The sequence below is a fragment of the Myotis yumanensis genome, unplaced genomic scaffold (genome assembly GCF_028538775.1).
Source record: "Myotis yumanensis isolate MYYU_CA2020_CCGP unplaced genomic scaffold, mMyoYum1.0.hap1 SCAF_10, whole genome shotgun sequence".
Lineage (NCBI taxonomy): Eukaryota > Metazoa > Chordata > Mammalia > Chiroptera > Vespertilionidae > Myotis > Myotis yumanensis.
Window position 1 is genome coordinate 65,767,248 of NW_027223761.1, and position 72,089 is coordinate 65,839,336.

General features: G+C 38.3%; 1 pseudogene; it reads right to left on the reverse strand.

Annotated features, from left to right (window-relative positions):
- Window positions 1–13,849: 13,849 nt before the first annotated feature.
- Window positions 13,850–55,810, reverse strand: LOC139018490 (small ribosomal subunit protein uS2-like; annotated as a pseudogene).
- Between the last annotated feature and the right edge of the window lie 16,279 nt (window positions 55,811–72,089).

The following is a 72,089-nucleotide window of genomic DNA, read 5'->3' on the forward strand; positions in this document are numbered from 1 at the left end:
TATAGTGATACTAATTATGGATATATTAAATTACATTCATATATTTGGGCCAGCTCAGTTACCTCAGTCAATTATTCATAGATCCATTTCGGTGATCATGCTTTAAGAAGTTAAATACCAACATGTCACCACAGATTTATGCCCCAGGAAAATGTGCAAATATGATTTTGAAAAATGCAAATGAGGTTTCACAATCCATGCCTACTCATAAAGGGAAGCTTGATTGTATCTCTTTTATGCAACACTTTAAAAATATTTTTAGATACATTTTTATAATTTAAAGAGGAAAGGAGAGGGGGAGAGATAAATGGAAACATTAGTGATGAGAGAGGATCATTGATTGGCTGCCTCCTGCATGCCCCCTGCTTGGGATCGAACCCACAACCCAGACATGTGCCCTGACTAGGAAATAAACCTTGACTTCCTGGTTCATAGGTCAAGGCTCAACCACTGAGCCACACCGGCTGGGCTATGCAACATTTTTGCTTGTTCCCTCTGTGACATTAGATGATATGTAAGTCACTGAGAATTGGTACTTGTGCTTCTGAGGAAGTGAACATGTTAAAGAGCAAAAGGTGACATAAAAATAAGGCTCATAAATTTGCCTCTAAAATAAATATATGGCTGAGTATGTCTGCATATATAGAGAGATGTATCATATATATATATATATATATATATATATATATATAATATGCACATATATGAACCTTTATAATGGATTAGAAATAATTTTTTGCTTTCCTCTTACTTTTAAAGACATTGATACATTGAACATATACTTATTCAATATATAGTAACATGTGTGCCAATATTCATATATAAACACATATAAATGTATAAAAATATAAATTGGGCAGTGATATATTGAGGATTCTTGAAAATGGAATGTTGATCTTTCATTATCTGAGATCACTGTGCTCTCAGCATGAAACATCCATTTGCAGGAACATGGCAGGAAAATACCAAGAAACTTTAAAACTTAAAATGGTAACATTGAGTTCTGTGATTCCCCCTATGCATTTTGCTATCTTTTAACATTTTCACACAGCAAATTTAAAAATTTACATTTACTATGAAGAATGAAAACTAAAAACACCACAAAGTGGGGATTTATGGATGTGAATATTCTTGGCAAGTTTCTCACAGCAGTGTGTTGTTCAACAGTGAATATAAGCATTTAGGTCAAACAACTATGGCATAATTAGTAACAACCATTTGTTGAAAACAAGGCTTTGATGAGCCTTCTACATTGCTTATTTATAATTCGTTTTCACAGGAAATTACATGTATTTCTGCAACTTATGTTTTTGCGAACTCAAACTTGATTCCTAACTTCTGCACAAAACCAAAGGAACTACTCATAGCGTCACAGGGATTGTTGACTGTTTTGCTCAGTAACCTGACTTAACCACAAGGAAACGAGGCTGAGATATGATTCTGTTCTGGTATTGGGTGGCTATGAAATTATGATAACTAAATTCATAGAGGCCTTTATTTTAATTATGCTCGTCTATTAATTATTTAGTCTCTAATTTTAGACAGCTTTTGCAATTACCTAATAATTTACCCCTATGACTATGTAGACAGCTGAGAATCTCATGCATATTTTACACATTTTTAGTCTGCTATAATTTCAATATAAAAATGTTACAAGATGAGAACTGAAGCCAACATAATTCCCTGTCCCAGTGTTAATACTGAGATCAAGCTCAAAGGTCTTAGCTCCTTCCCTAAGAAATATCCACTCCAGAGAGATAAGACTGAACCAGTGGAACAGACTACTTGTCAAGACTGATAGCTTGCCCATCAAGAAGTCCTTTCTGCTGTGCTCACCAATCCTAAGGCATTTCATTATCAGTTGTTCCGAATCCTAATCAGTTCCCATCTTGCAGAGCATGTCTTTTTATCCTCCTTATTCACCCATGGTGAGGCCTTACTGAGACTTGGTCACAGTGAGAGTCTCCCTTACGGTAGAAAGTCTAATATATCTAGCTATACCCAACCGCTAGGCTTCTCTGGTGGTCTTTTGTGGCGCTCCCTGTACCCTTGACCCAGTTTGAGCAATGTGAACATTTCTTACATTTACTTTGTAAATGTTTTTGACATGATTTTATTTGTACAACTTGAGGTAAATTCCAGACGTCATGCCACTTGACTCCTTAATGCTTCCGTGTGTAATTTCTAAGAACCAGGACAGTCTCTGATATAACCAGGAAACATTTTTCAAAATCAGGAAGCTCCACATTATAAAACAGCATGATTGAATGTACACTCCCTATTATATATCTGCCGAAAGCAAATTTAAACCCTTATCGGTATTATAGACATGTATCAGACCTGTTCAAATCGAAGGATCTGAGTTTTTATCTTAGTCATGAGCTAACAAGTGAGCCTGCTGTTGTGTGTGTATATACCTTTATCCTGCATATATAAACATATACTATATGTTTATGTGATACACACACACACACACACACACACACACGTGTGCCTCTGTGTGTAAAGTCCCTGCCTCTGAGTCAGACAAAAACATTTCATTACTCATTGCCAAATCAGCTGCTAGTGCAGCAGCTTACTTCATTTCCTCTAACCCCAATCTGGGAAGTGTAACATGGAACGGGACAGATTGTACCTGCACATGCAATGAGATTCATTACTGCAGAGTGGCCCTGAAATTAGGAAAACTTTAGCTGCATTCCCCTTCAAAGAGAGAGAAGCTTTATCATGTGGAATCTTTTGGAAGAAGAGAGGCCTGTATCTTCTCTTCCAAAGTTAGTGAAAGCCTAAATTAGTTGAGTTGTTTGCTGGGAAATTAGTTGAGTTGTTTGCTGGGGTGGGGGGTAGGGTGGGGTAGGGGAGTGGGGCTTTTAAAAGTGAATATATTACATCTCTTTCTAGATGTTCCCAAATGAATGCCTTACCTTTGAGGAAACTATGAATAAAAATAGTGGGGACTTCAGAGTTTTTAATATTCAAGGAATGCAGAAATGAAAATATTGGGAAAGAGTCTTGGAGGCTTGTTTTGATAAGGCATTTTCCTAAAACGGTGCTGTTTTTACTTAGATTGTGAAGCCTTGCAGTTTGATAAAATTTATGAAGGGATGCCTTCTCCCTCTACCTTGTACCAACCAGCCTTGAATAAGAGAAAACTGAAGGCTTATTTTAACTTTGAGTGAGAGGAATTATTAAACAACTTCAAAATTTATAGGCCTGGATAACAAATACAGCAGCAAATTATTTTAATCAACTTTCTCAGTTTTCTAAACATTACTATAAATCAGCTAAACTAAATAATGTGGCAGTTTGTTATTATTGAATTTAATTTTTAAACATCTCAGTTGAAAAAAATGGTCTCAAATATAAATAACAAGTTGATCTACACCATAACTCATTGAATAAACTCAGTATTGATTCCTCATAGTTGTAAAATATTTTTAGTTAATATATAAAAAATAGTTCTATAACTAAAATACTATCACTTCTCCTATTTTTTCTATCTTTATGTAAATTATTTTTGTTAGAAGGAGGCCAAAATAATCAAAATTTAATTGGGATGTATTTTTAGAATGTTGATTCAAAGAATGTTTCAATAAAGTTAGAATAGACTTTTGGGAAATGAGCGAAGATCCAGAGGTGAGAGGTTATCAAGTATAAAGAGTTTAAATGAAGAAACCAATAAAAGAAAGATATTGAAATCTTTTATAGAGGATCAGAAAATATAGAGACTTGATACCTTTGAAATAAACAAACCAGGAAAAAAAACAACTGGAGGTTTAGAAGCAAGTTGAATTTCTGCCTGAGCAGTGCCTTTGGAGGCCAGAGGCAGTTGAGCTCAATGAATAGGAAGGATTTACCTGCCTTAGTCATCTAGACAGAAAAAGTATCTACGGGAAGAAAAATGCATAGGGAGTACTAATAATACATTAGAAGGTCAGGTAGGGACTGTGTGTGTGTAGTGTGGTGGGTAGATATGTGTGTGAGTATGACGGTGCAAGTGTGTGGCTTGCATTGCATAGTTTCCTAGAGTTATCATAACAAATTACCATAAATTGTGTCTTAAAACAGAAAAAATGTATTGTCTTGCAGTTTCTAAGTGTATAAGTATAAAATTAAGATGTTAACAGGGCTACACTCTCTCTGAAACCGGTATGGGAGAATCTTCCTGGCCTCCTTATAGGTCCTGGGACTTTGCCTGCAGTTCTCAGCGGTCCTTGGCTCCTGTGTTTAGAATTTTGATCTATGCCCTTTTGGTTACAAGGCATTCTCCCCTCATCTGTCCTTGTCTCTTCCTCTCTGCTTATAAGGACATCAGTTGGATTGGTTTAAGCAGCCACCCTATCCAGTATGACCTTATCTTAGTTATTTATATATTCAACAACCCTATTTCTTTTTTTTTCCTTTTAATAGACTTTTATTGATTTCCAAGAGGAAGGGAGAGGGAGAGAGAGATAGAAACATCAATGATGAGAGAGAATCATTGATCCGCTGCTTCCTGCATGCCCCCCACTGGGGATCTAGCCAACACCCCACAACCCAGGCATGTGCTCTGACTGGTAATCGAACCACGGCCTCCTGGTTCATGGGTTGGCACTTAACCACTGAACCACACCTGCTGAGCAACAACTCTATTTCTAAATAACATCACAATCTGAGGTTCTAGGGTTTAGGGATTTAACATATCTGTTTTGGCGACAAAACTGAACCCATAATATATGGGAAAGTAATATCCATTGATGAGAGGTTCCATCTTCAGTTGCCACTGTCAAAGTAAGCTCAGGAGAATGTTTTTATATTTGTAATAAGATATATGGATTTGGTAAGTATATAGCAATTATTATTTTGAAAATGAGCTAATACTTTCTGATATTTTTGTCCTATGAAATACCTCAAAAATATTGATATATAAAAATATTCAATGCTGTATTGTATGTGGTAACAAAAAATAAATATACAACATTAAGTAAAATTATAAAATACATTATAGTATCGCAAAAATTTTTCGTAAAGACAATTTTTATAGTTTAATGTGAAGGGAAAAGAAAGAAGTTATATATACAACACAATCCTAGAGTTAAAGCTTAAACAATGAGTGGAAGGATACTTTTTCATACTTTCTTTATTTCATTAATTTTCATTAAAAAGTATAAAGTGTTAATAAAAGGAAATATAAAATAAACCTTTGTTGTTTAATATAGTTTATTTATTTTGGTTTAGTCAGTAAATTCATTGACTAAACCTTACCCATGTTGGGTTCTAAAACTTTAGGTTAAATCTGGATATTGCAGGTAATTTTTTCTTAACCTCTGATGAAGACTTGTCACTTAACCACAGAACAAAGAGCCAAACTGTAATCAATTATGCTTGAATTGGGTGGAGGGATTTGTTTAATGACTAATCACCTGGAACATACATGACTTCCAAATTATGGCTAAATGTGTCTGGGTATAATCTTCACCAAATGAAGGAGAAAAACAAGGAATTGAACTTCCTTTACAAAATATTTATGCCCACCCTGGCTAGTGCCATTCAGTGGTTAGAGCATCAGCTGTGTGTAGAAGGGTTGTGGTTTCATTTCCTGATCAAGAGCATGCACTTGAGTTGAAGGTGTGATGTGTCTCTCTCACATTCTCTCTCTCCCTTCGTTCCTTCCTTCTTTCCTTCCTTCCCTCCTTCCTTCCTTCCTTCCTTCCTTCCTTCCTTCCTTCCTTCCACTCTCTCTAAAAATCAATGGAAAAAATATCCTTGGGTGAGGATTAACAAAATATACTAATATACATATGATCTATGGTTCTATCATTCAAACTACCATGTGGCATGTAATGTATGATATTGGCAGGACTGGATGTTTCCTACATATTTCCACCCTTAATCAGAACATAGGCACATGTTTCTAGCTTGATGCAAGAGGATTTTGTGAAATTCAGTTTAGTGGAATGCCTAAAAGGGTGAGAGCTGGATGTTGATAAGCATTCTTTACATCACAGCAATTGCTGTCTATGTTGTTATATGTTTCTTAGCCAAACTCACCTAAAAGTCAAACTACTTTCTCACAAGCGTGGTCTCCTCAGCCCCCACACTGTAGCTACTATAGTCTTCTATTCCCAGTCACCATTCAGTGATGTCTAATTTCTGAAGCATCCTGCAACCACATGTGCCAATACTGATCTATAAAACTGCTAAGGGAACTATTAGATTACTTCATGAGGTGACACAAGAAAGCCACTTCACTGGAAAAGTCTTTGTACAAGTAAATTTCAACCACTAGCCAGGCTCTGTACCGAGTATTTTCAATTCTCACATTAACTCCATTACTATAATGAACAACTATTTAAAAGTCAAGCATACTTTGACACTTAAATATCTCTTCTCACCCATTTCCATTCTGTTTAATTGATTACAGTAAAAGCCAACACTGTTTGTACAATTTGATGCTGACACTCTGGCCCCAGCAGATGGGTCCAAGTTTGATCACTTGAACAAAAATGGGTTAACTATTGTCTGTCCACTGGGAATTTGAAATTGAAATAAGGGAAGTTTAGCCTAAGTTCAAATATATTTGTGAATTGAGAAAATTTGCAATGACTTCTTTAAGTGACATTTTTATGCCCACATGAGCTTATAAATCAACAACGGGTTCTTGAAGAAAGACATAATAACCCATAAACATATAACATTGAAGTGAGCCCAGCCAGTGTGGTTAAGTGGATTGTGCATTGATCCATGCACCAAGAGGTCACCAGTTTGATTCCAGGTCAAGGTACATGCCCAAGTTGAGGTTCTACCCCCAGTAGGGGGAGTACAGGAGGGAGCCAATCAGTGATTCTCTCTCATCATTGACGTTTCAATCTCTCCCTCTCCCTTCCTCTCTCTCTCAAAAGTCAATGAAAACATTTTTTTTTTTAAATTAAGTGACATTCTGTCCAATTCCCAATACTGTAGGACCTGATTCCAGTCTATTTGGAATTTCAACCACACTCCCATTGTTGAGATTTATGAGATATCTAAAAAACATTTATCCTAGTAACAAAGTCTCCCCTTTTCTTACACAACTTTCAATGGGTTCAAATGTTTACAATTAAAAGCATAATTTTCATTTCCAGAAGTCTAAACTAAGGCATAGGGAGATAAATTTAATTTTCAAAGAAAACAGAAGTTGAGAGACAATAATAACAGCTCAGTCATTTTGAATCCAAAGTTCTTGCACCTTTTGTCAGAAAATACTGCATTGAAAATATTTGATGTTCACAAAATTCTTAGAACGTCTGAGATGAAGTAGCTACAGACAACATATTATAAATAAACATAAGAATATGTATGAGAATTTAGGCAAAATTTGAAAATCAGAATATTAATGTATACTTTTTTGATTAAATCAGACAATGCAGAATAGCAATGCCTTTGGAGAATGTCTTTAACTGCATATTACATTAGAAACTAAAAAATTATACTCCTGACAGTTAAGTATTTTAGAAGTTTGCCAAGAATATTTGTCATCTCTTTTAAACTTTGAGACTAGAGACAGATGATTTTTAAAGAATTTAACACATTAACACTGGAATGTCTTAACACATCTTTTTAAAATATGTCATAGATGAGCACAATTGTTCTTTCTGTATGGGCTAATCCATTGTAAAGTGAATATCATTTTAAGAAAATATGTAGATGGGGAAGCAAAATCAAAATTAATTAGAATATATAGAAAGATGTTTTGTTCATGACACAGTAATTCTTTCTCTAAATATCTTCTGAAAGATAAGAAATAATGAGGGAAATTTAACATTACTGTCATAGAGTGTCTTTAGCCAAAGTCAAAATTTGATAACCAAATTTGGTGACAGCTACATTTATGATTTCTCCCCCTTCCCCAAGTTTATATGCAAGGGACTTTTTTAATCTAAAAAAAATGGGTAGATGGAAATATTAAATAATGACATGACTTCTCTTTGTTTGTTTAATCTGGAAAAAGTGTTATTGAAATTTTTTATGGGGAGACAAAAATATATAGATTGTAACAGAAGGAACCTTTTTTAAAAAATATATTTTATTGATTTTTTACAGAGAGGAAGGGAGAGAGATAGAGAGTTAGAAACATTGATGAGAGAGAAACATCGATCAGCTGCCTCCTGCACATCTCCTACTGGGGATATGCCCGCAACCCAGGTACATGCCCTTAACCGGAATCGAACCTGGGACCTTTCAGTCTGCAGGCCGACGCTCTATCCACTGAGCCAAACCAGTTTCGGCAGAAGGAACCTTTTTGAAATGACTTTGGACAGTGCTATCAACTAAAGTGAAAAATTATGACATAGTTCTGTTATAAAAATCTTTTTTTTTAACTGATGTAAGTCTGACTTTTTAGCTTTAGGAGCCCATTGGAAAAAAGTACGGTTTTCTTAGAAGGCACCAGCAACCATTGATGTTATTCTCTTATGTGGTTTTTAAAATAGACAGCCTGAAAAAATGTGAGACATAATGAAAGTTTCTAATAAATAATAAAAAAGAATTTTAGGAAACCATCTGGTATCTTAGTTCACTCAGTTATGTGTGAAGAGATAACATGCATACGGCTATTATTTTTAATAAATCCTCAACCTTTGTATATCTGGAGGCATTTGGGATATAAGATCAAACTGAAGCACAAAGCAACAATTTTAAATTTAGTCACTTTTAAAATCCTATCTAGGAATCTTTGCTTCCTGGCAGCATATTGGACTAAGTACCTTCATTGACATTTTCCCCTCCATCAATCTTCCCATTTAAAACAATGAAATATGCTGACAAAAATATTTTTAATGTAACATCTTAAATATATTCATGAGTAGTAGTAAAGTAAGTCATACTCAATTAAGTAGGCATTGAGGGCATTTGTCTAACCTCATGAATTTGAGCATGAGAGTTTTCAGACATGTGTGGTTTGGGAGAGATAAAATAAAACCCAGACAAGCTTATACAAGGTTTAAAATTCAATAAATAACTTCTTCTAAAACTAAATCTCAAATGTATTAGAATAAAAGTTTCAACACCAAAATACCTCTCCTATTGAGCTTATATTTTAATGGGGGAGCACATACAATAAATAAAATGCTATACAGTTTATCTGATGGTGATAAGTGCTATGGAGAAAACAACGCAGCAAGAGGGATAAGAATTATGAAACTGGCATTCTAAACAGCTTGGTCAGAGAGAGCTGGCATAAAATATGTTTTTAAAAAGCATCTGAAGTAAAGGAGTGACTCGTGGATATCCTGGAGACATGCATTTCAGGCAAAGAGAACAGCCTGTGAAAATGGGCAAGTTCCCTTTGCATTTTGGAGAAAGAACAAGGTGTCCAGTATGGCTATAGCAGAGATCAATAGGATTAGTAGGAGTTGAGAATAAAGGGGTAACAGGAGACGAGATTGTATAAGCCCCTTAAAGTAAGTTGACCATATTTCCAGATTTGTAAGCCAATCTTTGTTCACATCTGTTGGCCAGGGTCATTATGACTGGAGCTCCTTTTCATTTTTAAACTCGCCCCATTTGAAAGTTAAGGTCACCTTATTTGTAAGGCATTATCAGAAATGTGGTTTTCCGTCTGAATAATATGTAAAGGCTCTGTGAGATTTTAGCTGGTAAATCTCTTGAGTTGTCATATATTTTAATAAGGCAACTCTCAGTTTTTAAAAAGAAATAGAGTGATGTGAGGCATGGCTGGACTTCATTAACCACTAAAGGCTATGATGGTTAACTGAACTAACACCAATGGAAACTCTGATGAGGTTGATTTGGGCCTGGATGAAAAATTGTCTGGATCCCAGATGTATTTTCCAGATGAAAACAATAATGTTGTGACACATTAAATGTATAATTTGAAAGAATGCATGAGATCAAGATGACTCTAAGATTTTGCCTGATAAAGAGAACAAGTGGTGTTGCCATTAGCTGAGATTGGGAAGAAAGCAAAATTTGGAAGGAGCAAAATTTGAAAGAATAGATAACTTCAATTTTAGACAAGATAAGTTTGTAATGACTATAAATAGACTATTGTATATGGAGTTTAGGGGAAAATACCTGGTATTAGATATAAATTGTGAGATATGTTGCTCCAGTTGGTATTTGAAACCATGGGATTGGATGCAATTTCCAAACAAGTGAGATAGATAGAGAATATAAGTACACTAAAGATTAAAATTTAGCTGAATCCGGTTTGGCTCAGTGGATAGAGCGTCGGCCTGCAGACTGAAAGTTCCCAGGTTTGATTCCGGTCAAGGGCGTGTACCTGGGTTGCGGGCACATCCCCAGTGGGAGATGTGCAGGAGGCAGCTGATAGATGTTTCTCTCCCATCCATGTTTCTAAGTATCTATCTCTCTCTCTTCCTCTCTGTAAAAAATCAATAAAATATATTTTTTAAAAAAGATTAAAATTTACCAGGTAAAAAAGAAATATTTGATGTTTCTAAAGGAAGTGAAGATAGGTATTTCTGGAACTATATTCACTGTCAGATTTTACCCTTAGTCACCTGCATCTCTCTTCTTCAATTCATTCTTACTTTAATGCACTTAATATGACCAAAGAGGAATTGATATTCCTCTAGTCATATTCATTTACTTTGTAACTTAAGGGGTGGATAATTCCAAGTTTTGTGTTTGCAGACTATTAAATAGTGTAAGAAAAATATTGATCAACTGACAATCAAGTTTGAATAAAAATGGAGATACAGGGATAAAAATATGAGATTAGGAATATAATATAGTCACTGAATTTTGAGCATCACTAATTTTTGGATGTGTGCATTAGCCTGGTTAGTAAAACTTTCATTTCTATTTTAATATTCATCTCAAATTATATAATATAATATAATTAGTAAAAATAATAAATAAACTTGTTCTTATAGTTATGCAGTATATCTTCAATTGTAGTTTTCCACTGCAAAAATGGGGTACCTATAAATTTTAGAGACGATATAAATATGCTATTTTTTCCTAGGGATTTTTTTTTCCTTTCCCTGCATGTCACTCAATAATCTTCTGAATTTTTCTCTTTTGATTTTTTCTTTTTGGTAAAAAGGAGCAAGTGTCAAACATCATTTCATTTGTCAACTGAAACTTGACAGATGTCAATTTAAAAAAAGACTAAAAAAAATATACTAGCATTTTTTGTTTAAACAAAGCAAAATAAAACTAGGTAGTCGTGTGAATGACAAGATATACCCAAGATACCAAAGCCAGTCAATTAGCCCTATCAAGACATGAAATGATGGCATTCACAAGAGCGCATTATCTGATTAATTATGCTGAAGGCATCAGGTAAATTAGATCTAGTCAAATAAAGCCAGACGTAGAGTCATCCAATTTAGCTATTAAAAGGTTGTTAAGTACATTTACTAACGTCATGTTGTTTGAGGAGCCAGCTCTCCATTCAGATATTTTAAAGTACAGAAATGTTTTCTTTTCATCCCTCAGAATGACAGAAGGACCAATCATAGTCAGGAACACAGAAGCTCACAAAAGCAAAAACCATTTAAATAGAAACAATTGCTTTTGAAAATAAGGAACCACAAAATGTGATTACAGGTTGCCTTCCTTTTCTGGTGTATTGATGCCAGTTTGCTGAGTTTTTTAAAAATCCATTTTAATGTTTGTTTTATTATGTTTTTAACTGTAATGTTTTTTTAAAAGCATGACTCAAAAGAGGATCTTTTATAAATTTATTCATGATAATAAACCTATAAGGAAATATTCTACAATGTAAGGATGAGAAATTTATAATAGGGAAAAAAACTATAGAAGTCTGATGATCTTATGAAAAATTAAAGCACACTATAGAGTAGGACAAGAGGCCAAAAAGATAACTTTTAAGAATCAAGTATCGAGGATATCAAAATAACTCCTATTGGTAGAATCTCCCTAGCCAAGACTTTATACACAAGCTCTTGCTTTATTGTACAGGACAAATAAGTCAAAGTTAAGTATTCATTGTTAGCATTGTTTTTCACAGTATTTTTTTATTCATAATGTAATCTTAATATTTAAGTAGGCATTATGTGTACTCCCATTTGGGCTAATCTCTAATGTTTTAAACATAATATAGAATGTTGTTAGCATAGCTAATTGGATCAAAGAATAGCAACTGAATTAACTAACCATTCTCTTATCTAGAAATGATTTGATTTTGTTTTATCATTATTAGTAGTATTGCTGTTATTTAAATTCCAAAATGATTGAAATATTTTGTGTCTAAATGAGGAAGTCATTAAAGGAGGTCTTGGGTTGTGATTAGCAATAGTCAGATTGGGGATAGCTAAGTCAAGTTTAAGGATTAGTAAAATCCAAAAACACCCAGAGGAGCTAGAGTCTGGGTATGGGTAAATTGTGAGGATCACAGCAAAAAGTGCAACACCCAGAAATCTATGGGTTTTTTATACACCAAGAATGAACTCGATAGAACCTAGAGACAGGACAGGACTTGGCTGGAGATCCTAGACAGAACCTAGACACAGATAATAGAGACAGAACCTAGACAGAACCAACAGACAAGACTTGGCTGGAGATCCTACACAGAACCTAGAGACAGAACCTAGAGACAGAACCTAAAGACAGAACCTAGAAACAGAACCTAGTGAGAGAACCTGGCAGAAGAACCTAGAGACAGAACCTAGAGACAGAAGAACCTAGAGACAGAACCTAGGGAGAGAACATGGCAAAAGATCCTGGACAGAACCTGGCTACAGAACTTGGCTGGAGAACCTAGACAGAACATAGCAAGAGAACCTGGACAGAGACTGGCTAGATAACCTAGCAAGAGAACCTGTAGACAGAACTTGGCAGGAGAACCTGGAGAAGCTGGATGGAGAACCTAGTGAGAGAACATGGCACCAGAACTTGGCTACAGAACCTCTGGTGGGAGAACCTTGCTATGCTGATCAACTGACGTAGCCTCCATGTCATTCCTTCTTCACAGACTCCGTCCACACCTTTGGGGACCCCTGGACCCGCTGGGGTTGGACCCCAGCAAGGAGAAACATCGATGTGTGAGAGACACATCGATTGGCTGCCTCCCACACATGCCTCCACCGGTGCTGGGGAACTTGCAACCTAGGTAGGTGCCCTTGACCAGAAATCGAACCCAGGACCCTTCAGTCTGTAGGCTGATGCTCTAACCACTGAGAATAATGGCCAGGGCCTATTTGCTTTCTTATCGGAGTGTCCACGCTCCAAAGCCTACCATGGCTCCTTTTCAGCTTGTGGTTGGCTTTGTGTCATGCTAGGGCAAGGGGACTCTCTGATCATGTAGCTCCAAGCCCAAAACAGAGGCTCTGCAGTGGATGAAGGCAGGAGCTTGAGGCAAGGGCTGGGGAAAGGCAGAAGTGGAAAGAGGAGGTGATGGAAGGGCCCCCATAGTATTGTATATCTCTGGCTTAGCATTTCTACGCCTCATTTACTAGGCTTCCTCTTGGCTCTGAGTGACTGGCACTCCTTTATATCCTGGTACTTGGCACATGGTAGGTGATCAATAAACGTTGGTTATCTAAATTTCATTTATTGATCACAAATCATGTGCCAAAATTTTATTCAAATTTTGGTTTGAATAAAGCTAATTGATCATATCATTGCAAGAAAGGGAAATAAACAGGTGTCTAGGCTGGAGAATGGTAAGAACCAGCAAGTGGTACTTAAAGGGCCAGAGGTTGTCCACTTGTGGGGGAGGCAGGCAGGCAGTGACTGGTGTTGGGAGCGGCTGAGCAAAGATGGCGGTGCCTATGGGTCTGACTCAGAGGAGAAGGAGCCTTGGAGATGCCAAATATCAGCCTTTTGGGACTTTAAAGGTATCAAGTGGTATGTTTGTGTTGAATGAAATATGTTGAAGTTATTGCATTTTGATTCTTGAGAGGAAATTACAATCCAAGTGCATCTGAAGACCACTCTCCTTTTCAGACTGTTCTCTGCTTACCCTTTGAGCAGAAAATTCACTGCAGCTCAAGCTCTCAACCCTGGGAAATGGGTCTGGATAAATTTCTAAAAAGGGAAAAGCAAAACAAAACCCTAAACCAAAAATAGGTGTTTTATTACTCATCTGGGTGGGCCAGGCAGGAGGAATGGCTGCTGTCTCCTAAATAGACTTCAGTGTCCCTGAACTGGCGAGTGCCTGCAGGTCACATGGCCTCCTGGGTCGCTGGCTGGTTCTTTTGGCCTTTGGAACAAGGCTGGGGTAGCCCTAGGCCAGCCCTGCTATTGTTCCTACAAAGCACAAGAAGATCTTTCCGGATTTGGAAGCGAACCTACAGTACCCATCTGAGATGGGACGTGTCTTTTAGGGGCCTGGTTTGCATCCCCACCTCACTTGACCAATAAGTGGAAAGAAAGAACAGGGAACATTAGCCTGAAACGTTTTATATTTGTTGCCTGTAGACAAGGGGCTTCCCCACCCAACTCTCCTCTCCCCCATGGACAATCTCCAGGCCTAGGGAGAGAAAAGCTTCCTTTTGGAGTTGCTCAGAGTAGACACCTGGGGACTCAAGAGAAGCACAGAGGGTGGAAATGAGGCTGTGAGCCACTGCGAACAAAACCACCCTCTGTTGACCACAGGGAATGGGTTGGGTGGGGGTGGAGGTGATGGCACAGAAAGGATGCAGGAGGAGATCACTCTCTCTCTGTGATTCTAGAAGTGTTCCTGGAAACCCAAGCCATGAAGTCAGACCATGCTGGATGTGATTCCTGACGCACCACTTACTGGCTGGGTGAACTGGGGCCACTCACTTGACCTCTCTGGGTTTCAGTTTCCCCATCCTCACAAGGGGCTGCTGGAAGGACTGAAAGATTGAAAGCATGGAAAGCACTTTGGACAGTCTTTGGTAGATAGTAAGTGCTCAATAAACAGTAGCTGTAATTATAAAAAAAAAAAAAAAACACACAAAACAAAACAAAACAAAAAAAAAAGAATGAACTCACAGAAAAAGAAACTAAAAAACAAACAAATAAAACACACAATCCCATTTACCATTGCACCAAAAAAATTAAGATACCTAAGAATAAACTTAACTAAGGAGGTAAAAGACCTGTACTTGGAAAACTGCAGGACATTGAGAAAAGAAATAGAAGAAGACATAAGCAAATGGAAGAACATACCATGTTCATGGATCAGTAGAATCAACATCATTAAAATGTCCATACTACCCAAAGCAATTTATAGATTCAATGCAATCCCCATTAAAATACCAACAGCGTATTTCATAGACCTAGAACAAACTCACCAAAAACTCATCCAGAATAAAAAAAGACCCCAAATAGCTGCAGCAATCCCGAGAAAGGAGAACAAAGTTGGAGGGATCACAATACTGGATATCAAACTAAATATATTAAAAAGCCACTGTTCTCAAAACTGCCTGGTACTGGCACAAGAATAGACATATAGACCAATGGAACAGAACAAAGAACCCAGAGATCGACCCAAGTCATTATGCTCAATTAATATTTGATAAAGGAAAAAAGAGCATATAATGTCAGACATATGTCATAGAAATATACTGACCGATATAGCTCCTAGGGCAATGGAAACTACAGAGAAAATAAACAAATGGGACTACATCAAAATAAAAAGCTTCTGCACAGCAAAAGAAACCATCAACAAGACACCAAGAAAGCCCATTGCAGGGGAAAACGTATTTGCCAATGCTATCTCAGATAATGGAATTAATATTTAAAATTAACAGAGAACTCAACAACTTAACAAAAGGAAGATAAATAATCCAATCAAAAAATGGTCAAAGGACCTAAATAGAGACGTTTCAAAAGAAGACATACAGAAGACCAAGAGACATATGAAAACACTAGAGGCCCGGTGCATGAAATTCATGCACAGGTAGGGTCCCTAGACCTGGCTGGCGATCAAGGTTGATCTGTGGGACAACTGTTGGGGTGATCGGGGGGCCCACACTGGCACCTGCCTTGGCCAGCCTGGTGTTGCCCACTCACCGACCCCGCCCCCTGCCACCGCCGCAGGTTGCCTCCCTCTGCTCAAAGTCACTAATCATCTGAGAGATGCAAATCAGAACAAGGAGGTACCATCTTACACCTGTCAGAATCGCTATCATCAACAAACGAAAAGTGCGGGTGAGGATGCGGAGAAAAGGGGAACCTTCTTGCACTGCTGGTGGGAATGCAGACTGGTGCAGCCACTGTGGAAAACAGTATGGAGTTACCTCAAAAAATTAAAAATGGAACTCCCATTTGACCCAGTGATCCCATTTCTAGGAATATATCCCAAGAAACCAGAAACACCAATCAGAAAGGATATATGCACCCCTGTGTGCATAGCAGCACGATTTACAATAGCTAAGATTTGGAAACAGCCTAAGTGCCCATCAGCATATAAATGGATTAAAAAACAGTGGTATATTTACACAATGGAATACTACTCTGCTATGAAAAAGAAGGAACTTGTACCATTTGCATCAGCAGGGATGGAACTTTAGAGCATTATGCTATGCAAAATAAGCCAGTCAGAGAAAGATGAATATCACATGATCTCACTCATATGTTGGATATAATGAACAACATAAACTGATGAACAAAAATAGATCCAGAGACTGAGAAACACTGATTAGACTGTCCAACCTCAGAGAGAAGGCAGGGGAGGTAGTAAGAGATCAACCAAAGAACTTGTATGCATGCATATTAGCATGACCAGTTGACAGGGACACTGGGGCAGGGGCAGGGGGGCTTGTCCTGGGGGTGAGAGTGGAAGGGGGGGCAGTCAATCGGGGAAAAAGGAGTCATAGGTAATACTTTAAGCAATAAAAAAGTGCAACAGACATTAGAATGATAATAATAGGCTTAGAGGAATTTGTGAGTGCAATACAGGCAGTGTGTCCAAATGGGAAAAAAGAAAAGAAACACTGGAATATGGAGGAATTAAAGGCCAGTGAAAAATAACAGGTCGGTAATTAAAATGTGCAAGAAATTTTAAAAAGTATTTAACATTAGCTAATTTTTTTTCATCTTAGTTTCAGCTAACATGCTTTTGAGTCCAAATATCAGAACTCTGAAATCAAAGTGGTCTAAAAATAAGTTATGATAAGCTATGAAGCAGAGCTATGAAATGTGCCACTTAACAGAGCACCTAAACTCTGTTCTCTCTGATTATATATATATTCATATATTGTGTAATACCCAGTATCCTTGAAACAGAATATTTCAACTAAGGTTGCCAATGGCAAAAGCCAGTGAATCATGTATGCCTAGCTTAATGTAGGAGAACATGTGGTTATCCTCATGGTAGTGTTGAAGGTTTCTGTAAAATGAAGCCAATGGGAGTTTGAAATTTTCATAGCCTGACAGTTTTCACAGTTGTCAAATAGTTATCTTTTGCTGGGAGGGATCAAAAAAACTATTCGTGCATGGAGAGTCCTGGAGAATATTATGCTGAGCCATATTAGCCAGTCAGAGAAAAACAAGTATCACATGACCTCACTCATATTTGGAATCTAATGAACAAAATAAACTGATGAACAAAATAGATCCAGAGACATAGAAACATGAAACAGACTGTTGAATCTCAGAGGGAAGGTGGGGGAGGGTGTATGGATGGGAAGAGATCAACCAAGGAACTTGTATGCATATATGCATAACCCGTGGACACCGACAAGCGGGGTGAAGGCCTGGGGTGAGGGATGTGGGCAGGCTGGAAGGCATCAATGGGGGAAAGAAGGGGACATATGTAATACTTTCAACAATAAAGACTTTTTTAAAGGGTTTTTTTTTGTTGTTTTTTTAAACTTCATTAAAACAGGTTTTTGGAGCCATAGATTTATCTGAGACAAAAAGAGCTATTATTTAGGTATGTTTAGGGCTCTGCCTGAAATAATAAGGTTCAAATCTCAGCTTATTTTTATCATCTGTTGGATGGCAACCTTACCTCATTCAGCCTATAAAATAGGGTGCTATTCCAAATGCAAAATGTTATGATTTTATGAGAAATTTTGATCCATCATGTAGGAATTATATTGAGCTCCAAGTTAATTATTCTACCAAAATTTATTTTTAACACTCAGAATTCTGTTAAAAAGAAAATATTTAGGAGAGATTTATGGGGAGAAAGGGGGGAAGAAAAAGCGGTAGTGAGTGCTTCAGGATTGTTATTAAAGGGACAAGATTATCATTGGGGAGCAGTTCTTTCTCTTTGTTCTGCAGTCATCTGTGATGGCTTCCTCCTACTGCTGGTTTGTGTTGTAGTAAAAGAAATCAAACTAAAAAGCTGCCTACGATAACTGGAGGGAATGTTTCCTTTTATTATGCTCTTCAAGAGAGAAACAGAAAGAGCATTCTCTTAAATATGCAACAAAACTAGCAACAAAAATTCTTTCCTCCTACATGGTTGGCCCAACTTAATTCAGGGGACAAAACCTAGACTAAAAACATGTCTGGAGAATGCCTTACATCCATGGACTTATTAGAATCCCTCCTCTGAATATGGAGGCAAGAGATAACTGAAGAAAAGGAGGCTTTAGGAAGAAAGAGGAAGGGGAAATGATTGGGTGATCTACTAAATATGAAAAACTGACTTGTTTGGTTGAGAATGGGAGTAAGTCCCTCTTTAGAACTCGGAGCAGAATATGACATGAGTAGGAGGAGGTATTTTGGCTGTTTGGTTATAGTAGCATTTTCTTTGGAATGTTGTCAACCTGGGTACAAACATTAGCTCTGTCATTTTTCATCTTTGACAACTTAAGAAATCGTCTTTTTATTGCCTTTTCACCCCTCACTTCCCAATAGGTATAACAACAGTATCTACATATTGGGGTTAAACTGTAGTATGTACATAAATCCCCAACGTAAACCATACCTAGCCCATAAGAAATGAAAAAAAAAACCCTATTTGTATTATTACTAATGGTGCTGTCCATTATTATATTAATATTATTCTACTGAATGTTTTTATTTATTTATTTTTAAAATATATTTTATTGATTTCTTACAGAGAGGAAGGGAGAGGAATAGAGAGTTAAAAACATCTATTAGCTGCCTCCTGCACACTCCCTACTGGGTATGTGCCCACAACCGAGGTACATGCCCTTGACTGGAATCGAACCTGGGACCCTTCAGTCCGTAGGCCGACGCTCTATCCACTGGGCCAAACCGGTTAGGGCATCTACTGAATGTGTTTAGATAAACCCCTTGCAAACAACCCACATACAAGGACATTGTGATTAGGTAGGAAAGGGGAGGAGCCCATGTGTAGGTGCAGAGATAAAGGAGGAAGTTTGAAAAGCACAATCAAGAAGACATTCTACATATGTATTATGAGTAGTTGTATTTGAGATCAGCATGAGGAAAACAAGCTTTCTTATGAATGAGTGCAGTAGAGAGGTCAAAGACTCATCAGGACCGAGATGTGCTGGGAAACATCTTTAGCACGTAACTGACGTGCAGGGTGCACTTTCCATAGTGCTACGTCAGGTACACTAAATGTTGAATATCCTATTTCACCTATAAAATTATTTCTCATAGTTTTTATTTAGTTTTCTCATAGCTACATGTTTAATTCTTATTTGCCTTTGTGATTGTTTCCCTAGAAAATAAACCGTTCACAACTGGAAACTTGAACACTGATTAATGAGAATTTTTCCACCAAGAATATAGTGTGCTGAAAATACTAACCAAATGAGACTTCCTCTGATCTGAAGAAACTAGCAACTATTTCACAACCACTGATGATGCCATACAGAAGCACTAGCAGAGTATGTGCTTAATGGAGGTGCTGTAACTTGCTCTTAGCTCAGTGACTGGTCCCCAGGGACAAGGAATTGTGCCACATGAAAGGAACCCGAGAATACAGCCTGGTTAAAAAGCCTAACTTTTCCAGCTAAGGTTTCTCAGGCCAACATAACGTTTCTCAGGCACACTTGAAATAACAGAACAGCAGCAGTAATACCATTGCAATGATAATTTCTGTGAAAATTAATGACATGCCTAGAGATGGGTCTGAAGGAAAGTAAATGTACACTGTAATCGTTTTATGAGATGGAGAGAACCTGAAGTGAAAGGACATCAATAATCTCAAAGATAATTACACATTATTTACCCTCGTCGAAATCCCGGCTTTTCCTTATTTATAGTAATTGCTAATTAGTAATATTCAGTCATTTATGAGGATGGAAAAAAGGCTCAGTTAAACTATACAGAAAACTATATTCTCAGATAGTCTATTTAATTGAACTCTTCTGTAAAAATCCATCCATGGCTGTACAGTGTATTTAACCAAAAAAAGCTCTGAGTGATTCCAGCATAAAAGAGATCATACCGATTTCCACCTCCTACAGCTTTCAGTGAGTCTATATTTTATTATGCTCCAGTTTCTAGGCCATTTTATATATAATGTGCACATGTCTACAGAATGGAGAGGATGTTTCTAAGAAAAGCCCAGGCAGAGGAATCATTCCACTGCTCCCGTTTTAATGGGCAGAGAGAAGATGGCAGCGCTGCCATAGAGCATCACAGGTTCCCCTGCGAGCCACGGTCTGAAGTGCCACACAGCTTGTCGGGGCCTCTGTAGGCAGCCGCCTGTGCCAGGTTCTTCTTACAATAGCAGCAACGCCTCTGCAAGGTCCCAGGATCAAAAATATTGATTTATTCTTGTCACCGGCATTCTGACTTCTCCTGGCTCCTAATTAAATCCCACTTACATTCTTCTCTGCCATGTACCCTTCTGTTTTACATAAGATAAAGCCGATGCCGAACCTAATCACCCTCCTCGGCTACGTGGCTAGGGCTCTAATATGGGAAAGGAGTGGGGAGTACCCACCGACTGTAGATTTACACCGTAAGCTGGTTGTTCAGTGTATAAATGAAATGACTTAAAGTCTGAACATCTGCAACAAGTTTTTGTTCATGGTAGGATTTTAACTCTGCTCATTACATTTTAACTCTAGGTGTATTGATTTATATAGTTCTTTAAAGTAGAAAATACATATGTGCTTTAACTTTGTCTTCTTCCACTGAGCCACAGACATGCCTAAGATTTAAGAAGATATTATTTTATTTTTTTATTTAGTTTCTAGAGGCCCGGTGCATGAATTCATGCATGGGTGGGGTCTCTCGGCCTGGCTGGTGATGGGGGCCGATGCGGGGGGGTGGGGGGGGGGCAGCTGGTTGATGGGGGGGGAGGGACTGCGGGAGGTTGGCCGACCATGGGAGGTTGGTTGTGGGAGTGCACTGACCACCAGGGGGTAGCTCCTGCATTGAGCATCTGCCCCCTGTTGGTCAGTGCGCATCATAGCAATCGGTCTACCAGTTGTTCAGTCACTTAGGCTTTTATATATCTAGTTTTTTTAGTGACTGTTTATTTTCCATCAACTTTACCGTAACAGTTTGTGGAAGAATAGTTTAAGACCACTGGGGCTGGGCTGGTATGGCTCAGTGGTTGAGTGTTGACCTATGAACCAGGAGGCCAACGTTGGATTCCTGTTTGGGGCACATGTCATGGTTGCAGGCTTGATCCCAAGTGGGGGGCATGCAGGAGGCAGCCGAGATCAATGATTCTCTCTCATTGATGTTTCTCTCCCTCTCCCTCTCCCTTCCTCTCTGAAATCAGTTTTTAAAAAATCCCACTCAGTGGTTGTCCCTCCCCATTCGGTGGCCTGAGCAGTGGGGCTGCAGACCAGCCTTGGGTGGCAGCTGAGTGTCCAGTCCTCAGTAGGGAACTGCTGAGAGGCACCCAGGGCACCTGCACCTCAGACCAGTCTGCGACCTCAGCTGAGCAGCAGTGAACTCAGGAGCTGGAGCCATCCATTCACTCTGAGATTCCTCTAGGTCACAGCCTTTTCAGCAACGGCTGCTCTTCCTTTTCAGTCTCTTCAGGGTCTCTGCAGACATAGAGATCAGGTGTGATCTCCATTGGGTGTTCTTGGGAGATGGTGCCAGGCATGTGCAGTGCTTCCTGGGCCAGCATCCACCACATGAGACCCACTGAGTGAGCCCCCTTGTTGCTAGGGCTACTCAGAGCTGGGGCCCATTAACATACGATGCCTCTGTGGGAGGTGATGATCAGCCCTGGGGTCAGTAACCACAGAAGTCTCTGCTCCGGGAAGGCTGCCTGGATCTGGTTAGAGAAGCTTGCAGGAGTGATGGGGTCAGCGATTGGAGTGTCTTGAGTGGCAGCACCAAATTGCAGCACAGCTCGCTGGCTGGTGTTCCTGGACAATATGACACTGACATCAATGGGGTTTTCCTGGGCAACAATGACAGCGGCCAGCAGAAGCTTCCCCCGGCTTCTCCTCAGACTTACGATGCAGGTGCCATCACTTTCCCTTTTGTGGGTGGATTGCTCCATCTGGAAGTCAAGGTTGGTGCCACCTAAGTGGGTTCCTGCTGCAAGGAATCTGAGGACAGCCTCCCCCTCCATTTGCAGGACATCAAGGGCTCTGGAAATTGTGAATGGTCCCCTTTAAGTTATGTGGAACCGAGAAAAATACCATACAGGCCCATCTCTAGGCCGGGGAGTGTGGAAAGGCAAGGAAGATATAATTTTACTTAAAAACAATGAATAAGTGACTGCATAGTAGGAAAGCATTATGGTGACATATAGAATCTGTGTCAAGATGTTTATCCCGGTTCTGCCATTCATTATTTGTGTGACCTGTGCTATGTATGCAATATTTCTAAGCTTTTAGGATAGATGGATTCCTATCATAGATTCTTTCACTTTTTCCTTTATTCATGCATTCAGTATTAATGACTGCTGCATAGGAGTCCTGAGTTCATGACTTCTTCCTCCAAGGGTAAGGCAAACATTTGTTTAGGGTATTGCTGCTTAAAAAGGCTAGCGCCTAAAAACTTTGTGGCCAAATACTCTATGGTTTAGTTTTCTTTCCATAAGTAACGTTAATATTATTTCTTAAAAGTTAAATTGATAATTTACATACTTCACACGTTAAAAAGTATCTTGTTAAATATAAAATTCTATACACATCAAGAGTGTAATTTTTTCTAGTATATGACTTAAACAATGACATTATTATTGATAAATAAAATACATTCTGATATAAAATTTCAGGAAGGGAAATGCCAAGGAAGCTGAAGAAAACACTTTTACATAGAATTAATTTTATTCTTCTCAAGTTCTTAAAATGATATCTTCTGCTTTTTAAATGCATATGTATCTGACATTCTGCTAGGCTTCTTCCTGCAATTCCTTTGAAGTCAGATTATGTATTTCTTACTTGAAACCCTTATGCTTGTGTTAAGATGAAAAAATATATCTATGAAGAGGACAAACACAGTGCTAGACGTTTTACTGTTGCTAAAGCTCTTCCCGCCTCCACATAGAGAAATCTACTGAAACTGTCACACAGGCTCACAATGTGCAACTATGAATTTTATGAGAGACAGAGACAGAGACAGAAATGTCAATAACATCATCCATTTCAAATGCAGTGATTCTGTGTTAGATAAGGGGCAGCAGGAACTGTGACATGAACACATGGCTCAGTAAATAGGAATTCCAGTCTGGCCTATCACTGGTCCATGAACAGGTTAAATATAAATCTCCTCCCTTCAGTTATCTTTATACATTTCCTATAATAATAAAAAACGCAAAACAAGAGAGAAAAGAAAGTCATTACGAAGTACAGACCGATGGCATCCAACCGAGAATATACACACATCCTACGAACAAATAATGAAATTTGTTCCTTAGACAATATAACAGCTGCCACCTGGCAACTCAAATCTAACTAATACTTAGCATTTTTCCACATTACACTAAAAGCCGACCTATATTTTTTAAAAAATAAGCTAAGAGTTATAACACTGAGAATGAAATACACAACTGATTTTTTTTTTCATTCCAGTCAGAGCTGTAGAAATATACTTCTGTTTGTTTTGTCAGAGGCACCTCTCACAGGCACCAGAGAGGTGTTACTGGACAGCCCCCTGAGTCAGTGGAAGAGGGCTGTCCCCAACCTCCATCCTTGTCTTCTCATATAAATGAATTTATACAGAGACCTTGGCTGCATTGTGAAAAGCCCATTTATTAAAGCATGCACCTCTATTGAAAAAGCAAAGCAAGCACATCTGTCTTATTTCATCCGGCTTAGAGCACAGATGGGGTTGTTCTTCTGGCTAATCTGGAAAAGTGAATATCTATAGGTTTCAAAGATTCTTTTGCTGAGTATCTCGGTACAGATTAAGTCTCAAGGTTTCCTTGTTGTGGTCTTCCCAGAATCCTGGCAACTTTATCCCGCCGAGCCCTGAGACTGCTGGCTTCTCTGAGTAGGGAGTACACCGGCCCTTTTTCCTTTCCCCTTCCCCCCTCTCTTTCTGCATTCTCTCCTTAGAGAAGTTTTTAGTCATTTGCTCTCAGAGTGTCCTTGGCTGGGGAAGGTGGTGGTTTCGTATTTGCAGGCCAGCTGCAAATTACTCATACTGTTTGGCCTTGTCCTAATTCTCCTGTCTCAGTTTCCCCTATTCCTCCTGCCCTGGAATCCTGTAACACCTTTATTTGATATTAAAGGATGCTGGGAAGGAAGTCTTAAGGAAGTCTTCCTCTATTGTATGCCCTCTTATGAAATCGAAGTACAAAATAGGATTGGAACTATGACTATAATGCTTCCTCTCCGTGGAATTAGAAAGACAGCCATCCCTTAACAGTCACTTCTCACTGGAATTTGCCTCAGAGCACGTCCCCACATTCTCATCTTCTGCCTATAGCTCACCTGACTACCTAAATTTGCCCAATTAAGCAACAGAGATGAGATAGCAATTATCATTCTGAATAATCTACTTCTCCAAAGTTGGAGGGATCACAGTACCTGATATCAAACTATATTACAAGGCCATTGTAATTAAAACAGCCTGATATTGGCACGAGAACAGGCCTATACTAGTACTGTGGTCGGTAAACTGCAGCTCGCGAGCCACATGCGGCTCTTTGGCCCCTTGAATGTGGCTCTTCCTAAGCCTTAGGAGTACCCTAATTAAGTTAATAACAATGTACCTACCTATATAGTTTAAGTTTAAAAAATTTGGCTCTCAAAAGAAATTTCAATTGTTGTACTAGTGATATTTGGCTCTGTTGACTAATGAGATTGCCGATCACTGTACTAGTAGATCAGTGGAACAGAACAGAGAGCCCAGAAATGGATCCACACCACTATGCTCAATTAATATTTGACAAACAAGGAGATAACATACAATGGAGTAAAGACAGTCCCATCAATAAATACTGCTGGGGAAATTGGACAGATACATGCAAATAAAAAACAGAAACTAGACCACCAACTTACACCATACACAAGAATAAATTCAAAATGGATAAAATAATTAAATGTAATTCACAAAACCATAAAATGCTGGAAGAAACCATTGGCAGTAAACTATCAGACATATCTTAGAGAAATATTTTTGCCAATATGTCTCCTAGGGCAAGACAAACAAAGGAAAAGATAAACAAATGGGATTACATCAAACTTCAATGCTTCCGCACAGCAAAAGAAACCATCAACAAAGTGAAAGGGGAGCCCACTGTGTGGGAGAACATAATGGCCAATGATACATCTGATAAGGGGTTAATCTCTAAAATATATAAAGAACATATACAACTCAACACCAAGAAGACAATAAAATTAAAAATGGGTGCCCTGGGTAGTGTGGCTAAGTTGGTTGGAGCATCCTCCAGTATACCAAAGGTGGCTGGGTCAATTACATTTTTCTATGTAAATCCCTGATACACACATCCTAGTATTGACTAATTTCTGAAATGCACAATGCACTGCAAGTAGTTGGTGCAGAATAATGAGCAAATGAAAGCCACTTTCTAAACTACCATGTAGGAAGGAGCCCCTCCCTACATGATAGTTTAGACCTAAAAGACCCACTTTGTGAAACATCCTATATAATAAAAGTCTAATATGAATGATGCACTGACCACCAAGGGGCAGATGCTCAACTCAGGAGCTGCCCCCCAGTCTGCAGGCCTCAGGCCAGTCACCCCACAGATTGGCCCTGATCGCCGGCAAGGCCTAGGGACCCTACCTATGCACAAATTTCATGCACCAGGGCTCTAGTATACACATATGTGTCAGCTCATTATTTGAGAGAAGAGGAATTGATACTCAAACATTAAATTTATTTTTTTATTGATTTTTTTACAGAGAGGAAGGGAGAGAGATAGAGAGTTGGAAACATCGATGAGAGAGAAACATCGATCAGCTGCCTCCTGCACATCTCCTACTAGGGATGTGCCCGCAACCCAGGTACATGCCCTTGACCAGAATCGAACCCGGGACCTTTCAGTCCGAAGGCCGACACTCTATCCACTGAGCAAAACCGGCTTCGGCTAAATTTAGTTTTGTCATTGATATTTATTTCTAAGATTGTTGTGATATAAAGATACAAGAAGCAAGCTTGATGAACAAATGAATTAACGTGAAAAATAAAAAGATTATATTTTTGCATTTGTATATGCTCTTGGCTCTAAGAGTCTCTACTAAAAGAAAGTAATGAATTAGATATGGAACTGAACATATTTGAGAGTGATCTTAAAAAAATTGTATTTAACACATATGCATGCAGTCCCTGAAAGTCAGGTCTATGTTTAATCAGACAGATAGGTGGTTAAATAATAGAAATTAAGAGAGGAAAACTCTAACAAGGAAGCATTTAATTTTTTAAAATAAAAGAATCTTCTGAATTTTGTGAGATATAGGTTGTCTCTATATTCATTATGTCATGATTGCATTAAAGTTATTTTATTGTTAGAATGAATAAGTATAATTCAAATAGTAAAAGAAGACTGGCTTGTGCTATGTTGTTTAAAGCATCATCAAGATGTCAGTTGCAATTAAACTGATCAATTCTACCTGCCAAAAGTTGTTTTATTGTGAAGTATAAAGCTGCAAAATGAAAGTTTTATTTATATATGGCAAAATAATTTTTAAAGAGTAGGGGGATAAAAAAAAACATATAGTACAACTTTTTCTTTAGAGAAAACATGTGGTTAGCAATTGCCACATTGTGATGCTCATAGTTACTTCTTAAGCTCAGCTATGGATATGTTGGTTTTTATGTTATTGCTGCTATTTCCCAATACCTTTATTCATTCATGGTTTGTGTCTATATAATACAGCCATAATAAGAATTTTAAATTGTTTTATGGATTCATGTATTTATTTTCAAATTAACTGTGCTTCTTCAGAAATGACAGTTATATTTATCACTTGGAATTAAAGTATTAAAGCAGTGACATAGCAATTTAAGCAAGTTTTATACTAACATCCCCAAAATAAATAAATAAATTGCTGATACAAAATTTAGTTTTAGGCTTAACTTTTTTAGAATGAACTGTCAATTACAGGCATGAGGGATGTCTCTATGTACATAGGTTATATTATAAAACTTTGAATCAACCCCAAACTGCTAACCGTAACACTATAAAATAATATAACTGTCTTTGAATTTTATAAATAATAGTAGAGGGAACATGCTCTTTTTTAAAAATATGCTTTGATTTACTTCAAAGAGAGAGAGGAAAAGAGAGAGAGAAACATTGATGAGTGAGCAGCATCATTGGACTGCCTCCTGCACGCCCCCTACTGAGGGTCCAGCCTGAAACCTGGGCATTTGCCCTTGACCTTGAATGGAACCAGAAACCTCTTGAAGGACAGGATGATGCTCAATCAACTGAGCCAAATTGATCAGAGCAAGTATGTGCTCCTTTTGGGGTCTGGCATATTTGTCTCTACATATTTTTAGTGTAAAATGTATTCATATTTTTGTGTTTGGTTATAGTTGATTCTACTTCTGTATCATATTCATTTAAATAATCAGCTAAATATATGTACTCATTCAGCAGCTAATGGGTATCTGATTGTTTATAGCTTATGGTTATTTAAAACAGTATACCTGTATATATTATTCTTCATATCTTTTGGTGAACATATATGCATATAACTTTTGAAGACATATCTTGACATGGGTCAAAATTATACATTTGTTCAATTATAGTAAAAAAACTGTCAGGTAGTTTACAAAAACGATGAAAACACTTTACATATCATTCAGAGGTGTATGATTTTTGTAACTGGTTTCACATCTCTGTAAAACTTGTTATATTTAGTTCTGTTTTTCAATTTAATCATTCTCCAGTGTATACAGTGGTATCAAATTACAGTTTTAATTTGAAACCCCCTTGAAGACTAATGATTATTAAGATCTTTGCATATGTTTAGTAATAATAGATATCTTTTGTAAAATGCTTGTTCAAGTTTTAGCCTATTTTTCCAGTGGGGTTTCTGCCTTTTATATGTTAACTAGAAGCCCGGTGCATGAATTCATGCATGGGTGGGGTCCCTTGGCCTGGCTGGCAATCAGGGCTGATTGGGGCTGCAGGAGATTGGCTGTGAGGAAGGACTTCGGGAGGTGGGCCGGTGGCCTCGATTTTGGTCATTGTGACTGGCCGGCTGGGGGAGGGACTGTGGGATGTTGGCCAGCCGCAGGAGGTTGGCTGTGGGAGAGTACTGATCACCAGGGGGCAGCTCCTGCATTGAGCATCTGCCCCCTGGTGGTCAGTGCACATCATAGCAGCCGATCGACTGGTCATTTGATCATTCGGTCACTTAGGCTTTTATATAGAGAGATGTATATGATTTTTACTTATATCACTATTTATACATCCTATATAATAAAGAGCTAATATGCTAATTAGACCAAATAGCAGAACAACTTTCCGGACGACCATCCGGACTACCTTCTGGACAAAGCCAGGGCTGCGAGGGCTGAGCCCCTTGCATGAATTTCGTGCATCAGGCCTCTAGTTCTGTATAAAATTTTGGTCATAAATATAAATGCATCTCAAACATCTCTCATTCTCTGTCCTGACTTTCTTTTCTCTTAATGGTGTCTTCTGATGAATAGAACTTTATTATTTCTTAAAGATATTTATATATGTGATTGGGTTTAGTGTTTTTTGTGTCCTATATAAGAAATTTTAGCCTGCTCTGCATCATTGCAAGCCTTGGATATTGTCAGTGTTCCAGATTTTGTCCATTCTAACAGGCATATAGCAGTATATCATTATTGTTTTAATTTGAATTTGCAATGAGATAAGCTATATTGTATCTTTTCAAATGCTTGTTTTCTATTCATATATATCTTTTGATGAGATGCCTGTTAGGATCTTTTGTCTATTTTTTAAAAATTGGACTGTTTATTTTCTTATTGTTGTGTTTTGAAAGTTCCTTTTGCACATTTTAGATAAGAGTCCTTTGTTACATATAACTTTTGCAAATGTTTCTTCCAGTCTGTGGCTTGTCTTCCAATTCTCTTGATATTGTCTTTCATAGAGCAGACGTTTTTATCTATCTATCTATCTATCTATTTATGCATTAATATTTCTTTTAATGAAGTTCAGTTTATCAATTCTTTCTTTCATGAATTTCACCTTTGGTGTTATATCTAAAAAGACATTACTATACCAAAGGTCATCTAGGTTTTCTCCTACATTATCCTCAAGAAATTTTATAGTTCCATGTTTTAAATTTAGGTCTGTGCTCAGTTTTGAGTTAATTTTGAAGAGTATAAGGTCTGTGTTTAAATTTTTATATTATTTTTGTATGTGAATATTCACTTGTTCCAGAATCATTTGTTGAAAAGAATATCTCTGTTCCATTGTATTGCCTTAGCTCCTTTGTAAAAAAAATCATTTATCTATATTTATGTGTGTCTGTTTCTGGGCTTTCTTTTATGTTCCACTGATTTATTTGCCTACTCTTTCACCAAGACAGTGTGATGTACACTGTTTTGATTATTGCTGCTTTGTAGGACATCTTAAAGTTGGGTAGGATAAGTCCTCCAAATTTGTTCTTCTTTTTCAATATTCTTTTGGCTGTTCTGGGCCTTTTTTCTCTGTATAATTTAGAACCAGTTTGTTGATACATATAAAATAACTTTTTGAATTTTGATTGAGATTTCATTGAATCTTTATACCAAGTTGGTAAGAACTGACATCTTGACAGTATTGAGTCTTCCATCCATGAACATGGAATGTCTCTCCATTTATTTAGTTTTTAGATTTTGTTCATTAGAGTTTTGCAGTTTTCTTTATATAGATCCTGTACATAATTTGGTAGATTTATACTGAAGTATTTCAGGTTTTTTGGATTCTAATGTAAATGGTATTATGCTTTCAACTTCTACTTTTTCATTGCTGGTTTACAGAATAGCAAGTAACTTTTGTATATTAACCTTGTATACAGCAATCTTGTTATAATTTCTTATGAAAGGGTTTTATTGTTGATTCTTTTGAATTTTCTATATAGCTGATCTTATAATCTGCAAGTAATGACAGTTTTATTTCTTCTATCCTAATCTATATACCTTTTAACTTTCTTTCCATATATTATTGCATTAGCTTGTTGAAAAGGTGTGGTGGGAGGGGATATCCTTGCTGGTACTCTGCACACTCAGAGAAACTTCTTTGGTAATAAGTTGTGGAAGTGTTTCCTGAAAGTACAGTCTTTGGTCTGCTTTTTTATATAAATCAATATTCACAGACTGTTAATTGAGCATATTAGTCTCTTTCATACTGAATAATATAGGATACCGTGGGATTTCAACCTATCGTCTAGTTTTTGTGTTTTATTGGTTCATTTGTGTTCACTCTGTACTTATTTTCTACTTACGTTTTTTCCTCTTTTTTATTGATTAAGGTATTACATATATGTCCTTATCCCCCCATTGTCCCCTCACCCCCCAGCTTGTGTCCTCACCCCCCTAGTGTCTGAATCCATTGGTCAGGCTTATATGCCTGCATACAAGTCCTTTGGTTGATCTCCTCCCCTTCCCCCCACCCTCCTCTGCCTTCCCTCTGAGGTTTGACAGTCCGATTGATGCTTCTCTGTCTCTGGATCTGTTTTTATTCATCAGTTTATGTTATTCATTATACTCCACAAATGAGTGAGATCATGTGATATTTATCTTTCTCTGACTGACTGACTTCGCTTAGCATAATGCTCTCCATGTCCATCCATGCTGTTGAGAATGGTAGGAGTTCCTTCTTTTTATATTAATTATTTGCTTGCTTTTATGTTTCCATTTTATCTCCTTTTTTATCTTATGAAATGTAACTTTTGTTTATTTTTTAGTGATGCTTTAGTACATATTTAGCAATGATGAGTTAGTTTTAGTAATATAACACCAAATTATAAACCTATTGTATGTATTAACAGGTAACATAAACATACCTGGCATAATAGTCTTCACTTATATAATTAGAGATATGGAAAATAGATCATTTCCATACATAAAAACTTATGCACACACAGACACACATAAACATGTACATGTTTAAGTGTGGTATATATGTAGAAGAATATAAAATATGAAATTAACTTTGTGAGCTATATGTATTTATACATTTTGGGGAGTGCAATATTTTTTACTGAAATGTCATTACAATTTTAATAATATTAGTAATGTTGTCTCACACATATTATACTAAAACAAAAATAATAGGATGGTATATAATATATAAATATCATTATTTCTCTTTATTATCTGAAAAACATAAAACCTCTTAAATTTTGCAATTTAAAAATAATAAATGCAAAATTACTGACTATATGGCTACATAGCAATGGTTTTACAAACATTTTACTGTGATAAAACAAAAATAACAATATTGTGAAAACAATATACTGCAACTAAGCTTTTTTATGATGAGCAATCAACAGCTAAGTTCTATTCAGAACTCCAATTTATGTCCTTGTCCCTTTGTTATTTTGGCTAGAAAACAGAAAAAAATTTCAACATCATATACAATTCACTCTGTTGGATGAGGACAGAATTATGTAGGGAATAATTAAGAAATGTAAATGGAAGAGAAAGCAATAATATTAGCTACATGTTAGAATTAAAAAGACTGAGCAAAATGTTTTCTTTTATAGCTAATAGTACCGCACTTTATAATCATGCATAAATATAAATTATACATTTGGTTAATAATATAAATACTATAATGCAATAATAACTTGAGCAATGTATTATACTCCTCCTGAAATAAGGAAATTGATATTGTACAATGCTATTAAACAATAAACATGATAATTGGAGTAAAAACCTGCATATATATGACTTCTCATCACAACACAATACTGGTTGATTTTATAGCCTGTATATCCATAAAATACAAAGATAATTACTCTATCTCCAGTATAAAATATACTGATAAAATATGGTGAGATGTAACATAAGTCTTTAAAGAACACTTAACTTTGATTTTATTTGGCTATATTTGGCACCCTGAACCAGGTAAATGTTAGGCATACCTGGCTTCCAGATGGGCACCATCTATGTATCTGGCTTTTGCTTTATGTACCCGTAGTGCAGCGAGGCAGTCAGCTTGCGTACTGGGCTTTTGTACTTCCTCTTTGTGGTTACCAGATTTTCCAAGTTTTGAGGGATTAGTCTGCTGAGCTCCCAGATTTACAACTCTCTCTGAGATGGGAATGACCAATTACTGAATGCATGGCAAGTTTAGTGCAATCATCTGAGTACAACATGGAAAATCTAGAAAAATGGAGTTAATGCTCCAGAGCATGAGGCTATCAGAAAAATCCGGAGGCTCTCCTTGCTTTGCTCCTTATCTAAGGAGAAAATGTTGATACTCTACATGTGTGTTAATAATAATTTATCTAAACTACATTTATCACTTTCCATGCTGTATGTAAGCTTATAACATTAAAAATTATTAATTTAATTAAGCATAGAGGCATGATTTATAAATGCATAAATGATTCTGCATGTTTGTGGAATCATAAATTAGACAGGTTATTTACTTCTCAGAATTGCTGAGAAACTAAATCAAATAATTGATATAAACTTTCTAATAATATATTAAACATCCATGTTAGTTTGCTGATGCTACCCATCTTTCGTCATTTATTATTTTCTACCAGCGTTCCCTTTTAAGTCAACTAAATGAAGGACCATGATGTTCATGATATAGTACCAAGTTCGAGGATGATTGTATCATTCATTAAAATATTGAGAAGGAGCAACTGACTCATTGCATTCCTAATATCTTACTGCTGCTGTAACAAAAAGCCGGAAACGTGATGGCTAAAAACAACATGGATTTATTATCTGTGTTATTTACTAAATTTCAGTTTGATAGTTCAGAAGTCTGGAACGAGTCTCACTCAGCTAAACTCAAGATGTAGTCATGGGCCAAAACCGGTTTGGCTCGGTGGATAGAGCGTCGGCCTGCGGACTGAAAGGTCCCAGGTTCGATTCCGGTCAAGGGCATGTACCTTGGTTGTGGGCACATCCCCAGTGGGGGATGTGCAGGAGGCAGCTGATCTATGTTTCTCTCTCATCCATGTTTCTAACTCTCTATTTCTCTCCCTTCCTCTCTGTAAGAAATCAATAAAATATATTAAAAAAAAAAAAAAGATGTAGTCATGGTGTATTTATTCTTTTCAGCAGCTTCTAGGGGAAAAGCTATTTTCTTCTTTTTCTAAATTTCTAGAGTCATTCCTTGACTCGTGGACCCATTCCTCAATCTTCAAGACCTCCAACAATTCATTTTCTCATACTGTGTCCCTGGGACACAGTTTTCATTTTCAAATTCTCTTCCCTGACTCTGAGTCACACTTCTATCTCTTTCTTCCATTTTTTAAAGATCATTGTGATGACATCGGTTCACCTAGATAATCCCAGATAATCTTCCCATGGTACCATTAGCTGTTTAGCAACTTTAATTTTATCTGCAACTTGCATTTCTCTGCACATAACATCATATATTTACAGATTCTTGGGATTAGAATATAGACATCTTTGAGGTGCCATTATTTTGCTTGCCACACACACACACACACATGCTGAAAATTGATAGAAGTGCTAAAAATTGCAAAATTAAATAAATCAGACATTTCTGGTTAAAATTTTGGAGGCAAAACAATTTCTTTGTCTTGAATCTCAACATTCAAAATAAGTAAAATTAATGGGTAAAAGTCCAAGTTTATATACATTTTATATATCCAACATATATATGTGAGGATTATCTACTAAATTATTTAAATCTTAAACCATATAAGAGAAGATGTTGATGTCAAAATATTGTTCCTCTAAATCTGTGGCTTAGTACACACTTATTTAATAACTAGAGGCCCGGTGCACAAAAATTTGTGCACTCGGGGGGGAGGGGTCCCCCAGCCCGGCCTGTGCCCTCTCACAGTCTGGGACCCCTCGGGAGATAACGACCTGCTGGCTTAGGCCTGCTCCCGGGTGGCAGAGGGCAGGCCCAATCCCTAAGTGCAGCCCCTGGTCAGGCTCAGAGCAGGGCCGATTGGGAAGTTGGGGCGCCGCCCCGTCATGCACAGAGCAGGGCGGATCGGGAGGTTGCAATGCCACCCTCAGTCACACTCAGGGTAGACTGATTGGGGGGTTGGGGCACCGCCCCCTGTTACACTCAAGGCATGGTCGATGGGGAGGTTGCGGTGCCACCCCCGTCACGCACAGAGCAGGGCAGATCAGGGGGTTGGGGTGCTGCTCCCTGTCACTCACAGAGCAGGGCCGATCAGGGGGTTGGGGCACTGCCCCCTGTCACTCACAGAGCAGGGCCCATCAGGGGGTTGAGGAGCTCCCCCCTGTCACTCACAGAGTAGGGCCAATAGTGGAGTTGGGGCACCGCCCCCTGTCACACACACAGCAGGGCGGATCAGGGGGTTGGGGCGCTGCACCCTGTCACACTCAGGGCAGGGCCAATGGGGAGGTTATGGCTCTACCCTGTCACACACAGAGCAAGGCCCATGGAGGGGGATTGGGGTGCCACCCTCTATTACCCACAGAGCAGGGCTGATCAGGGGGTTGGGGCGCCACCCTCTATCACCCACAGAGCAGGGCCAATCAGGGGGTTGGGGCACTGCCACTGTCACACTCAGGGCAGGGCCGATGGAGAGGTTATGGTTCTACCCTGTCACACACAGAGCAGGGCCTGTGGGGGCGGGGGGTTGGGGCACCGCACCCTGTCACACACAGAGCAGGGCCGATCAGGGGGTTGGTGCGCTGCACCCTGTCACACACAGAGCCGCAGGGCAATCGGGGGATTGGGGAGCTCCCCCCCTATCAGGCACAGAGCAGGGCTGATCAGGGGGTTTGGGCGCTGCCCCCTGTCACGCTGATCCTGGTGCCGGGAGCCTCGCTGCTCCGCTGATCCCGGTGCTGGGAGGTGTATTACCCTTTTACTATATAGGATAGAGGCCTGGTGCACGGGTAGGGGCTGGCTGGTTTGCCCTGAAGGGTGTCCTGGATCAGGGTGGGGGTCCCCACTGGGGTGCCTGGCCAGGCTGGCTGAGGGGCTGAGGGCTGTTTTCCCGCTGGCAGTTGACTAAAAGCTCCCAACCGCTCCTTGTTTTCTTTTTTTTTTTTTTATTCTGGGCCAGTTTTAGCTCTGAGGCCTCGCTGCTGAAAACATGGATACAATGTTGCGGTCTGGGGCTGACTGAAAGCTGGTTTTGTTTAGCTTCTTATTTGCAACATAGTAATAGTTGCCTAGAGTTGCAGTTGAGAGTCCGGCAAGTGAGGCGGGGAACGTTGGTGTCTGCAGTTCCTGGAGGAAGCAAACCTCCCTGCTCACTTCAGTGCATGGCTGCCGGCCGCCATCTTGGCGGACAGTTAATTTGCATAAGGATACGCTGATTAGCCAATGGGAAGGGTAGCGGTCGTACACCAATTACCATGTTTCTCTTTTATTAGTGTAGATAACTCTATAAGCTAGCAAAGTCTAGCCACGTGCTATTTTCTTTTCATTGTAAGGGTAAAATTGAGATATTTGGGGTCGGGGGAGCAGTCACATGGGAAGTAGTAGAAATCATGTAATGGCAATGTTCACACGAAGTAATACTAAGCGCGTAAAAATAGCATCTTGCTGAATGATAAAAAGCATCCTGTCATTTTTATTTAATATACTCTATCCTTCAACTACGGGCCTGACTTGAGGGTAAGTTATTATGGGAAAGTAAAAGCATCAATCTCTTTTGTAGCTCTTACACTCTGATGGATGAGCAGAGCTAGATTCCAGGTCATAACAAACAAGACAGTTACAATTCAAGGAAAATACTGGAAGCCAGTGTCAATGAAAAACATGCATATAATACTTAAACAATCAACATTCAGTTTTGTGTTTAATAATAATTTATCATGACCATGTAGAATTCTTTTTATGTTATTTACCACAAAATAGATTAATGTTAAAATATGTGATTATTTAAATTATTACAGAAAAATTATTTGACAATATTCAACAACCATTCATTAACAAAATCTTAATAAATTTTAAATATAAAGAGACTTCTTTAACCTGATAAAAGTCACCCACAAAAATCATTATTGCAAAATATAGGAGTTAAAATTACTGGTGAAATGTAATTATTATTCCCTCAAAATTGTGACTAAGTCATTTGTGCCATGTTATGACCAATTTCATTTTATGATTGAAGTCTAGCCAGTTCAGTGAAAAAGCAAAAGACATATAGGCATTTAAAACTTATCTATATATAAAAAAGCCCAGTGATCGAACTGCAGAACGACCAGAACAACCAGTCAACCAGTTGCTATGATGCACACTGACCACCAGGGGGCAGCCGTTCAAAGCAGAAGCTTCCCCCTGGTGGTCAGTGTGCTCCCACATTGAGAGCGCCAATTGGCTGACCAGGATGAGCAGCTGCTCCTGCAGCATGCTGATCCCCACAGGCCACAACCCCCCATCAGTGCACAAATCTGTGCACTGGACCTCTAGTTTTAATATAATTTTACATAAGAGTTTCAAAGATGATACAGAAAATCCCCATGTATACCTTTCCCAGGTTCCACTAAAGTTAACATCTAAAATAATTATAGCATATTTTTCAAAAATGAAGTATCTGACATTGTTACTATACAACTAACTAAATTATATATTTTATTTATCTTTTATCAGTTTTCCCATAAATGTCCTTTTCCTGTTCCAGCATCCAAACTAGGATATCAGCATTTTTCTTTTGTCTGCTTTGAATCTGTGAATGTTCCTGAGACCTTACCTGTTTTTCATGACCTTAACACATCTGCATAATACTGGTCAGGTATTTTGTTGAATGTCCCTGCATATAGATTTGTTGCTGATAATTTTAATATAGATCATTTGGTTAAGTTAGTGTGTGCCAGGTTTTCTCCACCACAAAATTGTTATTTTCTTATCATATTGTATTTGTTAATGAGTCACTAATCCCAATTTCCATTCAAAAAGAGAGAAATTAAACTCTACTTCTGGAAGGAGGACTATAAAAATATATGGGAATATATTAAAACAACCACAGTAATTGACAAGTATTTGGGGGAAAATATTCAGAAGCTATAAAACCATCCTCTTTCTATTTAAAATCCAGCCCTCTAATGTTAACATTCCTCAGTGGATCTTGCCTGTGAGTATTCCAGTGTACTAGTGGTAATTTTCTATTTCCCTTTATGATTGTACATTTATTAATTGCAATCATTCTGTAAAGAAGATTTGTCCTGTTTGTCCCATTTTTTAATTTAACTTTATATTTATAACACTATGAGTCATGGATATGTATAAAATTATTTGGTTTATGATCCAATGTTATTATTTATTTGTTTCTGAAAACCTTAACAAAATACATTTAAGATTCATCTGTGTTGTTGCATAAATCAAGAACTTATTCTTTTTTTTTGTTGTTGTTAATCTTCACCTAAGGACATTTTTTTCTTTCTTTTTTTATTTTTTAATCCTCACCTGAGGATATTTTTTCAATTATTTTTAGAAAGAGTAGAAGAGAAAGGAAGAGACAGAAATATCAATATGAGAGAAACACATTGAATGGTTGCCTCCTGCATGCACCCATACCAGGGCCCGGGCTGGGGAGGAGCCTGCAAACTATGTATGTACTCTTGACCGGAATCCAACCTGGGATCCTTTGGTCCTCAGTCTGATGCTCTATCCACTGAGCCAATCAAGCTTGGGCATGAGGATATTTTTTCCATTGATTTTTAGAGAGTGAAGAGAGAAAGGAAGGGAAGAGAGAGAGACAGACAGACAGACAGAGAGAGATGTGTGATGTGAGATAGATACATCAGTTGGTTGCCTCACACACAAGCCCCAACTGGAGCAGGAGGTAGAACCTGCAACCCAGTTGTATGCCCTTGACAGGAATCAAACGCAGACCATTCCTTGTGTGGGCTGAGGCTCTAACCACTTAGAAACACTGTCCAGAATAAGAGCTTATTCATTTTGATTATTGAGAAATATTTCATTGTATGGATGTATTACAGATAGTTTATCCATTAATTAATTGAAGAAAATCATTGTGGTTAAGACTGAGATGTGCCTCAAATGAAGGCATTGGTTTATGACTAATATCTGGTTTTAATAGATAATACACTGACAAATATTTTTATTGAGACTAGTCTATTCTTTTTTCTTTTTCTTGATCTGCCCTCCTAGATGACTTTTAGAAGCTTCTTGGGTTGGGCATTCCATATACCAGTGACAAATGGCTGAATTAGAGTACCTACCAAAGTCATTTAATCCATGCCACTATATGCAAAACTAGTCTTGTTGAAGACTAACCACTCCTAGGCATTCTTTATCACACCACCTTATTTCCTTCATTCTGCATAATGAATCTCAAATGATCACATTCATGCCATGTTCATTTTCTGTCTTACTCTACTGTACTCTATGCTTATTGAGGTCAAACCACAGACTGTGCTAACAGCCAGAAGCCATATTTTTCCCCATCTTTTCTTTTTCTTTTTTTGCAGATGGGGGTAGGAGGTGAGTAACAGTAGGGGGAGAGGTTTGGTGGTGATACATCACATTTGAACAACCAGAATGGTTATAGCCTGGCTGATCCACTATGTTGCTTCAAGTGAGTTTTATGTTTCCTTTGGCATTAACTGACAATTAAAGGGATATCTACATATAGACAAGCCAAGTGACCAGAAAAACCAGAACAACCAGAACAACTGGAATGACCGGTTGCTATGACATGCACTGTGGCTGGCCAACCAGCCCAATCCAATCTCCTGTGGCCCCTCCCTTCAGTTGGTTCCGCCCCTGATCTGCCCCGATCAGGGCAGGCTGGCCAGACCCCACCAGTGCAAGAATTCGTGCACTGGGCCTCTAGTATAAGAATAAAAGCTACTAACACTTAACTCAACTCTGAAATGTGATTTGTGGAAAGTCTTTTCAGTGGCTCATATTCAACAGATTAGAAGAATCCTTTTCAGTACAATAGCAGGGTACTATGGAACTTGGAAGTCTTTCTAAAATAATAAATTAGTCATCAATCTGCCACTCATACTGAAAACATTTTGTGATTTTAATCTTTACTTTTTACATAAGTGAATCATGGGTGCTGTATTTTCTTTATAAAAAAATATTGTTTACAAAGTGGAATATAAACATAAAAGTTATGAGATAATGTCCTTAAAATCAACTTTAAAGTATTAATTTTACCAATTATCAATTGTTAGGACTATTTTAAATCTCCTTAAAATATATAAAAAGATTTTGTTTCTTTTACCAAATTTGTAAACTGATTTTGGGTTTCCTAATATAAGATATACTATTGCTCCCCTGAAGGAAAATATTTTTTATCTCACATTCTTAATATAGAGTAATTTAATTTTGCAACAAAATATATAGATACCACTTTCCTACTTCTTGGCTAGTGAAAAGAGAAGAGACATTCAGAATATATTATAAATATTATCCTTTGGCAATTTTAGATGACAAACACATTTGCATAGTTCTTCATTTAGTTCAGGATTTCATCTCATGATTAGTACTGGAACATTTTCTAAGAAAATACTAATTTACATACATATCCAAGGAGATTGTCCAGGATGTAATTGCATAACATTGCTGATACCAGTATGTACATAGGAATCACTATTCATTAGATGAAAGTGTCTGATTAAGTTGACCTGCACATAAGTATCTCCAATCTAGTTTTCTAGTATTGTTCCCTTTCTTCCCTAATTATACAACAAACTGACATTAAAAATCCATGACTGAGAAAAAAATTGCAGTGCCAAGATTAATGCATGTTTACTTTCATCAGTATTTACCATGACTGAAATGATTGCATAACCCCACAAGAGCTTATTATCTAGTTGAGAAGAGGAGAATAGAATATGAAAGATAAATACGAGTAAGAAACATTATATGCAATATCTCAATAATCTATTATTTACTTCCAAGTAAATCTTGATAAAAATATTTTCCACTGTCTCCATCAGTGTATCTCAAAACATATCTGCTCTGTGTTATGAAGACAAGCTTTGATATTAGTCATATAAAATATTTTATTAGGGCTCATTATAGATTAACCCAAAAAGCCCTAAATCAAACCATCAATCAACTTCTCTGGCTCTATAATTTTCTATTCTTTAACTCCCCCTATACATTTAAATTTTGTTTCAAATTCTAAACTACTTGGTCTCCTTTGATTCTTCATTCTTATTAATTATCTATTCAAATCTCAATAAGAAATTATTTATTCTTTTTATTCCACTTCCAAATTTTTACTAATTTTACTGTGCTATAATGGTAGTAAGAGTTCCCTAAGTGGCCTCACTCGCAGTATCTCCTGTCTCCCTCCATCCTGTGCTTTATTCTATAAAACTATATCTGAGTACCTTTTCTCCAGTTCATTGCAATCCTGGCACTAACTGTCCAGAGTTAGACTAAACTTTCACAAGTTATGTGTGCACAGGTCTCCACAGGACTGCTCTCATTTCAAACACCTGCCACAAGCTAGGATGTACCCAGGCCACCCAAACAGCAGACAACTAGCTACAAATTCAGAGGTTCCTATTTTAGTCGGCTGTTAGGCATTAGCAGAGTAGGACCAATAGGCCAGGTGCGGAAGGTCACCAACTTGGAAAGCCCTAGATACCTTGCAATGGGTAAAACTGGGTGACATCCCCTCCCCTAGCATATCGTTGTTCAAGCGGTTTAGACCCCCTCTCACCTTTAGTATCACTGGTCATGTGGTTGAGACTGTTCCCTGACCTTCCCTCCCCTGGTCTGTTGCTCTTCATGTGGTAGATCCCCTTAGAGGAGGAACAGGGGCTGGAAAATAGCCTCATAGTACTCCAATGCAAGCCTTTGCACAACCGCTCCCTTAAGCAATAAGGCCCCATGACAATGAGGTTTTGACCTACACCAAATAATCTTAGGAACAAAGCCTCTGGTCTATTGACCCCAGAGACAGAGTTTGATCCAATTGTAGATAACATTCAGGCCTCAGTTGTATTTCAGTTCCAAGTCCAGAAAAGCAGCAGGCCAGGCAGGGGCAATAACTAATGGACCACCTGCATAACTAATGACCCTTCGCCCCGCCCCCCCCCCGCCCCCCCCAGCCCCGCTCTGGTGCTGACCAATCAGTGCAGATCACAAACCTGAAAGAACACACCTGGAAAGCTGTTGAGTATTCTATTGTGATCCTCCCCTGGGACCTCTTCTAGGGTCCTCACCTTTGGAAAGTTGATAAAAGTAGTTTCTCTCTTTTTCTTTGTCTTTCTCCCTGTAACCCACCACCACCACACACACACACACACACACACACACACACACACGCGCGCGCGCGCGCGCACACACACACATGCATACACACATACTCTTTGTCTTCCCTCCCCCTTTCTACCTTCAAGGCACATACTTTTGCTTCCTTTCTCCTAAGCTCCAAGGGCCCTTTTTTCCCCCTACATAACTTGTTTCCTGAGCCCATGCAGCCCAGCTGTCTCACTTCTTCCATAGCTCACTTCTACCTCTGTGACTGTCTAAATAAACTTTTGCTTGTGTTTGAGTCCTTGGCTCTGAATTCTTTCTTAGTCAAAGTTAAGGACCTAGGTCTAAAATCTGTTGCCATTCACCATTAACACCACTGTCCCCTCAGGTTTGACAATTCACTAAAATGATTCACAGATCTCAGGAGAATTTGATACTTAGGATTACAGTCTTATTATAGTCAGAAGGATCCAAATAAGGACCAGACAAAAGAGGAAATGCATAAGGTAAGGTCTAGTTGGGACCCAAAAGCACATCTTCTGTGTGCTCTTCCTGTGGTTAGGTTGTATCATGCGCACAGCACATTGATTTGTTACAATATTTAGGATATTATTAACCAGGGAGGATTACCTGAGCTTTGAGGTTTTGTGTCCAGAGTTTTAATTGGGGATCAAGAGGCACAAACTTTCAGTTGTTAAAAAAAATAATAAGTCATAGGGATGAAATGTAGAGCATGGGGAGTATAATCAATAATATTATATTAACTTTGGATAGTGACAGACAATAACAGGACTTATCGTGGTGATCCTTTCACAATATAAATGAAGATTGAGCCACTGTGTTGTACACATAAAACTAATATAATATTGTATTACAATTATACTCCAATAAAAAAAGTGAAAAAATTCCCCAGCCAGTGTTCTCAGTGGTTAGAGCACTGTCCCATAGACCGAGGGCTGTGGGTTCAATTCCTGGTCAAGGGCACATATCTGGGTTGCAGGTTCATTCATGCCCAGCCTGGTAGGGATGTGTGAGGCAACCAATAGATGAATCTGTTTCTCTCTCTGTCTCTCTCTCTTTTCCTCCATTCCTCCCTCCCTTCCACTCTCTCTAAAAATCAATTGGAAAATATCCTCAGGTGAGAATTAACAACAACAACAAAGTGAAAATAAACAAAATAAAACAGTTTTTATTGGGATTTTATTACATAGTCTAGCTTGATTGAACCATGGCCCATGTGACTCAATTTCCAGTTCTCCTTTTCTCCCCAGAAGTCAGGCCAATTTCACATGATTCATGTCCAGCTCTCATTCTGGGTAATTATATCTGAAAAACTCAAATGTTGTCCCAGGTATCACCATGAATAACAAAGACATCCCAACCACTTGGGAAACCAAGTATTTAGTGGTCCCCTCCCAGAAACCAGGGGCAAAAGCCAGCCAAATTATTTATTAACTACATCAAATAAACTAAACCATATTCTAGTCTTCTTTCCCATTTCACCTTAGATTTAAAAAAAAAAAAAACTACCTTTTTATTACTACACGTGGAAATACTACCATTCCTTCAAGTTCATCACAAAGACCACTTCTTTAGACGCAATTATTCCAACTGTATACATTTTTAATTCTAACAGCTCTTATTTTGTGACTTTTATTATACTTGTTGCACACAAAAAATATTAAAGCTATATCATGCACTAAATTACAGATTAATTTGTAAGTGGTATTCTATTCATCTTTGTTTTTCAATGTTCATCAAATGATTTTTCACATATTGCATTCTCAGATATTTAATAAAGTTACTTACTTTGATTTGATGATTACTTTGTGCCAGACACTGAAATAAGCAGAGAATATAAATAAATAAATAAATAAATAAATAAATAAATAACAATAATGGTTTCTAACCCACAGTTGCTTTTACTCCTGAATAGAGCTAAATCATAGGGGAAGATGAAAACATTCAGATGGTAGCTCTAGAAAGAAATCCTTCGTGTGCAAGAAAAGTGTTAAAAATTACCTCTTGGGCCCCACTGGCTTGGTTCACTGGTTGAACATCGACCTATGAACCAGGAGGTCATGGTTCAATTCCCTGTTAGGGCACACGCAAAGGCTGTGGGCTTGATCCCCAGGGTGGGGGACGTACAGGAGGCAGCCAATCAATGATTCTCTCTTATCATTGATGTCTCTCTCTCTCTCTCTCTCCCTCTGTAAAATCAATAAAAAGATATTGAAAATTACTTCTTGGAAATATGATTTTTAGTGTCAGATGTTTGTGGATCTTTCTCATTTGACACTTAGTCTCCTATGTAGGTTCCACAGTAATAGGACAGTCGTTCTTTTTCCATTAGGAAGCCCAGAACTAACTCACTTGGAGAATTGTCAACAAGGTGTAAGAAACACACAAGTTTAGTCAGTTTCAGGCCTAAACGGATTAAATGCTGGATAATTACAGAGCCTGACTAACAGTATCTATAGCTATGTAGGGTTCGAGGCCAAAAGTCTTAGCAAGTAATTGATTCCTTTTCCAACAGATATTATAATATCTTTTTAGGTGGCAACAATGATAAAATCTCTTTAATTGTCTCTGAGGGACCTGGTAAAGTGAAGTTCGCTGCTTGTTTGGCATAGCTAACATCTGGCCTTATTAGGAGGACAAGGTTTAAACATAGCTGCTGTTTGGGAAGCATCCACTTGTTCATTTTATTGGGTTTTGTAGGAAACACAGCTGGTAAAATCTTATTGGTTTGTTCTTGTGTTGAATGAAATAAAACATATATGAAATAGGCCTTTTCTCAATTAGTGAAATATGGCATTTTGTTTTTATATTTCCTAATTTTGTCCTTTGTGATAAATATAATTGTTTCCAAAGTAACAAAAACATGAACTATGGCTTTTATTTTTTAAAGTAAAAATTGGTATCTTTAGGATCATGAATATATTTCTTAAGCTTTCAGAGCCGGTTTTCTTATATATAAGTGTATGATCAATTCTGCAAAGTCTTGGTGTGATTATAAATTGTGTTCCTATTTATAAAAACACCTAGTGAGTTGCAAATATTTTATTATGTAAATAAATTATCTTAGCTCTCCTTACCACAATGTCTTGAGCAAGGTAGATATTAAATTTTCTTTTTAACATTCAAACAGATCATTGTCATGTCAACATAGATTTTAAGAAATTGTAAACTTGAATACATATAGATAATTAATTTAATTATCATCTTGTTATCTTTCTTCAGAAGAATGTACTCTATTCACAGAAGTAACTATCATTCATACATAAAAAAATGAAACTGACTTAGATGAATCATTGCCTCAGGACTGAAAATAAAATCTTTCTACAGAGAAAAATGTTTGCATTCAGGCAAGCTGTGTACAGCAGCTAATGGGGTGAAATTCAGAGGAAAGGATATTTAAGTTTAAAAATATCTATAATAATAAAAGCATAGTATCCTAATTAGACCGGACATCCTCTGGAAATCCTTTGGACGACCCTCTGGATGAAGCTGTGGTGGTGGGGGTCGAGGCAGAGGCAGCCGCCACGGAGGCGGGGGCCGAGCCCCTTGCAGGAATTTCGTGCATCGGGCCTCTAGTCCTATATAATAAAAGTCTAATATGCTAAGTGTCTAACCATTCATTCAACCGTTAGACCAGTCGCTGTGACGTGCACTGACCACCAGGGGACAGATGCTCTGACCGGTAGGTTAGCTTGCTGCGGGGGGACATGCCCTGTAGCCCTCTTATAGTCCCTCCCCAGCTTGCCAGCCCTGATGGGCCCTGATCAGGACTGAGTGAGATGGCCGCGATAAGCCTGATCGGCCCCAACCAGGACTGGGAGAGATGGGCCGGACACACCCTGGCCCCGATCGTGCATTGGTGGGGTCCCTCGGTCTGGCCTGTGCCCTCTTGCAATACAGGACCCCTTGGGGGATGTTGGAGAGCTAGTTTTGTCTTGATCCATGTAGGCCAGGCCAAGGGACACCACCAGTGCATGAATCTGTGCACCAGGCCTCTAGTCTTTCTATAAAAAAGGAAGAAGGGAGAGAATAGAGAAATTCTCTCATGGTGCAGTATGCAATAACATTTGAGCCTGATAGTGAGAAAGGTTGTGGAAGTTAGTGAATAACAAGAGTTTCCTGATTAATGGCATCCACATAGCTTTTGCAGACCCATCTGACATTTCTCTGTGTGAAGCATACTATTTGAAATCAGGTTGGAACCAGAATCTATACAGTTGTGTGGTTCTTTTACTTTCTTGTTTTTATTCAATGGCATAGATAAATTTAAGAAAGCCTGTATGAAATAGAGAAGCACTAAGTAAAAACTGTAAGTCATTTTCATGAGTAGTGTTAAAAACTTAGCTGCAGAAAAAAGTAAAAAAGAAAGATACAGGATTGGTTATTGTAAAGCCCTGAATTTTTGTATGAATGTTTATTTTGACATTGTACATCTCAAGAATTTGCCTGAAGAAAATTAAGGGAATAGTATTATTTATTCTGTCATTTCAATCACAATAAAAGTGTTCTCAAAGCTATAATCCTACCAAGAAAATCATTTACAAGTGTTGGGTATACAAGGAGAAAAATTCCACCTTTCAAGTAGGAAAAATTGGTAGTTTGTATCTAGTCTCACTGGTATTTATGATTTAAAACCTTGCCTAATATTCAACTTAAAAAAAACCTAATATATAAAATGTCATATTGAGTCAATTCAAACCATCATTCCTATCACCATTTATTCTTTTAGAAATTCAGGATTTTAGTAGGCAGATGTTTTTACATTGCAGGAACATCTGTCAATTAGTACTATTTTGTGCCTTTCTAATAATATCTACAGATAAATAATATTAGAAACAAAATAGAAACTGATATATATTTCCACAGTGCTCTGGAAAGATTTACTGTTTAGTAATTGTAAAGAAATTTTTCAAGTTTCATGCTTCATTTTGTTTTTTATAAAAGTCTTAGGCATTAATCAATTTTAAGATAATTATTGAAATAATGTATATAGATATTTCCCAAATTAAAAAGCACGATAGCCCAGCCATGTAGCTCAGTTGGTTGAGTGTCATCCCATGCACCAAGAGGTTGCAGGTTCGATTTCTGGATAGGGCACATGCCTGGGTTTCAGTCTTGATGCCCAGTAGGGGGTGTGCAGGAAACAGCCAATCAATGTTTCTCTCTCATTGATGTTTCTCTCTCTCTTCCTCTCCCTTCCTCTCTCTCTAAAAATCAATAAAAACATATTTTTTTAAAAAGCACTGTTACTTCCCTCACACATATATCCTTAAGATGAAATTGTTTAAAATGTTAAAACATTGTGAAACTAGATAGAAATTTGATGAATCATATAAGAAAAGTTGGCAATTGAGAATTATATATTTGTAGTATTTGCAAAATTAGTAATGTATAGAAAATAATGGTCAAGTATTTTAATTTGAATAATATATATGAGTTTAAAATCTTTGAGAATTGTACACGTTTTTTATGTTTATTCTTTTTAAACCTTTGTAATCTGAAATCAGTTATACATCTTGAATTTTCTTTCCTAAGTGTAAATTTATTCAACATCAAGTCTAGAAAACAGATTATTTTCTGAGGAAGATAAGATCTTGGATATTTAAAAAAGTAATAAAGTATCCTTGAGTAGTTAGGTTCACATGTTCTTAACTTTAGCACAACTAGAGTGTACAGATTTCAAAAAATAACAGTAACTTTTTACAACCATGAATTGGTTTATTATGTGTTTGGTATTTATATATGTTTGTGGATAGTTTGGGGAAAGGGATTGAATGAGAGAGGTGAATGCCTTATGAAATGTGATTAGTACAATTAATTTTTCAGTGCTTTCATTTTGAAGATTATAATATCAATCTGCTGTTTTATTTAATATCTATCTATCTATCTATCTATCTATCTATCTATCTATCTATCTAAAACCCTAATATGCAAATAGACCAAACGGCAGAATACCTGAACAACTGAACCGAACAACCATACAACTGGTTGCTATGCCATGCACTGACCACCAGGGGGCACGTGCAGAACATGGCGGGTGTCAACAGCAGGTGATAGAGCATGGAACATGGTGAGCTTCACCCATGGTGGGATGGTGGAGCAGGTGAGTGAGGATGCCAGACCAAAGTATGGTGCTGGTCGCTGTCATCAGGGTGAGCCTCTGGTGGTTAAGGAAAATTCTTTGCTCCGGTGCACCATGGTCCTGCCCAGCACTCACACCTGCTGCTGGTGCTGGCCCCACTCGCACCAGCTGCTGGTGTCAGAGCTGCCGCTCATACCCGCTGTCGGCTCCCGGTGCAGGCCCCAATCACTCGTGCCATCAGCGAGTATCAGCAGCGGCTGCCAGCCCAACAGCCCCTCAGGGTTTCTCCAGCTCCCCCTGTTCCTGAGGGGCGATCAGTGCTGGGAGCAGCCTCTGGCACCCACTACCGGTGATGGCCCTGCTTTCACCAACTGCCGGTGCCGGAGCCGCCGCTCACACCCACTGCCAGCACTGGCCCTGATCGCCCCTGAGGCTTCTTCACCTCCCCCTGCTCTTGGGGGACAATCGGGCCAGCAGCTGCTGCTCACACCCACTGCTGGCGCTGGCCCCAGTCGTTCCATGCTATCAGTGGGTGTGAGCAGGGCCGCTGCTGTCAGTGCATGGGAGCGGTGGCAACAGGAGCAGGTCTGCCGGCAGACGGGGGACCCAGAGCTGTGGTGGGAGGGGCCGGGCTGGGGGGCAGATGGGGCAAGACCCACCCATGTGCCCACTGCAGCCTCGCATATCACAGTTCCTTTCAAGGTGCATGAATTCGTGCACTGGGCCCCGTGTGTGTGTGTGTGTGTGTGTGTGTGTGTGTGTGTGTGTGATGTTCTGTAAGAGAACCCGAATAGCATCTTGATCATATGTTTAAGCCTGGAATCATACCATGTGGGTTTGCATGGAAAACATTGGCAGACTATTTATTCTGGTGACTTGTTCTTTGCCTGATGTTGATACAATTGTGTCAGGGAGCTACATAGCTTCCTTCCTTTGTCTTTACTATGGCTCAGAGGTTCAGCTGTGGCTAGAGGTGATAGTGGAAAGAATGGATAGTTTTGAGGTGTGACAGTTCTGGAACTGTATGTTAATGTACTTGACTAGCAGAGTTACAAAGAGAGTTGGATTCCCAGCATTGCATTTCTCTTATGTTGAAGTTAGGGCAATCACTGGGTAAGAATGGAACTCTAAAATTTGAGTTGGAGATACATGGGCAAATTTATAGAAAGACAATTTTAACTCTGAATTTCTCCTGAGACTCTTTGCCATTAAAAACAGAGCCACTTTTCTGTTGGAGTAGGTGAATTTTCATTTGTCTGAAGAAACTATCATGACCAGTCATGAGGTAGTTACTTTACCAGAGATACCAGTCTTCCTTAAACTCTCCCCTCACCATCTCTCCTTTACCTATAATCATTCTAAAAACGTTATTCACCCTTCACTCCAAGAACTACCAGCACTGACTTTCAGTTGTGTTCTTTCCAAGTCCCCAACCACATGTACTGTTTTAAATTCTGTCTACTGGAAGGATTCCTTTTCAACATTGTCTGTAATACAAACCCTGAGTGGGATTGTAATGCTACTGCTATTTGCTTTGGGGTAATGCAAGCATATTGTGCAGAACCCTTAGTTCATTAACCAATTTTTTATTTTTCAAATAGGAATAATGAACACCTCAAGAGACCATAGACGTAGACTGAGATACATCAATATTTCAGGAGAAGCAGGCATATGAATTGGAGTCCCTTGCTAATGCAAATTATGTGTGCCTTATGGAATTGCACAAGCCAAATCTTATGAATATCATTTTACTCAATGACAGAGTGATACTTCGTCTCCCCAACTTTATGGCTGGATGTGTCAGATTATACCAAATTCATGATGTGTAACTCAGGTTACATAAAATCTTGACAATCAATGGCAAAGCATTTAGTGCTGGCTAGAGTCAAAACCACATTTTCAGAAAGAGAATAGTTATCCGCCCAGGGTAGAATTACTTTGCTTAAAAATTCTAAAGGTCTATACCATTATTCACTTACAGCAACCTGACAAAAGTTCCATACAGCCTTGCTGTCTCATCATTAGATTTGCTGAGTCATATAACTCAAGAAGTTTGCTTGGCAATCATGAGCTATTGCGGTCTTCTCTTTGTTTCACTCCCCACCCCAAAAATGTTTTTATGTCATTAAACTAAGATAAAAATGAAGGGACTTTCTGGATTGATTATTATTGAAAATCAAGGTAGAATGAGTTGTTTCTGCATAATGGAGAGAAGGTTATGTGTCTAGACCAGTGATGGCGAACCTATGACACGCGTGTCAGAGGTGACACGTGAACTCATTTTTTTGGTTGATTTTTCTTTGTTAAATGGCATTTAAATATATAAAATAAATATCAAAAATATAAGTCTTTGTTTTACTATGGTTGCAAAGATCAAAAAATGTCTATATGTGACATGGCACCAGAGTTAAGTTAGGGTTTTTCAAAATGCTGACACGCCGAGCTCAAAAGGTTCGCCAACACTGGTCTAGACCTTAGAACATCCTTTGGAGATCTTTTTGGTAGCATTTCAAATAGTGTTACCCCAATTGATTGCTCTAATTATTTAATAAAATGTTGCCTCCCTTGTGTCTGTGGTCATTGAAGAAAATAAAAGAATCACTGTGTTAGCTGACAGTGATACATGCACAAAAGAAAAATGTACAAGAGACAAAATAAATATAGAAAATGCCGCAGAAATATTAGTCTCAGGTCAGAAAAAAAAACAAAAAACAAGAAGAAACATCAGCAACACACTACTCTTCGAAGGCCACCCACAAACATTTCATGATAGCCTTGTTATATTTTATTTTGTGCTAGTTATTTGTGAATATCCTACTATCTTTCTAAATTATCAGCGTTTATATATCTCAAAGAAAGGATGTGCCAGACATGTCTTTCTATTGGCTAACCTCCTGCTCACCCTTCTGACTCACACCAAGCATCTAAGGCTGTATCTTGCACAGAGTAACTCTAGTGACCACATGTTGCTTTTGTCTGGGAACATACTTCTGTAGATATCCATTCCTCTCTTATGCCATAGGTTTCTTCTGGGGCTATCAGTCACTTGATTCAAGTTGTCCTGTTATATTGCTTGTGTATGTGCATGTGTGTGTATCTATATGTGTGTGTGTTTATGAGAGAAAGAGCTTTGAGAAAACTATGGACGGTGCTATAACATAATTTGGAAAGCTTTGCCTAAGCTTTTCTCTAAGCTCAGTTTTCATGTTAGCCTAGGTAGCTAGCTAGTTATTAATAAAGGAAGGGAGCAAATGGAATCAGACATTAAGCCTAATAAACTAGGGAGCTGAATTGGATATTAAGCCTGATTTACAAGGAAGCTACAACATTCACAGGCTCCCCAGGGGACTGTAGCATCTTTTACTGAAGAGACTTAATCCCCTGCAATCTCCTAGCAGGCAGGAAGTATCCCTTTCCAATCTCCCCAGGGTGGGCAACCAGCCAGGAGCAAGGATTGTGGGAGGCAGGAATAAAACCGTGGAGGGGGATTCCTTTGCTAGGCATATGCACAGTAGAAACCAAGGTGGTTCAGGGGGAGGTGAGCGTATGTGTAGTGGAAACCAGATAACAAACAGAACTCTGAAGCTCGCACAGAAGGAGCCAAATGGAACATAAAGAGGTAGAGCCTAACCTGGGAAAATTTTAGGAAAGAATCATATTGCGTAAGGGTACAAAACCCATGAAAATCTAGGAAAAGGATTGGATAGGCAGAGGGACCAGCACAGCCTGGGAAAAACCAGGAAGTAGGTTAGATAATTTGGAAGAAAGCTTGGTTATTCCCTCAAACCAAGAAAATATATGGAGGACTATCAAGGATCTTGGAGCAGTTGCTACTAGAGCCTGCAGGACCTCAACATCCCCAAGGGCATATTATTACCTCCACCCCAATAAATCTTGCCCCTGTGCTTAACTTCCTCCCACACATGTGCCCTTTGAAATTCCACCGAAGAACCCGTTTTCACTGGCAACAGTCACACCTATGTGAGTCAATGAATGATCTTTTGTTTATGCGGTTTATTTATATTTTCTAACTCGCCCTCCAGTTCTGTCCAACATAAACAGTATTATGAGAAGTGTGAAGTTACAAGTGATGACTTCTAAACTACAGAATTAACTAAATGAATTTGATTTGACAATTTTGCAGTATTTATTTGTGAAAAATTATATCAGAATTTAGAGTACGCATCTATGGCATAGAACAGTTTAGATGTTTTGTTGAAAGATTAGTCTTGAACTCTTTCCTACCTGTTTCCACCTGCAATTGAATGTTTCAAAGAAGTTTTAGGCTCCTTTTAGACTAAGCCTTTCTAGAGAAGAGAAGGAAGCCGTGTGATAGTGCCTTTGAAAATTGGCACACATTATGCCTACAATCAAAGATGTGAAATTGCAGAATTTATTTTTTTTAAGATAATCATATCCTCACAGAAATATGAGTCTGTATTTCAGGCAAAATTTAGTGTGAAGAAGGGAAACAGAAATACAAACCGGAGACACCGGATGAATAAAACAAATGGTAAATTTAATTCTCCAACTGGATGACATTATTAAAGTAGGGGAAATGTTCCTTCTTACTATTTTAGCCCCTGGCAAGATAGGATCTATTAGGCTAAGGGTTTTGGACATGTACAGCACATAAAGACTTGTTTCTAAGGGACAGAAATCTCATCATCAGTTTCCAAATTCAAGATTTCTGACTCCACTAAATCTCTGACTGGTCACAGCATCTGAAATAAGCAGAAACGAAGCTGAACACGGACTTTCTGTTTTCCAGAGATATAGTACCAGAGGAAGGCTTGCGAATGGGTGATTATTAACGTTCACTCCTTAAAGCATCCTCCTTAATAGTAGTACACTTAGGCAGCAGACAGAAAATTCTGAATACCTCCCTGAAGAGAAATCCACCTCTGCTTATCTCAGATTAGTTCATGGTGCACCACAGGTAAGATTTCTCAGTTATCCTAAGTGAGAAATCTAATAGGAGGACCTTCACTACTTAGGAAGAAAATTCTTATTGAACCTTGCCCCCAAAATATGGTGTATGCTAAAATTATTAAATGCCTTATATTTTTCTCCCCTAAATTATTCTTTTTCATGGCATATTGACTATGGATCATGGCTATATGATTGCAGGTTATTGAAAAGGGGTCACCACAGAATTAAAGGTGTATCTTGAGCCCACTATGTTATAATCTTAGAATGAGGTAACTAGTGAGTACTTTGGTTAGAATCTGTTGTGGAGATGGCAAGATAGTTGCTAGTAGTATAGAGGATAGTCATAGTATGGTAACAGGAATGTTTTGGAATAAGTGTATTCTATGTGAGTGATGAACAATACAAGGATTTGATATTCTGCACTTTGAGCTAAATTACAGCTATTTTATCCATCCTGTGAAGAGATTATACACATTGACTGGTTAGGCCAAACTATACAGAGTTTATATATGGACAAAGGCTTCTTATTATAGGAGTTAAGCCTCTGAATGCAGTTCTATCTGAAGACAGGTCCTTTCTTGGAAAATTATGAGTGATAAGCCAATAAATTTTCCTTGTTAAGAGTACTTTTCATTCTCATGGTTAAATATTATGTTGCATAAATAAATTGCAAATCATCCTTAAGATATTAGAACAGGTGTGGATAGGACCCTATATACTGGCTCAGAGACAAGAAATCCAGTGAAAGACTTTTTGATGCAGTAGCTGGATGTGACCTTGGGTGGTCTATTTGGGAAAGGACCAAGTACACGATCTGCTTGCTGAATAACCAGAAGCAATTGTTATAGTCAGAAAGATAGATTATAATGTTTGGCCTGTCCTTGGTGACATGCTTATTCTTAGGGAGCTGAAGACTGATACTAGACACATTTGCTTAGTGTCTGCTGAGTTTTTTTACATCTGCACCTGAAACTCTTGATTAATATAATATGAAAATTTAAAAAAATAAATAGGTTTCTTATTATGAACTGTACCAAATTCTACAAGAGCCTAATGCTATACTTTCAATAAATGAATGAATCCATTGAATTCTAAGTGAAGAAGTAGTTGAAGAAGATAGTTCTCATTTCAATAAAGGGTTTAAAAATAAATGAGAACCACTAGCTGTGGAATGACCTAAAATGTAAATGAAGAGCCCAGACCTAGGACATCAGAGTCAAGCATTAAAGTATACTGGCTCCATTTAAGAAAGGGAGTTGGGAACCAAAGCGTAGGAATGATGCCTATTAAGATTTTAGCTGAAGGAAACATTTATCTTCCCTCTGTGATGTACAAAAATGTGTACTTGTACTCATTAATTAATAAGTAGAGCTTTATTTTTTATAACGAGTGATTTATTTGCCTATAGTCTTTCAGGAAATATGACTTGTCTGCATATTTATTACTTAAATATTTTTTCAGATTAATATAGAAAGAATTTATATGTTTTATTTTAATTTATAGGTGTATAGTATATTATTTGGGTTAGTTTACCAGTTAACCACACACACACACACACACACACACACACACACACACACACAGAGTCAAGACATAATCTCATTTTAAAAATCTGTAATTTTGTAGTATCTCAGCCCCTTACCCTCCACTACTAGTACTTTATAATATTAGCTGTGTTCTCACTGTGTTGGGTAGTGTACTTGATATGTTTTAAAGTTTATCTTAAACATCCTAGAGATTGGGTATTTTTACTATTCCTGTTATTGAAGAACTTGGGGTAATCCTCTTCCCCACTGAGTGCTGGGGGTGAGGTCCTTACAATACCTTGAGAAAAAGAATTTTCTGAGACTCACTTGGGAGGATGAATGATTTTATTTGCATGGAATTATATCCCTGGGTGTCCAAAGTCCTATTCATCTTATTCCAGTCATAGAAGGAATGTAGCTTGGGTTTCAGTAGAGCTAGAAGCAAAGCCAGTGTCCAGAGTTCTCTTTCCATGTTGGAGCCAAGTCCAGGCTACTTGCAGTCCATTAGTCCATTTCCTATGGGGTCTGCATGGCCATGGGCCATGTGGGAAAATGCCGGGAAGCAGAGTCCAGAGAACCCTGCAAGCTGGGAGTGAAGCCCAACACGCCAAGAGGAACAAAGAGAGAGAACTTCGATTCGGGAATTAAATATCCCAAGTTCCCATGTGCTTGCAGTGGCCATACCCATTCTGGCCAGGGACCTGTTCCTGATACCGTTGTACTGGGTTGTTTATTATCGAGAAGGGAGTAAAGGGAAGGCCGGACAGTATAGGTATGCCATTTGTACTGCTTTGCCAAGAAATTAACACTCTCCAGTTCTGTTGCCCGCAGATGGATGGGGGAAGGGGCTGAACAATGGACACATGCCCAGTAAGATCTGGGTGACATGGGAAGGTGCTTAGCAGTTAGTCACACATGGGAACAGGTCATTGGCTCGAGTAGGTATGTAGGCATGGCCACTGCATGCACAGGAAGGTTTGAACTCCAGAACAGAGGGAGTTCTCTCTCTTGGCTCTTGGCTCTCTTGCACACCTGGCTCTCTTATTGCAAGGGGCACACTCCCCTGAATTTGCCCACATGGCCCACAACCATGTGGACCCCAAACACAATGGACTGATGGACAGAAATTAGCTAATGCTGTGCCAGACTTAACTCCTTCATGGAGCAGAAACTCTGGACACTGACTTTGCTTCTGGCTCTGCTGATCCCCCAGCTGCATATTTTCCAGGACTGGTTGAAGGGAATGGGACTTTGCACACAGAGGGATATAATTTCACACAAATAAACCTTTCTACTGCATCTCGTTCTCCCATGCCAGTCTTAGAAAATTCTTTTTCTCAAGATGTCCCAAGAACCCTACTTCCACTGGCATCAGACAAATCCCACCCAGTCCTCTAATGACATTCCCAGGTGTGACTGACAGGCAAGTACCTTCCTGATGTCCCCACAACTTACTGTGCACGCACCCGTCTTCCCTTTGTCTAGGCCCCTGGGCAGTGTAAAATTGTAGCTTCCTAGAGAAGATGCCCAAGATGGCTGTAATATCTGGTCTTTCCTGTGCTCTTTTTCTGTTATTAATAGCTAGTAATTATTATGTTATCATTCCTACTCAACGCATAAGATGAGGCCCAAGAAAGGGAAAACGATGTTGAGAGAAAATTCTTCATCAGACTCACCTTTTTCTTCAAAGCTGTGAGACATGCTAATAGACTGTGTTTCAGACTATATTTGCCTTAAAAGAGACAGTATCTCCCCCGGGAAGAGAGGGCAGCTGTATTTCCTCTCTAGTATAATAAACATAACGTCTCCCTCTGGGGAAAGCTTGGGCAGGTTTTTATAGCTCATCATAAAAGAGCGGGGATTTCTAAACTTTATCATTGTTGTCTCAGATGCAACTCTATTGGGTGTGCTGAATGAATCTAGGCCCACCCGTGTCTCCACCATGGGACTGGGAGGCATAAAATAATGGTGTTTCCATGAAGCTCATGCCACTCACTACACCATGAGACATAAAGACTTTTGTCATTGACCTGGTATCTTGTGTCAGTGTTGTGGAACAGTGAGATAGAAGGTTAACTTGTTACTTTGAAAGTAGGGTACGATCCCAGATCCTTCATAATTCTTGTCAAGCAACATGCTTAAGACTACCAGCTACAGTCCACCCGAGAGCCAAATCTTATTCCCATAAGAAACTGTCTCTGGATCCCTTTTTATTTAATAATTGTATTGTGTTGGTTCCTATACCAGGTACAGAGGATTACTATAGAAATATCTATAATAATAAAAGCATAATATGCTAATTAGTCTGGATGGCGGAACAGTGGAATGACTGTCTGGACAACCTCCCAGATGACCTTCCAGATAAACTTCTGGACGAAGCTGGGGCTGCGAGGGCTGAACCCCTTGCACGAATTTCTTGCATTTGGCCTCTAGTATTAGTATATTAAGGTTAAATTGTATGAATAAATAATTATATTAAAACGATATTATTTTTACGTTTTCTTATAATTCCATCTCAGAACAACAACAAAAGAAATATAAAATCTAAGCTTTCAGAAAATCCTATATTGCCTTTAAGAGGATATGAAACAAAGACATAGTTTTAAAAAAGCCATTTCTTTCTAAAATAGCATTTTGAGAATGTATCTTTCAATTTGGTGGCTAGCATTGTAAATTTTTAGAAAGGGAGAGCCAAAAAGAGTGTTTGAGATGTAGAATAAGTTGGCTGATTTAGTTAAATAATGAGCTGACTAAAAAAAGGAAATGGTATCTGCAGTAACTGAAATATTTTATAATCTAGGTGTTTGCTTTGTAAATATTTTGTCCCACTGAAAATTTGTGTGTATACTTATTTTCTATAATCCCATTTTGGCATTATATATATAATATATATAATATATATATAATATATATAATGAGAAATATTTTATTCTGGTTTTAATATGCAAAAGATAGTTTAAAATTTGAAATAATATGACTTAGATAACATCAGCATGCATGGTGAACTGAGGACCTCCAAAAATTATCTCCTTCTCTGGTGAATTCTACCAAATGTTTACAGAGGAACTAACAACAGTATTTCATAATTCTTCCCATCAAAAAACAGGACGTAGAGGAATTTATCATTCACTCTATAAAACAAGTAGTAACCTAATATCAAAACTAGCTAAAGATATCACAGGAAAAAAATTACAGCCAACATTCTTTATGAATATAGGTGTAAAATATGCCAGTAAATATGGTTGCAAATTGAATACAGAAACCTACAGAAAGAATTATAAACCATGACTAAATGGTATTTGTTCCAGTAAGGCATAGTGGTTTTAATATACAAAACAATTAGTGTCAAAGAAGATAGCAGAGTAGAAAATACCAGAAATCTCTATCTCCAATTAAACAACAATTTCACTGGCAGAATCTGTCTGATGTAACTAACTCTAGAGTCTATTGAGGTCTTATACTTTTTAAAAGAAGGCTTAGATGGTAAAATGAGGTTAATTTTAGCTCTTAATACTGTAGCAGCTATCCATCACCCCCCCCCTCCCTCCACCACCCCTGCCATGTGGCATGCAGCTGTCATGTGTTCCTAGAGCAGCTTGCACACATATTACTGGAGCCAGGCTGGGCAAAAAGGACCCTATCCTCCAACTTTCGGGTATCCGTACTCTGTTGATTGCTGCTTCTGATCACAGAGGTGCAGACAAATAGGTGGGTGGCTATTGCTGTTACACTTCCCCCCATTGTTGAAAGTTCCTCCTCCAACTGAGGTGACTCCCAGGAGATTTAGAGGCTGGCACCCTTGCCCATCAATTCATTTTTCTCTTATCCCCCTTTTGGGAGCCAGACATTAACTAATGAAACATTAAAAAAGCAACTGCATATACGGGGGAAATTAGAAAGTAACCACAAATGGCAAAGGAAAGGCTCATAAAAGACCTGAGATAGACTTAAAGTTTACACTCAAGGCTGACTGGCATGGAGTCTGCAATAATCCAAAAAGTGAAAACAGCTTAAAAAAAAATCAGTAAACCCTGGGAAGAATCTGATTACCAAATTATTTGATTCAAATGTCTAGTTTTCAACAACAAAAGCACACACTGTACGTTCAATGACAAAAGAAAGTACAGGAAATAAGTAAACCAACTAAAATCAATCAATCAACAGAAACTGTTACTGAAAAAGACTTGATGGTCAGGAATAAAACAATGGTGTCTACCAACTCAACTTCTATTCAACACTACACTGGAAGATCTAGGTAAAGCAATAAGACAAAATTGTATTTTCTTAAAAACCAAAATAATAATTTAGGCATTTTAAAGAAAAATTTATTTTTTCAGAGATTGTTATATTATAATCAGAATACAAAAGAACCTATAATAAAATTATTAAATCAAGAAGAATTTAATGTTTGCTACATATATTAAAACATCAATTAGAATTTTATTTTATACTCTATCAACAGAAGTATATTAAAATTTTACATAATTTAAAAGCTATAAACTTTTCAGAATATAATTAAAATATTTATAAAGCAATTCCAAATTACATGGAGAGATATAGTGGAGTCATTATTTAGAAAGATTCTATTTTTCTAATGGTGTCTATTTTGCTTATATTATACATTCAGTGAAATTTCATTCAAATTCTAAAATTATTATTTGTGATACAACTTTGCAATCTTTTTCTATATTTTTAATGGAAGATCAAAGAACTAAGAGCAAGAAGACCTATTACATAGCAATGATGGGTAATGCCATGTGCTTTTGTAACAGAATATAGACCAAGTAAGATCAATGGGACAAAATAGCCCTAGTCGGTTTGGCTCAGTGGATAGAGCGTCAGACTGTGGACCAAAGGGTCCCAGGTTCGATTCTGGTCAAGGGCATGTGCCTGGGTTGTGGGTTCGATCCCCAGTTGGGGGTGTGCAGGAGGCAGCCAATCAATGATTCTCTCTCATCATTGATGTTTCTATCTCCCTCTCCCTTCCTCTCTGAAATCAATAATAATAAAAAAATAGACAGCTCAGAAAACAACACATACATAAATGAAACTTAATAGAACAGTGGTAGCCACATAAATCAGTGGAGAGGAGAGAGCCTAGTCAATGAATAGTGCTGGAGCAATGATTTTCCATATACATATACATACACACACATACACACAAGCACATGTATATACACAGAACTATAAAAAAACAGCAGGAGCAATAAAAGTTTCCAAATGCATTAACATTTCTTATGCAGTCTCTACTTTTATGGCTTCTGTTCTTTTTAAATAAATCCTTATAAATCATGGCAAGATACAGGTATATTTTATGTTTTTAGAAAAGCTATATACTTTGCAGATTTATGTGCTAAATTTTATGTGTATGGATATGGTAATCTTAATATTATGCATTATTTCTTTTTTCCATATACTATCTTGAATACAGGGATGGGCAACGAAGGTTAAATTACTAGTCATCATTACCTAAAAGATAAATCATGGGTAAGGATACAAAATAATAACAATAATAAGACAAATGATATAAATAAATAATGCATTCATTAATAAATAATAATATACAAATAAACTCTTGTGTTACATGTACTCACAAGTGCAAACTTTTTGACCCCATCCTGTATTAAGTATTTTCCTAACTAATCCTACTATTTCCTAACAATGCCTACTATTGCATGTCATGTAGAAAGTTTTCTTTTATGTTGTTACTACACTCCTTATTCTCATTTCTAAAAATTACAACGGTTAACCATTTTATTATCTTAATCTATGAATGAGGTTTCTCTCACATTCTTAATGAGAAACCAAAAATCTTTACTGCCCAGTTATGACAAATCTGATCCTTGAATTTGTTTTGCACGAGAGCTTCAGATTACCTATGGTAGTGATTCTTCCCCACTCCGTCACCGTTAGATCTGTATTAAAATTCACCTCTTGGAATACATAGTGTGTGCTGTCATATGCATCTGGTTCTGAAGTTCTCAATTATAAGCCTTCTTTGAGTCAATATTTACTAATTAAACTATAATATATTTTTCAAAGCACACTGGGATCCATTTATCTCATATAAAATTACCATCTTTATCTGACTCATATTTTATCAAAATGTCTATAACCTAATAAGCATTTTGCTCAGTCACTATGCAAATGAATGAATGAATGAATGAATGAAGCCTCTAGATTTATGTGATTGCTGTTGTTCTTATACAATGTTAGTTTATTAAGATAAAAATTTACATTTTAAAATATCGGTGCCTCTGACTATGGGCCACTTATTTTCACATCTATTTTGTTTTGAGTGGGGTTTTAGGGATAGGTTTTTCCTCCACAAAATGATATAAAGGTCAAATGAAAATTTTCATTCTGTCTGCTGTCATCTCACCTACAAATCTAAAAATAGTACATTAATAGATTTATCTAGTGTTCCCCTTGGGGTGATTTGATTTTAACAGAAGGATATGGCATATATAAACCATACTAGAAATTTCCCTAGAGAGACTTCAAAACTGACCTTTTATGAAAATAATTTAAAATACTACATTATGATTTTACTGGTACAGTTCCTTATGATTCCCAAATAATGTTGATGTCTATTTGTAGGCTTAATAATGGTTATGGCAGAAGAAATATGTGAATGATGGTAATTAATTAAAAAATATGAGATTTACCAATAAAATTCAATGTTCCAAAAATGTTCATATCAATGGTAGCAACACTGGGACAACTTGGCAACCATTTCAGATAACTATTTTGAATAAATTTACTCTATTTGGATGACAAATTTTTGTACAGCTTTGAAAGTTCAACTTAGCAATTTATAGTTATGATTTAGATACTGCTTTTTGTCCAAAGAATTTTACCATCTCTTTCCATCCAAGATGACAATGCTATAATTTTGACCCAAGTGCCGTTAATTCCCAAGATCACTAGTAAGCAAAAGACAGCTACCACTGTGAGTTAAATGTATTGTGTATCTTTCCAAGAGAGAATTCTGGAGAAGCACGTTGAATAAATACCAAGTCAGCAAAACATTTCTGAGGTTCTCAGTTCATTGGGGAAATCAGCAGAAGGGCTGGCTGCAACTGGAACACATGCTAATCACCTTGGCGTCAGTTGCAGTTTCTGCCAAGAGGTAGTTCAGGGTTGCCATTATTAAAACTGCATCAGCCTCCAGTAGTCAGCTACTTCTTAGCTCTTAGATTCAAAAGGCCACGCCAGCAACATAGAGGAGTTTGACTTTAAGGATGATGAGATAACTCAACTCGGAAGGTCTGTTTTATGAGGGTCTTGCCTCCAATGTAGGAAATAAGGTACAGCCTACTTTGACTTCCTTACACATATTCATCAGACATACCATATTTGTACTGGCTGCATCTTTGTTAATGGGCACTTTCCCAGTAAAACTAAACGTTTTACATTTCTAACAAGGTTGATGATTTTCCTACAGGATAAGGCCACAGAGGAAGTACAAAATAGCTTGGTAAATTATCTAGAAATTACCCATGATATGATCCTCTACTTCTTACTTTACATTTTATATTGACACAATTGCCTGATCAGGGCTTCCAACATATCCTAACTTTTATATAAAAATAATTACCAAATACTGATTAGAGAACACTGTGTCCAGTATCAATTCAATATTGATTAATGAACTGAACAGGAACATGGTCTTTCCAATATTCTTGCCTCCAAAGCATGTCAGCCACAGTAAACGTTCTTCAAAGGCTTGTGTTGACATCAATAGCAAAACCACTGAAAAAGTACAAGTTATTACTGAACTGTGTCCAGCATGGCCAGGGGTGAACCTGAGGAGGGGTGGTGAAGGATTAAAGACAGACAGACAAGAAAATATAGTTGGGACCAGGTGGATCACTGTGCCTGGATGAGGAAACAGTGACACAACCTATAAGCCAAATTTTTATTTTATAGTCAGATCACATAAAACAAAACAAGGGCAAGATGTTTACAATGTTCTTGCGAATTTCAAACCTGCTTCTTTCCTGTTGTTGCCATTCTCTGAACCCTATCAAGCTTTGTTTAGGCAGCACTTGCTGCACTCCCCACAGCCCACATCCCTTAGCTACCTGGGACTGCAGGATCAGACTATGAGGTCAGCTTACAACCATAGACTTTTGGCTATAATTGTGCTGGGAGGGCTATGCCCTCCAAGCTGGGACTTGTATGTGGCTTTGCCACAAATCAGTCCAAGCCTTGATCCTGTCCAAACGCTATAGCCGGTCTCCACAATTACTTCTGAATGAATCATAGTTCCATCTTCCTTTTCTTTTGCTCTTGGTAAACCTTGGGCTTTAAAAGGAAATTCAAGTAATTCTTAAATCAAAAATATGAAGAAGCATTTTGTGTAGATTTAGTTTTTTTCATTTTTACCACCTGACAAAGTTTTGTCACAGATGAAGAAACATGGCTTAGTGTTGAAGATCTCCCCGATGTCTAGGGATGTGTGCCCAGCAGCTCTGAGAGCCCAGCAGCACATGTAGTGTCACAGGAGGAACTAGACAACAGTGACCCCTCCAGGTTGTAAACTAAGCACTAAGGATCTAGCTCCACATGGACGAAACAGATCACTGCACCATTGCAGGAAAAGAATGTTCATGCAAAATTACTGTTGCCTATAATTGTGCTTTGGTGATGTTTGTCCCCATTTCCATAGTAATGTTAAATGTTGCTCTAAATTTACCTGGAAAGAAATGTCTAAGAACAAAAGGAAACTGCGAGTTTGTACTCCAGGAGCAACTCCTTAGGAATGGCTCTTGCCAGCAGCTTGGTCCGCTATGTCATGAAGAGGAAAGTTGGAAATGCAGAAGTTCCAGAGACTTCTATGCAGATGGATGCAGGTGGCTACAGATGGGTGGCTTATTTTGGTTCAAGGATAAAGATTTCATAACATATTTATTTTGCCAGAAAAATATGAGTCTCTAAGTAAGAATGTCAGGGTCTTCATTCTGGGAAATTTTTTTAAAACATATGGTCTTTCTTACGGCATTATGCTTTTCTGTGGTATAAGCTTTTTCACTGAATATTATGGGCATTATTCTAGTAGAATGGGAGGATAGCTAGGTCACTGAGTTCAATCCAATTACATCCAAAAAGAATATGACATCTGTACAAAATAAGCAGAGGACATTGTTGGAAATTGGATTTTTCATCTCTTAAACCATGTGGATTGGTATATGTGTATATTGATATACATGTGTGGACAATTAAAATGGAATATATTTTTAGAATATATAGCATACACAGTTCTACAATGGTTTTCAAGATGCATTTAAATCTCATTTTCTATGACTTTAAGTATGAAAATGCAATGCAATACTTGTCACACAAGTAGCATTATTGTAAATCAATCTGATCCTCAAGTTGAGAAAATGTGAAGGAAAAGGAAAAATGGATAGATGAAGAATTGAGATTTTAGGAAGATTTCAGTTTATGCCCCAGGGTTTCAATTTGCCCATCTGCTTTTGTACTGTATTAGATGATGACATGCAGTTGTGAAATTGCGTCTATAAATATTTAACACAAAACCATGATGTTAGGAAAGTGCTCCATGAAGGTTTGCACTTTTGTCACATTTGGAAAAAATCCTAACTCCTCAAAAATATACTTTGTTAAGTTTTAATTTTTTCCAATTATAGTGGATTTTACATATACTAATTTGTAGCTTTTGGGGGGTAGGTGGAAACATTTGTTCCAAAAAAGTGTCTCTTTAGGTCTTGCAAAGAAATATATGATACATATGATCATTATTATAATACTAGAGGCCCGGTGCATGAAATTTGTGCCTGCACCTTCTCCAATCTGGGACCCTTTGGGGGATGTCCAACTGCTGGCAGTCCGACATCTCTCTCATAATCCAGGACTGCTGGTTCCTGATGGCTCCTAACTCCACCCCTTCCTGCCTGCCTGCCTGATTGCCCCTAACTGCTTCTGCCTGCTAGTCTGATCACCCCCTAACTGCTCCCCTGCCAGCCTGATCACCCCCAACTGCCCTCCCCTGCCCTCCTGGTCACCCTGGTGGAAGCTGCGTGGAGCAGCAGCCGGACCTACACACCTTCCCCCACCGCTGGCGGGGCTGAGGGAACTCTGGGGAAGCCACAGAGAGCACCAGTGGGGACCTGCCCCCCAGCAGGGATGAAGGAATTCTGGTGGCAGGTGCCAAGCCCCACCCCCTGTTGCAGCTGTGGGAACCCCAGCAGCAGGTGCATGGAGTGGCACCCAGGCCTTTTGCCCCACCGCACGGCCACGGGAACTATGGTGGCAGGTGCACAGAGCAGCCGGCCCTGCTCCCGCTGTGCGTGCCTCCATCTTGTGATGGTGTTACAGTATGAGGGTTAATTTGCATATTATCTCTTTATTATATAGGATACATAAGACAATTATCACATATACTAGTAAATACAGAATAGGAGATAATGATATATCTCTGGATAGATATATTTACATTCTGGAGATAATGACTTTTTTTCTCATTTGGTATATAAGACTATTTTATCTTTACTCTAAGTCCAGGTTATACAGAAGCAAACAAATATACTTGATAAATAGAGCATATTTATTAAGAGAGTTGGTTTCAAAATTAGACTTACAGAGTTTGAATTCTAACTACACTACTTAGAAAACTGCATGATTTTAATCAAGCTACTCAACATCTTAGGCTTCATTTTTTTTCATTTATAAAATAGGAATACCATTAGTATTTATTTCCTAAGCTTGATAGAATGATTTAATAAAATTATGTGAATAAATCCTCTTAAAAGAATTAAATAGTATTAAGCATTCAATAAAATTAGCCATTATTCATAGCATTAGTACTGATATACATATGAATATGAAATCCTTAAACTCAACTCAGATACTTGGGAGGGGTGCCCAGGAAGGGATTAACCATATAATTTATATACATATGCATATATATGTGTGGTAAGGAATTTATATACAGATATAAAGAGAGAGAGAGAGAGAGAGAGAGAGAGAGAGAGAGAGAGAATATGGTGAAGGCCTGGGGAGAGGGGGAGGGAGGGAGGTTGGGAGGAGGGGGTCAATGAGTGTAAATTAAGGGGACATTAAATTTATCTTAAATTCTTAAAAAGTAAAAAAAAAAATAAATACACAAAGTTCAAACCAGTGAAATCTGAAATAAAGTTCTTACAGTTGACTGAATGGTTTTTCTCAAAATAATGAAAAATATGTCAAAACACAGACATAAATGCTTAATCTTATTCACTATGTAAAAATTTACTTTTAGGTAAGATAATATTTTGCCCTATTTTTAATTCTTATTAAATAATCTCTAATGTGGAAGTAGAAATGGTTTGAAGTAAATTATTTTTGTCTTTGGAAATGCTAATATAATAAATAGTGTAGTATAGTTATTTTTTATTCTTTTTTAAAAATATTTTTTATTGATTTCAGAGAGAAAGGGAGAGGAAGAGAGAGATAGAAACATCAATGATAAGAGAATCATTGATCATCTGCCTCTTGCATGCCCTAAACTGGGGATCGAGCCTGCAACCCAAGCATGTGCCCTGACCAGGATCAAACTATGACCTCCTTGATTCATAGGTCGATGCTCAACCACTGAGCCACATTGGCCAGATGTTATTTTTTATTCTTAATGTAAGTATTTGTAATAGAAACAAAGAAACAAGCTCTTAGCCCATGTCTTAGACAACTGGCATATCTTCCAGTTTGATTTTATACATACTGAATGAATACATGGAAATTATATGATGATTATCATGGTGAAGCAATTGATTCATAAAAGTATAATTTCATTCTATCATTGTGTTAAGCCTAATTAACCATTTGAGTCCCAAGCAGCGCGATTGCGCTGCTGAGATTTTATGTCGAGAAAACATACGATTCGTTTGAGTCCCAGGGGTTATTGAAAAAATACTGTCGAAGAATCCCAAACAGCGCAACCGCGCTTTCTCTAAATGAGTAAGAAAAGACCCAAACAGCGTGATTGCGCTTGTTTTATTTTATGTCGAGAAATACCAAGCAGCGCGATGGGTTAAAGATATATTATCAAGCAAAGATGGGTGGGCAAGAAGGAAAAGGAAGGAGGGAGGGAGGAAAGAAGGAGTCTGTATCAGGGTAGAGGTGCTATAATGAAGCCAAGATGTGGCGTGTGAGTCTGAGTTCCTTGTCTTGCTAAATCGAAGAATGAAGTCACAGACAAAAGTAGCGGAACCAATGTTTATGGAGAGAAGCCAGTCCTGGCAATGGTGCAGCTGGGGTTCCAGGGGCAGGCCCGTGTCCAGAGCTTCCTTTCCATGTTATAGCTGGTGTTAAAGTCTATTAGTCTATGTGTAGAGCCCCACATGGCCATAAGCCAAGTGGGTGCAGGGGAGCATGTCTCCTGCCATCAACTCAAGCAACTAGTGCCTGGGGGTTGGGGGGGGGGGGGGGTCAGGGAGAGGGAAGAAGAGGAAAATGGTGCTTTTTTGTATATATGCTTGTTAGCTCCTGATTGGTCCTTTCAAAGAATTTTGACTTAGCAACATCCTTGGGATTGGTTTATATGCCTTACTATTTTGTGATTGGTTACCTGCAAGCTAAGTGTCTTAGCAACATTCATACATTTTAAAGGTCATGTCTCCCATGAGCACCCTTCCTTCCTGCCCAGTTGGGGTGTCTTAGTTACTACACCTCCTTGGGTTCCAGTTTGTACTTCCTCTCCTCCCCTCGCCCCTGCCCAATGGTCCCCATCCCTGTCTACCTTGCTTCACTCTGTCTCCTCAATAAGAGTTGCTGATATTCTTATACTAGATATTATAATGCACCAATTAGCTATTTGACTTCAGGCAAATATTGTAAATTCTTTGTCATTTTTTCTTCTTAAAAAAAAGCAAAAAACACACCAATGTTCCCAGTCATTGGGATATTGTGATTGTGATACTGGAGATATGAGTATGCATTTAAAAAACAATAAAGCATTATAAGAATTATTATAATCTTAAACATTTCAATGTTTAGATTGAGCATGCTTCATGCTATTTAGATGGGTTCACTAAAGTAAAAAATAAACTTTGGAAAAAATTATATTAAAAGAACTGGCTTAAGGAATAAGAGAGGAAGAAGTCAGTAACTTTTCAGGAAAATATTATTGGAAATGTATATGTCAAAAGACAAATTGAAGAAACAGTGCCTAGGTACCTGTCAGGGCTCTGTCACCTAATTGCATATCCCTGGATATATGACTTAATTGCTCTAATCTTCAGCTATCTCTTCTGAAATAGACAGTGACTGGTCCTTTGTATATCAACTATTAATATTTTTCTAGGATAGTCAATCCTTTCCCTAGTGAGAGTTTTGAGGGAAAGAGCTTTTAATCATCTCAGCCCATTTGGAATGAACTTTTGTGTGTTAGACACTTTTATAGGAACTAGAGGTAAAGAAAGGTAAAATAGGGCCTTAAGAAAAATCAGGGTTTGGAGGATATATAAACATGTAATTATAAGACGGTATTTAAATGTTAAATGCTATTGTGTTCAATGTGTTACAATAGCACAGCATTAATAAGACTGCTTAGGAGACTTGTAGAAGGCTTCCCAGAGGAAGGGGCATTCAGGTTTGGATTTGAGTAATGAGCCAAAATGTTACCATTCTTCTTTTAATGCTCTGTTCATTCATAAGAAGATTATAATTACAAAATTAAAACCTAGATGAAGCTGGTTTATATTGCCTTAACACAAATATGATAGAAAAACACAGGGATGAAAGATTTAAAAGTTTGCAAGTATAAATCTCAAAAGATGAACCTTGTGCTCAATAGAGCTTTTTTTTTTAAGAATAAAAACATTATGGTATGATGTCATTTTTATAAAACCGGCAGGTATTCAGATGGCCATCTTTATAATTATCAACTATAGCCATAATTTAAATCAAAAGCTTTACAGTGGAAATAGGTTGAGGTAAAATTTGAGCAGCAAGCAAAGGGAAAAGAGAGTAATTTGTTAAAGTGTTTGCTTTTACGACATAGATTTTTCAAGTGCTTGTATAGTCACATTCAAAACATCTCAGGGATCTAAAGTCAGAGCTCACATTTCCATTATAAAGCAAACACACTTGACTCAGTGTCAACCCTTATTAGGGAGACGCTATTTTCTCAGGGCCAGGGAAATATGTTTTAGGGCAGCGGCCGACAAAATTTTCCTTCTTGGACCCCTGAGTAATGATAAAAGCCATCCTCACGGTTTGTCTCCTAGTCACTTTCCTACATTATTGAAAGGTAAAATATAGCTGCTTCTGAGACTCTATGACTTGGGGACCACTGAATACCAAATGATATGTTTTCATCATTCTCAATTGGTAAAGAAAAATCTGCTATCCAGCATGATCCCAGGAGTGGAATGTTCCAGTTAATCAGGCAGTCATATGCTCTACTTCTTTCTTCACTGGTGAAATCAATCTCTCCGAATCACCACCCCTCCCACAGATGCCCCTAGCCTGCATTTCCAGATGCCCATTGGTTAATATCAGAAATCTAGTTTTGTGTCATCCTGTATTCTTCATCCACTGGCTCAGTGACCAGGCTGCGAATTTTTAGGTTCTTTATTTGAATAACGAGGATAGAAATGATATCTGGCTCTCTCATCAGATCAAGGCATTATTGACATTGCAGAAGCCTTTCTTTATGCCTCCTTCTAATATCATTAATCCCAGAAATTACCAATAGTCTGACCTCTTTCATGATAGAATAGATTTCCCTGACATTAAATTTTAATCAAATGGGAGTTTACAATGTTTGTTTTTTGTTGCTGGCATCTTTCACTAGATATTATGACTGTGACACTCCTCTGAGTATACAATACACTCAGACACAAGTGTCTTGAACCCAATCCAATGTTGATAGACATAGGGTGTATTTCTAGTATGGGACTACTATACCGCTACATATACTATTTTACATGTTTCTTGGTGTATTTTGATTTCATATATAGTTAATGAAGCCATTGCAGAGGGTCAGGGCTGGTTTATGCTCAGCTTTTGTCAATTCTGAACAATAGTCTTATATAGCTGATATACTAATTTATATTTCTACTAACAGTGTCTGAATGGTTTAGAAGCACTTTGTCCATTCAGAGGTTTATAGTTATATCCCATCATGGTTTCAATTTACATTTCTCTAATAAATATATCTCTTGAAAGAAAGACTTGTTTTGCCAGTTTCATTTCTTTATTAATTCTTATTTCTATATTTATTCGACAGGAGTCCTTTATCTGATATATGTATTTCAATATCTTCTCCCATCATTGAACAGGCCCATTTGCTGACTTATTGGTATGTTCTGATGACTGTGCCCTTCATGTTATAAAGTTTGATTTTCTGTGTTTTTTTCTTTCTTATTAGTGCTTTCCGAGTCCTGTGGAGGAGATATTATATCAAGGTAAGAAAGATGTGATCTTGTAGTACACAAGATATTTTTGTTTTCTTCTATTTTATTATATTTTTTGATGTGCAATTAAGAAATTGTTTTATCTCTTCCACTTATGTCTACAATCCACATGGAATTTATGTCTGTATATTGTATTTTATTTTTCTGTATAGATATTCAATTAATCTACTTAAGTAAAGTTGGTAGTTTCCCTTCCGTATTGTTTTCATTAATGAGTCTTCTTTTACCAGGGTTTTATTTGAGGAAGGGTTCTTGATAACAGTGCAATTCTTAAAATAGATATGGGATTTTTCAGACTTTTGTATTTATTCTTCTATTAGTTCTTACGTTATAGTTTTCTGGTATAAATTTTTCATCATCTAAGTTACTTTACTTATTGACAAGAAGTTATTCACTCCATCCTCTTGGTATGCCTTTAACTGTCTATGGTGATATGCCTTTTTATATTCCATATATGAGTATTTGTGTCTACCAGTTTGATTAGTCTTTCTAAAAACATATCTTTTCTTTTCATCTTTGTTGTTTAAAAAAACCCTAAAACCTTTTAATATATTTTTTAAAAAACTAAAAGCTTTATATTTTTATTGATTTCACAGAGGAAGAGGGAAGGAGAGAGAGACAGAAACTTCAATGTTGAGAGAGAATCATTGATTGGCTGCTTCCCACAGGGCCCCCACTGGATATTTAGCCTGCAAGCCGAGCATGTGCCCTGACCAGGAATTAAACCATGTCCTCCTGGTTCATAGCTTGATGCTCAACCATTGAGCCACTCTAGACAAGGCAAAAAGCTTTTAGTTTTTAATTTTCTTATTTTATTCTAATTTGCATTAATTATACAATTATTTGTAGTATTATCTATAATACATAAAATTCCTTCCCTTATACAAGCTACCTTGTCACAAGCTTTGAGATAGATATTTACATTCACTTCAAAACATTTTATAATTTTACTAGAGGCCTCATGCATGGATTCCTGAACTGGTGGGGCCTTTGGCCTGGCCTGCACCCTCTCACAATCCAGGGCCCATAGGGTAAAGGCAGAGAGCCAGTTTCAGCCGATCCTCACAGGCCAGGCCAAGGGACCCCACTGGTGCATGAATCCATGCATCGGGCCTCTAGTATACATAGAGGATCTTAGGTTAATTTCTTCCCACTGCCCCTTCCCCCCTTCCCTCTGAGATTCATAAGTCTGTTCCATGTTTCCATGCTTGTGCATTGAGCATCTTCCCACTGGTGGTCAGTGTGCATCATAGCTACTGGATGACCAGTTGGCCAGTCAGTAGGTCAGAAGTCGCTTAGGCTTTTATATATATACTAGAGGCCCAGTGCACAAAAATTTGTGCACTCGGGGGGAAAGGGGGTCCCTCAGCCCATCCTGTGCCCTCTTGCAGTCTGGGAACCCTCAGGAGATAATGACCTGCTGGCTTAGGCCTGCTCCAGGTGGCAGAGGGCAGGCCCAATCCTAGGTGCAGCCCCTGATCGGGCTCAGAGCAGGGCCGATTGGGGAGTTGGGGCGCCGCCACCTGTCATGCACAGAGCAGGGCGGATCGGGAGGTTGCGATGCCACCCCTAGTCACGCTCAGGGTAGAGCCAATTGGGGGGTTAGGGCACCGCCCCCTGTCACACTCAAGGCAGGGTCGATAGGGAAGTTGTGGCACCACCCCCTGACACGCACAGAGCAGGGCCCATCAGGGGGTTTGGGGCTCCGTACCCTGTCACACACAGAGCAGGGCTGATCAGGGGGTTGCGGAGCTCCCCCCTGTCATACACAGAGCAGGCCCGATCAGGGGGTTGTGGAGCTCCCCCCTGTCACACACAGAGTGGGACCGATCAGGGGGTTGAGGAGCTCCCCCCTGTCACTCACAGAGTAGGGCCTATAGGGGAGTTGGGGCACTGCCCACTGTCACGCACAGAGCGTGGCCCATCAGGGGGGTTGGGGCTCTGTACCCTGTCACACACAGAGCAGGGCAGATCAGGGGGTTGAGGAGCTCCCCCCTGTTATGCACAGAGCAGGGCCAATCAGGGGTTTGGGGCGCCGCCACTGTCACACTCAGGGCAGGGCCGATGGGGAGGTTATGGCTCTACCCTGTCACACACAGAGCAGGGCCTGTGGGGGGGGGGGGGAGTTGGGGCACTGCACCCTGTCACACACAGAGCAGGGCCGATCAGGGCATTGGGGCACCGCCACTGTCACACTCAGGGCAGGGCCGTTGGGGAGGTTATGGCTCTACCCTGCCACACACAGAGCAGGGCCTGGGGGTGTGTGTTGGGGCGCCACCCTCCATCACCCACAGAGCAGGGCCAATCAGGGGGTTGGGGCGCTGAACCCTGTCACACACAGAGGAGGGCCAATCAGGGGGTTAGGGCGCTGCACCCTGTCACACACAGAGCCACAGGGCGATCACGAGGTTGGGGAGCTCCCCCCTATCAGGCACAGAGCAGGGCCGATCAGGTGGTTGGGGCGCCTTCCCCTGTCATGAACAGAGCAGGGAGGATAGGGAGGTTGTGGCCCTACGCCCTGTCACACACAGAGCCACAGGGAGATCAGGGGGTTTGGG